The sequence below is a fragment of the Triplophysa rosa genome, linkage group LG4, assembly GCF_024868665.1.
Source record: "Triplophysa rosa linkage group LG4, Trosa_1v2, whole genome shotgun sequence".
Taxonomy (NCBI): domain Eukaryota; kingdom Metazoa; phylum Chordata; class Actinopteri; order Cypriniformes; family Nemacheilidae; genus Triplophysa; species Triplophysa rosa.
This window is the reverse complement of record NC_079893.1, coordinates 2,704,570-2,765,517: the sequence shown is the minus strand read 5'-3', so window position 1 is coordinate 2,765,517 and position 60,948 is coordinate 2,704,570. Positions and strand designations below refer to the sequence as shown.

Below are 60,948 nucleotides of genomic sequence, written 5' to 3'. Positions count from 1 at the left end.
CAATAAAAATACAGTCTGATCTATTCTAGCCAATCAATAAAAATACAGTCTGATCGATTCTAGCCAATCAAAAAACATACAGTCAGTTTTAAAGGATAGATAGAAAATACGTAATATGACAAAACTACATCATTTCTCTTAACAAGATAATCGCTTTTGCATCTTTCTCTGTTAGCCATGTCAGGGTCTGAGCAGACGTATGCACTTTTGCTCGTCTGAGGAAATATAAGCTATTTTTGCTGCTCGTAAAGATTTGGTCATGTGCTCTTTTTTATATCAATGTTAAGGTAGACATCATTAAAAAGGTGGAGGTCTGAAACTGTTCAGCTGCGTGCAATTTCAAGATAATTTGATTAAAAGTAGATTTCACATCTGAAAACACACTTTGAGAAATGAGCGAAAAATCTAGTTTAGGATGGTTTCCACGCAACATTTTATAAATGAGGCCCCTGATCTCTCCTTCACGTGACGGCAGTGCTTCATTTCTTCAGTGGGTGTTTGGTGAAATAGATTCATTCCGGTGGGAGTTTTCTGGCAGCACTGATGGAGTCCAATACATTTCAAAATCACAGGCTACATAATTTAACTCGTCGTTGCTTTTAGACGCATTTATTTCTAAAAAGAAAAAGGGGGGGGGCGTTCAGTCTTTTAGTCCTCACGGTTTGATGTTCTATAATGTTAACTCAAGTAAGAGCGGTCAGATAAAGAACATGAGTTTTCTCTTGTCGTGTCATCCATCAGCATCTACAAACCCATCACAACTCACATAAACGCTGAATCTGAAGAAGTTACTAACATCTGCTCGAAACGTCACTCATAACCGCTGGGCGCGTCTCACATTCACACAGTTCAGGTCATTTAAGACCCCATTCTGACATCATTGATGTGATCAAGCGCAGGAAGTTTGACATGAAACAGGCAGATATTGTGTTTTATAAAGCATGTCGTTGTGCTCGAGGATTACGACTGAACGAAACTGTGTTCCACAATATAATTCTGTACAGCAATACTCGTATACATATGTGGGCGTCTGGAAAATATCTGGAAAAGTCCCGGCAGAACAGGAAGAGTCACGTGCCACAAACAGCTCTCCTGCAGCAAACACTAAAGATCTCAACATCCTGCTCACATCACTTCCCGTTGCTGTGCTTGGCGGTTGTCATGGCAACTGTCATGTCATGTAGCCTCATATTGTAACGGAATTCTCACAGGTCAATGCAAAGACTCCTGGGAAATCCAGACAAAAACATCAGGAGAAACATCTCAATAGCTGAGATGAGTTTAGTCGTTTCAACACTGAACGGTGCACTTGCAAAAAATCTGACGGAAACGCAAAACTCGACACAATAAGAAACACTGAATCTGTGGCTGCTGGACTCTTCATGCAGGGGAAGAGAATTAGGGAATTTCAGTGACTCACACGGCCTGTGTGTTAACCTCCCGTCCCGTCCCGTCACACCCAACATTCCCTCAGACGGGAGCACGAGAACTCTGTGCGCGTCCAAAACAAACCCACAGCAGCACAAACAGAACAGAACGACTGTGTGTGTGTGTTCGTAAATAACAGGAAAAGAATAAGCAGAAGTGCTGTAGTGATGGAAACTGTGCAGCTGTTGGTGGATGTAATTCACTTTTCAACAGTTCATTAATTCTCTTTTTTTACTTTTATCGCCAGCAGCTCATGAGCAACTCTTTTTAGTTTAAATTAACATCACTCTTTTGCACTTCATTATGAGAGCTGGCCATTTGTTCTCTTCTCACCATGAATCATTTTTCATCAGAAGGGCCTTTTACATTTTACTGCTCCATTCTTATCGATTGCAACATTGAGAGAAACTGAAGAAATGAAATAAAAACAACACCATCATAAGCTTCATCTTCACAAGCAGCTGTACATATGCGATGAGAGTTGTTATTGTGTTTACATGCTGTTTAATGGCATTATCAGTACTGTAAACTGTGTGAGGGTGTTGACAAAAAAGGAAAGAGAACACAAACAGTCTCTTTGTCAGCTCAGTCAATAACCTAATACTGAGCTAAAAGTCTAAAGTCCTAAAAAATACAGAACGCCTTTATGCACAGTATTGTATCGCTTGTTTGATGTCTGTAGATCAGTGTTTTGTGTTTTGTGTTTTACTTCAGATGAATCATCAGCACCACACCCAAAAGCCTCTGAAAGCAGTGTGTGTGTGTGTGTGTGTGTGTGCGTGCGTGTGCGTGTGTGTGTTTGCTCATCTGATAATGTTAGATCTCTTCAATGTGAGAATCATTCACGTGTGCAGGATGAGTTTAATACTCAGGATTAATGTTTGTTCACATCACAATGGCAAAAGACAAAATATGGCCAATCACAAAAAACAATAATGCAACACACACAAACACACACTACTAAACTACAAACACGCCTGTGATAATAATCTGTGACAAATAACATGACGAAAGTATGAAATATTAATCAATTATTTTCATCAACAACAATTATTTAATTAATATTAATATTTCCTCTACAGAATAAACTGTGACAGTGTTAGAATGAAATCAGGGCAAAACTTCTGTTTGGCTTTTGAGAACCAATGAAGAAGAGCAACGGAAGAGCTTTACAGACATTTGTGCATGAAATGAGAAAAGATGATCCGATATCTCTTTCAGGACAGAATTCAGATATTTGATTATGTTGTGGTACAAAGCTGCTGCCACATTCATTCGATCATTTTCACCCGGAGCTGAAACGCTGCTGAAGATCCATGTGGACTTAAGCGCACATGACTCATGTGAGAACTTCAGATCTGACTCCTAGCTAACTCTCCAGAGTTTTTCCTTCAATTGTTGGCAAACATCAGGCATTCTTTACTTTACACGACACTCAAACACAGATGTTTGACCTCAACATATCAGCAGACATGAAACACAAGATCTGAAAATATTCCAGTAATCCACACAACGCTAAAAAGAGAAAAACTGATGAAAATAAAAATGACACTCAATTGAGAAAATTTTCTAGTCATCACATCCTCAACGTCACTCTAAACAGTGCTGAAAATGGTGATTGTGTGTCACTTTCCAGATGCCTTTTCTTCTAAAACGGAATAAATGAATAAAAATGTTCATGAAGGTTTGCCTTGTTCAGTGGCACACAAGAGAGTTAACATGAAGGCAGAAATGTGAAACACACACAAAACTGCATCATCGGTTCATAAGACCTCACGTGAGGGGCCGGGACACTCTCCCTTCAAACGTGTTCTGACTTGATCATTTGACCGGCATGAAGCCTTCACCACCAAATAAACTCAAATATTGTCAAACCGAACAAAATGAAAGTGAAGACAGGTCTCGGATCAGATGAGAGAGGCTGGAGGGTGACAATCAAGTCTTGGTGTCTTCAGACAGACAGCTCTTTCATGTCATGATGGACTCACAACACCCACCACACAACTTCTGTATGATGACACCAAAGGAATCCAGTCTAGTGCACACTACACAGTAAATTATACTGAGTGCGGCATTTAATACCACTGACCATAACATTCTTCTTGAACGACTAGAATGTATGGTAGGTGTCAAAGGCACTGTATTACAATGGTTTGCTTCTTACCTCAAGAACAGGACCTTTTCTGCAAATCTAGGGAACTTTTCATCGTCATCTGCACCTGTTTTGTGTGATGTGCCCCAGGGATCCATTTCGGGACCTTTATTGTTTTCTCTTTATATGCTTCCCCTGGCCCTCATTTTTCAGAAATACAACATTTCATATCACTGTTATGCAAACGATTCCCAATTTTACCTTCCAGTAAGGCTTGACACCACTGGTTCAACTGATGTGTTATTGAAATGTGTAGATGATATCAAGGCAAAAATTAATTATAATAATTATTTGCAGCTAAATGACAATAAAACCGGGTTTTTAATTCTAGGTTGTCCTGCAAATTCTTTTCCTGCTCTGGAAGTCCAGTTCGGTCCACTTTCAACAAATGTACACAAACAAATCAAAAACCTTGGAGTGAACTTTGACTCTTCACTATTTTTTGATAAACAAAGTAATGCTGTTTTTAGAGGAAGCTTTTTCCATTTAAGGTCTATTGCAAAGTTGAAGAATCTTCTTTCAAGCAAAGATTTAGAAGTTGTGATTCATGCTTTTGTAACATCACGATTAGATTCTTGCAACTCTCTTTATTTTGGTCTCCTCCAGTCTTCATTATCACAATTCCAAGTTGTGCAAAATGCGGCCGCAAGACTTTTGACTGGGTCTAAAAGGAGGGACCACATCTCCCCTATCTTAGCATCCCTTCACTGGTTTCCTATTAAGTTTAGAGTAGATTTTAAAATCCTTATGTTTGTATAAGGCATTGTCTGGTTGTGCACCAAGGTATATAAGTGATCTTGTGCCATACTGTCCCGCTAGGGAACTTAGACCTACTCACTTGCTCTTAACTGTGCCTCGGTGTCGCTATGAATCAAAGGGCCTTTTCTGTGGCTGGTCCCAAGCTTTGGAATGGTCTTCCCTTTCATGTGAGGTCTCCTCCTTCATTGGACATTTTTAAATCTACTCTTAAATCATATTTTTATTCTTTAGCATTTGTAAACCTGTAATTGTTATTTTTAGCGTGTACATCCGTTTTGTACTCTGTACAGCACTTTGGATCAATTTATATTGCGTTTAAATGTGCTTTATAAATAAATGTTGTTGTTTTCGTTGTTGTAATACATGAAGCAGTATGTTGTATGCAACACTTAACATTTACGGTACACTGTCTTCAAACAATCATGTATCATCATGTCCTGGAGGGTGTTGTTTAAAACACAAACAAGCACGCATGCGCACATGCTGATCTGGAACTGTTGACCTCTACAGGACGAAAGGGGAAACTGAGGATAATTATATCTAAATTGTATATTTTTGTCCTCAAAGTTACTTCCACGCACATGAATACAAGATATTATGACAAAAGTTTTCCATCTTTAACGATTTTGAATATTTGATCCAAAAACTGGTATCAACCGCCTCTACAACTATTAAAAGAAATATGTCTTAAATTCAACACGCGGGGAACAACAGATAATAAGACATATTTGAGAATGATTCATTAAGAGAAGAATCTCTGATCATTCAATGTTTTATTCCTCTGATCACGTGAAAAGCCTTCGCACCGTCGCGCGTGCACAGAGGCGCGTTCCCTCTATCAATCTGAGCACGAGTGCGAGCTTTCTCCTGTCGGGATTCATGGACACAGCGGCGGGAATCTCTTGACACCCTCTCGCGCACTTTAACGTTTATTATCTGATGAAGAGCGTAATATCAGAATCACCTGCGCGCGTGAACAGGTAGGAGTGGATTTTATTGATAAAACACAAACAAATATCGAGCGCGTCACCGCTACAGTTTGGGATGGAAATGTGGGAAATATTTGTTTTATGATAACGCTTCGTTTTTTAAAATACTCGCGAGTTTGTTTTCATCGCTGTCATGGAAATGAGTTATTTTCCCACTCTCAAAGAGATTTTCCCCGGAGAACAACGAGATTTCAAGAACTCACTTTAGTGTTTTAACGAGATTAATAACGTAAAGGAGTTAAAACGGCTTACAAGCCGTTTTTATTATTAAACGTTCATAAAAACAGATCAGACGTTTCCTAAATGTTACGTTTGTACCAGACAGTATTCAAACTTTCAAAGCTTTGTGCTCTCTCTCTCTCTCTCTCTCTCTTTCTCTCTTTCTGTCTCTCTCTCTCTCTCTTTCTGTCTCTCTCTCTCTCTCCAGACAAACCCTGTAAATTTGTGGTTACTGTGGTTTTACTACAAATAAAATGAAATAAAACATTTAGGGGCGGTTTTCCGGACAGGGATTAAAACTAGTCCTAGATTAATATAAATGTTAAAACTGTCCGAATTTAAAACAACTTGCACTGACATACATCTGTGTCATTGTGTTGTCTCAAAATGCACACAAGTAATGCTTTTTTGTAAATGCATATTTGTAAAAACGACTTAAATGTCCTCGTTTAACTAAAGCCTGGTCCTGGATTAATCTAATCCCTGCCGGGAAACCGCCCCTTGTGGTTATCCATTTGACAAACTGGTCAACTGAGGGTCATTTTGGTATGGTTGTGACTTTCTAGTCCACACATGTCAAACTCAGTTCTTTGGAGGCTCAGTGTCCAGCAGACTTCATCTTCAATCACACCTGCCCTAAAGTTTCTAGTAATGGTGAAGATCTGGATCAGTTGATCTGAACTAACTCTCTCTCTCTCTTTTCCTCCGTCTCAGGCGCTTCACCTTCATGGCCTCTTCGGTTCAAGCGGTTCTGCTGTCGCTTCTTCTGGTGTCCGGCATAACGCCGGGTTCGTCTCAAAAGCCTCTCTGGCCGCAACAGCATGTGCCGGTGGTTTGGCCCCAGCAGACAGAGGAACTGGCGGCGCCTCACTTCCTTCACCCCCCTCAGCTTCAGGTGACGTCCTCCTGCGGTCCAGAGTGCCACAGACGAGCTCCTACACCCAGCTACTGGGACCTGCGGCACTTCTTATCCTACGAAACTCTGCATTCCAGCGGTCAGCTGACCGAGACCGCAGTGGACATTTACGGATTCGACTCGAACGCCTTCGAGACTCCTGCCGGTCGCTCCCGCGCCAAGCGTCAGATTTTCGGCCACGACAGTCGCTTCAGTATTGTTGGCCACGACTTTCTGTTGAACTACCCCTTCTCCGCAGCGGTGAAGCTGTCCACCGGCTGCTCCGGTACTTTAGTGGGTGATCGACACGTCCTCACGGCGGCGCACTGCGTTCACGACGGCAAGAATTACGTGAAAGGTGCCCAGAAGTTGAGAGTCGGATTTCTGAAAGCACAACAAAAAGACTCATTAGGGAGAAACGACACAAACAGAGCAAAGATGAAGTTTCAGTGGATACGAGTAAAACGCACACACGTACCGAAGGGGTGGATTAAGGGCAACGCCAACGACATCGGCATGGATTACGATTATGCTCTACTCGAACTGAAGAAGGCCCACAAACGCAGGCACATGAAACTGGGCATCAGCCCCTCAGCCAAGCAGCTCCCCGGAAAACGAGTGCAGTTCTCCGGCTTCGACAACGACCGTCCGGGTCACCTGGTTTACCGCTTCTGTCAGGCCGGAGACGAGACTTACGATCTGCTTTACCAGCGCTGCGACGCTCAGCCGGGCGCCAGCGGCTCCGGGGTTTACGCCCGCATGTGGAACCGCAGGCGACGCCGATGGGAGCGTAAGGTCATCGGTATCTTCTCCGGACACCAGTGGGTGGACCTCAGAGGAGCTCCTCAAGAGTTTAACGTGGCGGTGCGCATCACTCCCCTTAAATACGCTCAGATCTGCTACTGGATCAAAGGAAACTATGTGGACTGCAGAGAAGGTTGACAACAGTTTTCTACCGGCAGAAAGATTCGTTGAACTGTCCAACAGATACACTTCTCATCCACTAATCAAACTTTTACAAATACCCGATTTTTCTTTTAAAACTTATTTAGTCAAACAATATATTTTACTAAAATCACATAGACAACACCCCAACGCTCTTCCAAACAAGAACCAGCTACGCAAAATCTTTTCTATTATTATTCTTTTTTTTTATGAAGGCCGAACTCTACACACGTCAACATAATTCTGCAAACTCGCAGCGAGTTTTTGAGATGCTTTCATTTCAATGCACTGAAGTTTCGACTAAAACCTGTCAATCAAACTTCAAGCTTCAATGTTACAGACATCACTCTGCGTGTGTGCGTGTGTCCCTCTAGTGGTCACATGTGATTTTACAGCCACATCACATCAAGATTTTTGTGTGGATATATACATGTACAGCCGTGGACAAAAGTTTTGAGAATGACACAAATATTAATTTTCACCAAGTCTACTGCTTCAGTGATTTTTATATGTTTTTGTCAGATGTTACTATGGTATACTGAAGTATAATTACAAGCATTTCATAAGCGTCAAAGGCTTTTATCGACAATTACATTAAGTTTACGCAAAGACTCAATATTTGCAGTGCTGACCCTTCTTTCTCAAGACCTCTGCAATTCGCCCGGGTCATGCTGTCAATCAACTTCATGGCCACATCCTCACTGATGAAAGCCCAATCTTGCATAATCAATGCTTGGAGTTTGCAGGTTTTTGTTTTGCTTGAGGCTTGACCACAAGTTCTCAATGGGATTAAGGTCTGGGGAGTTTCCTGGCCATGGAGCCAAAATGTTGATGTTTTGGTCCCCGAGCCACTTAGTTATTACTTTTGCCTTATGGCAAGGTGCTCCATCATGCTGGACAAGGCATTGTTCATCACAAACTGTTCTTGGATGGTTGGGAGAAGTTGCTCTCCGGGGATGTTTTTGTACCATTCTTTGTTCATGGCTGTGTTCTTCGGCAGAATTGTGAGTGAGCCCACTCCGTTGGCTGAGAAGCAACCCCACACATGAATGGTCTCAGGATGCTTTACTGTTGGCATGACACAGGACTGATTGTAGCGCTCACCTCATCTTTTTTCCGGATGCCCCAAACAATGGGAAAGGGGATTCCTCAGAGAAAATGACTTTACCCCAGTCCTCAGCAGTCCAATCCCTGCACCTTTTGCAGAATATCAGTCTGTCCCTGATGTTTTTGCTAGAGAGAAGTGGCTTCTTTGCTGCCCTTCTTGACACCAGGCCATCCATTTATACACAAAACAATAAAAGAAAACCAAACACGTCTATTATTGGGCTCGTGATAGTTTTCAGAAGCTCAATGAGGACTTCACTTTATTCAGGGTATGTACAGAAATCATGGAGCTAAATGTAATACTTTTCAAGACCTTTTTAAGACTCTTTCCATACATTTTAAGACCTCATCGCCGCTTCAAGTTTTAATCGGATACATGTTTCAAACCTGTATAAATTTCTTTGCTCTGTTAAACACAAAGAAAGAATTTGGTAAGATTGTCAGCAAATTTTTGGCATTTAAGGGCCTTCATTTTCTCTAAATTTATTTATCAACTTTTAATACTTTTTAAGACCCCGTGGACACCCTGTTATAATTGACACTCTGTTGTAAATTTGTTATTAGACTGAAGATGTCAAAGAAATGTAAGAGACCTGAAAACGCAATAAAAACTATTACATTACGTGCCATTCAAGAGAACACCACTGATGCTTTTAAAAATACTTTTTTATACAAAACATGCAGATTGATATATGACCCGGACGTCTTCTAGACGGTATTTGTGAAATTTCTTCAGATAAAACAAAATCAAATGATAAACAGACACATGCAGAACACACTTCTAAAAGAGATGAGACCTGGGCTGTTTTTCCTCATTTATTCAGGATGTCACTTTCAAACAACAAAATACTGCAAGCAGGACAGCCCACAAGCCCCGCCCAGAGCCCATGTAGCCACACCCACTCAGAAGAGATTTGGGATTTGGCACAGACTGTACCCTGACCATACACAGACATATGAAATTATGAACAGATAACACAGCCGTCGTGATGCACTGGATCAAATCCCACGTCGTGATTGGTCACTGGAGGCTTGTGGGATTGGCTTTTCTGGTTTCTTTTCTCATCTTTGGCAGAATGTGGACATCCCACGAAACACAAACCGTCTCCCTCATTAACAACGCGAGGGAAACGGATACGTCGTCGCATCATAAGCTTAATGCCTGAGTTTTTGTTTTGTGTAACAGTATACAAAATAAAATATTTCATTAAATAGATACAAACGCAGCATGAAAACAGAACCGTATCAAAAGCAACAGAAGTTTGCAGTCTCTACCCGCGTCTCTTCTGATAAAGAGTTCACTGTGATTTGATTCCCAGGGTGCCGCCAGCGAGCGGGTACGAGTACGCCTTACCCAGCACGATCCGATCCCGCAAGAGTTTGAAGAGCACATAGTAGTTGCAGATGAGAATGAGTCCCAGCGAGAGCGTGTGGTTCCAGCGCTCGGAGCGCAGCAATGAATACAGCTGATACAACACCACACTCGACTCGATCCCGATGAGAAGATTCAGGATCCGCAGCGGCTTGTGAAACAGAAACTAAACCGACAGACAGACAGACAGACGGTAGTGTGAATGAGCCAAATCACCAGATCATCACACAAAACATTTGACTGACATAAACATCGCATCAATGAAATGTATAAATAGATAAATGTTCTGTTAAAATAAAGCAATGAGCCCCGTGAAGCTGTGGTTCAATTTGATTTATATAGCGCTATTCACAAGGTGCATTGTATTTTATAGCAGCTAAGGTGCGTTTGTTAGACACGACATGAAGCGGAGAAAAATCACTGGAAATCAATGCTTCACGGGCTTGCTGCTTTTTTTAACCAATCGTCAATCGATAAAGACCGACGGTTTTCTGTGGCGAGGCTCCCGTGAGGCGCTTGCCAGCCTGTGCACATGTGCAGTAGCATGTGAAGGGACTTTGGTTTGCTGAGCTTAAGTTCACCTTTTTCAAAGTAATGGTACACTCACTCCATACGATGTTTAAAGGGATACTTCACCCAAAAATGAAAATTCTGTCATCATTTACTCACCTTCAAGTTCCAAATCTGTATAAATTTCTTTGTTCTGTTGAACACAAAAGAAGATATTTGGAAGAATGTCGGACAGCAAACAGTTCTGGGGCACTTTTGACTACCATTGTATTTTTTCCTACTATGGGAGTCAATCTGTCTGGTTATAAGCATTCTTCCAAATATCTTTCTCTGTGTTCATCAGAACAAAGACATTTATACAGATTTGGAACAACTCGAAGGTGAGTAAACGATGACAGAATTTTCATTTTTGGGTGAAGTATCCCTTTAATCATAGATCAGAAATGTGATTTTCGCCAGTGATTTTAGAAACATCTGCCTTCCACCATTCAAGCAGATACGACTTGTTGTCTTGCTATGATGTAAGTAGCTGCCCAGAGGCGTCGCCGAGTGGCACGACATCCATAAACATACAGTGGAGCAGTCTTTCCTGTAGCTCAGTGGTTAGAAAACAGCGCTAGTAACGCTAAGGTCATGGGTTTGATCCCAGGGGATTGCACATACTCAGTTACAATGTATAGTAAAATACAATATAAGTCGCTTTGGATAAAAGCGTCTGCCAAATGCATAAATGTAATGCGCTCAGCTGCATGTTTTTGAGTTTTACAACGGCTTAGAACACAGCACAACCAATCAGACTCAAAGACGAGATATTCTACACTGTCAAAAAACATTCACTGACCATTAAAGTTCAGTCTGACCCGCGCTAACACCTTCTCAAAAGGACTTGCATGTTTTCAAATGTTATAAGGCCAGGAATGTTTATTTTTGGATAGAGCAACACTGTGTCTACACCGAACGCAGCGTGACGCCACATGACAAAAACATTAGACGGCATTATAATTTCATCCACACCGGATGCGACACGACACGACTCGACAAGTCCATTAAGAACAAGCCATTTCGCGCCCGGTGTAGACACGGTGTAAGCTGTTCTCTTTACACGAACAACATCACAGGTTAAAGAGTAAATATGAAAATACTCACAAAAAATCTGGCATGCGAGATGTCCGAGGGTAATGCCACATTATACGGCCCGACGGCTTTATAAAGAGATCGGCTGTGTCGCACCAGAACTCCCTGCGGCCAGATGGTGCTTTCAGACCATCTAAACATGAATCAAAGAACGAATTAACATCGCCGACATTTAACGCGTGTTCCCTCAAGTTGAGACGCAACGTAAACACAAGAGTCACCACGATTACAATGAAGAATGAAAGAATTGTTGAGAAGCAGTAAACTAATGAAAAGCATCCGACGTGCGCTACTCACATGTGCTGCGGCGCGTTGCTAAAGGAACCGTGTTCTAGCCTCTGCCAGCGGCCCAGATGCGCAGCCGAGCGATGCAGCAGGTCGCAGTAGCTGGGGGGAAGCAGCTGACACATCAGCATCACAAAGGCGTTGATCCACACCATGATGAGATGCTCGCACGACCAGCGCATGTCGTAGTACTGCGTGCTCTGGGTAACGAGAAGAGCATTCACTCACTGATAGATCACAAGCCCCGTCGCGGCGATACGACAGACACGGCTCACCTTGACAAAACACAGCGGCAGAAAGGCCACGTAGTAAGCGCTGAAGAGCGAGTTGAAAAGCACTTCTTTGATTCGCCGGTTGAAGTCGGCCTTCAGCTCTTCGACCTCGGTGCGGATGAGCTTGGGAGACGGAGGGCAGGTGTGGGTGGGGGCGTGGGCGGGGCTAGAGAACTGTTCTCTCAGGTTTTCCCGCAATAGCGCGAGGAAGTCTTTGGAGCGATGGAGAGGCGGATCTGCACCGTCCTGCGCCGAGAAGTTGCAGTCGGTCGGGGAGGACTGAGCTCGACCCTCGTGGTGGAAGCAGCACAACGGCACGTACACTCCGAACCTGACGGAGCGAAACACAACCTGAGTACACACGATAAACACGGCAAACACAATAAAGAAAGCAGTGAGAAATACAGCTGAGACTACAAAGTCCGTTTCTATTCAAAAGCCGGTAGACAGAAAAACCCCTATTAATAATAAAATAAAACAACCAACAACAAACACGGAGTTCATGTTTAATCACATCAACGACGGCGACAACGGTTTCTGGCCATTCTCCAAAAAACCCAGCTTGAACCCTTCAATGAATGTTTTGATTGGTTGGCAGGACACTCACGGATAGCCCAGGAAGAGCAGATTGAGAACGGAGTGATTCTTAAAGAGGTTCAGAAGAGTCCAGCACAAAACCCATCCACACAGCGTCAGCAGGATCAGACGGGCCGCTATCAGAATCACGTACCGCACAACAGATGATGGACTCGTCTGAGACGCCTTGAAACAGAAGACGCACAAAACATATCAGAGACGCATTCCAGATAAGACCACAAGTCGATGTAAGAATTTCACATCAGTATTTATTTGAACAGGTTTTTTGCTCAACCTAAAAAGGCAGCACATACATTAGAACACCGAGATGTCATATAGGGCAGGAGTCACAGTTTTACAGTAATGGACAGAGCGTGTCAGCTCACACCGAGTGATATTAATATGTAAACGTGTCACTCGTCTGATTTGACTAACTGACCACAAAAAACCCCTTGCACAAACTTCCTCCTGTAAACGCACACAGTCTGTGAAAAGGCCACATGTAAATTAGTAAACAGACACATCATTTCTCGACACTTTGTCAAGATCACAACATCATAAATGTTATGTTGACAAAACACACACATTGTTCATTTAACCCTTATGCGGTCTTCGTTTGGGGTGGACACTCATGGTCTTTGGGGTCTCTAGAGACTAAATGTAATTTTGTAACCACATTTTATGTCATTTTTCTCTGTTTATTAATGTTTTTATATTTGTGATATTTTTTAAAGGTATATAAATAAATTTAATAGGTTTTTATACAAAACAGCTTTTTCTGTCAAATTCACTTTATAAAAGACCCACATCTCTAACTTTCATTTATGAGGATAACATGGATCATTTGACATGGTTAAGTGTAAGATGTTTGCCCATCTTTTGGAAAATGCCGTTTTAAAAGTAAAAAATTATCACTTCCACTAGTAGATGACTGCAGAGCTCCACTATTTGCTATGTGCTATTAGACCAAGTTTTTGTGGTGTGCATGTGGTCACCTCGGAAACGACAGTCCACACGAGTCTTCTGGCCAACATCACAGTGATGAAGATAGCCAGATGATAGTCCACCAGGTGAAAGTTCTTCACACAGGAGAAAAACATCGTTAGAACACTCAGAGCTGCGGTTTGAATGCAACGTGTCTGACGCTGATAAACGGTGAACGCGTTTAATGGTACCAGTGACGTGGAGGCTGTGGGGTGGCTGTTCGAGGACCACCACACCGTCCTGTAAATGTTGATGTACTGAACGAACAGCGCCACCAGCAGGTAGAGGAAGAGCAGACACTCAAACAGCAAGTTACTGTCCAGAGGAAGATCGGGGATGCGGGAATGACGGACGGGTTCCGGAGTGACGAGGGCCGTGAGGGGCGGAGCCGACAGACCCACTGAATTAACGCCCCTGCGTCATGACACAGATGCTCAAGTTAGTGAAGCCACACGTCAATGGTTCGTTAAAGTGACATGAATACATTTTTTAGCGATTTCACATCATGATAAGAGTCAGGCTTGTTTTTGTTCTGGTGCCTCGGACCAATAGCAATGTGTTGTACTCCGTGTGTGTCGTCTCACCTGCACCGGAGACCCGTCCCATTACTGAGGCCGCCGCCACCCATCAGCGTCTGCAGGGACGGCAGCGCAGAGCGGCTCAACTGCTGTCTACTTGGACCCCTGCGGCCGCCAGGCATGTCCAACACCGAGCACAACACCAGCCGCTCGCAGACACCACGTCCTCACGTCTCGGCCAAATGCAGCCCGGACACTGCAACACACACACACACAATTAACCAATAAACAGAGCCGACAGATCATCTCTAAACATCTGGATGAAACATTCATGAGTGAGCAACATTCTGTTTGTATTACAGCTCTGCGTGTCATCCTCTCTCAAAACAATGCATGGATCTTAAGACAGAGACCATTACAAGTCTCAAATCTGTCAAAGTATGTCTTGTTTAATCTCACAGTCAGGTCAGAGGTCAGTGTTGTCATCAATGAGCCGTTTCATTTGACGCCACTGAAAAGAGGAACTGTGTAGGACAAACACCCACAAACTGTAGCACAATATCACACTTAAAATGATGACGACACACAAAGCAACACTCCTGTTCTGAGCATCACATAAGAAAGACAAATAACAACACAAACTTATACACAAACTACCAACACACACACTCACAGTGAACCACACACAAGCTAACGTTACGTTTAAGAGACTCATCACACATCACACACACACACACACACACACACACACACACACCGACTAACAGATACACAAACAAACGTGTAAAGCAGGAAATCAAATCGCTGTTTATCCGTAGAATTGAATGAACGTGAATAAAGTGTTTATTGTTTTTTATGATGATGAATATTAATATGAATATTCATACTCACCGCGCATGAATCATGAGCGCGCACATCAGTCACCCAAACTCTCAAACAACAACATCTGTTTGTCTTTCTCTTTCTTTCACACCACGAGACTGTCGAGACCGTGTTGAAAACGTCGGGAGTTTGTTTTTTTGCGCGCGTGTATGCGGTCGCGCGCTGGAACTTTTTAACGGCTTAAAATGCAAAACAAAAAGTTGTAGAAGTTCCGCGTGCAGCCGTTACAGCGAACAGAACGACGTGGCAAACAGAGAGCTGCGTCACGTGACGTCATCAGCTCGGCGACACCACAAGGGTAGTGCGGTTGTGGCTACAACGGATACAGCTACGACCGGAAGTGATGCCAAATCTCGCCATAAAACAAGTTCCATTAGCTAGCTAACGCCTACACCTACCCCAAACCTAACCTAACATTAGACTAAAAAAAATAGTAATTAACAGTTGTTAGCGTGACAAAAATGATGTGGTATTGAAGTGCGCATGCCCAGTAGAGGTAGCTGTATCCCTTCTAGCCACAACTTTATGTGCAATCGCATAACTGAAACGTCGTCTTGGTTTAACCGTTCAGTCGCAATGAGTGAATTGTGTGTGTGTGAAGATGTATGATGTCATTATAATAATTATATATATATATAATACTGTCTGCAGTCACACTTTGGAAACATACTTGCAAAACAAAAATGGAGAATGATAGAACGAAATATATATTGTTGAACAGACCAGAAAGATTCACATGTTCACAAACAGTGTAATGTTAAATATAAAATCCAGTTTTGAAATTACAGCAATTCTTAAAGAGTATGGAAGAAAATACAATTTACAAAGAGGCAAGAGAGTTGAACACCATGATATGTACACACAAGAGCTTTTACACACAACATGAGCTGCTACACTAACAAAACACTATTTTACTCTTCATTCATATTAATCATCAATAAGTGTTTTTATTGCTCTGTACTGTAAAAAAATTAAATACTACAACGAAACATTTATTTACATATTTTCTTTTTAAAACCCCAACAATTTTCAAATAAGAAATATTTCATCAAGAAACCATTAAACTTAAGGTAATCTTTCTCCAATGTTCATTCACATTTACTCAAAATGTACATTGTCTTGCAAAAAAATCTTCTAAAAACGTTTTGCTTCACTAAAATGTTTCGCTTCTCTTCAGTCGGTGCACGTGAACACACACAAGTTTGTTATAAATGTGCAGTCGGTGGACATCAGATGACAATGCTGGTGCCACTGCGTGAACTTTTATCCTACAGGAGAGAGAAAGAAAATAAAATATTAATACAAATGTACTGTATATTACATCTGTGTTGTGTATATCTGCACATAGACCATACAGCAGAGTCCAAAGGTCTGAGAACATTCCAGAAGAGGCTTTTATTTTTTATTATTAAATAAATATAAATCCCAATGTTTCCTGACCTTATCTCAGATGATCCTGCGTGACTAAATTCACTGAACTATATTATGATGATCGGAATCTGAAATCTCACAACTTTTATTTACCACAAAGTTTCTTTACCATTTCAAAAGAAAAACAACATGGTGTTCTCTTAAGTTGTTCTCAGACATTAGGGGCTCACTTTATATGTGATCAGCATGAGAGTTTGTTGTTTCGTTGTGTTAGCGTGATAACACAAAAAAAGAAATTTATTACGAGTGAAGAGTTAGTAAACTTGTAGTGCAGACTCTTACAGAGAAGCGTTCCGGGCGCTTCGTCGGCTTCTTTCCTGGCTCATATTCACTGTAACTCGGAGGATGATCTATCCAGCCGCCTCCCCGTCCTCCTCGAGCTGCTCCACGACGGCTGTCCTCATCATTGGCCGAGCTCCACGAACCGCGGCGAGGTAATGGCGAGTAATCATCTCGTCTAGACGGTCCTCTGCCGTCGTCGGCCATAAGATCGTCCCTGGATCTCGATCGTGGAGGATACGCTCCAGATTGGCTCCGGCGGTCCAGAACGTCTTCCTGACTGTAGCTCCGCGGAATACCTGGACGATGGTGCCGGTTATCGCGTCGCGGGGCTCCGTAGGCAGAAGAGCCGCTGGAGTGCGAGCGTCCTCCCCGCGGGACTCTGCGCGTCGCATGTCTGTCGTCCAGGCCTGAGAGCATGCTGGGAGGGCCGGCGGAGAAGGGCACGTGTTGCGGCATGTGTTGGGGAGGGGGAGGCATGTACTGCAGCGGGATGGCAGGCTGCGGCTGCAGAAGCGGACTGGTGGCGTCCATACCCCTCACCTGACTCTCCAGATAGTTCAGCATCTGGTTGTTCCCGTGAACGCTGCCGTGAACGCTAGGGGGCGCCATGGTAATGGGCATGGGTGCCATCTGAGGATGGGGGAGAGGAACCGGAGTCATACCGCCCTTCCCCGATGCCGAGCCTTGTGGGAAACGAGAGTTATAGAGAGATGCGTCATATTTATTAAGTCCTTGTGTGAGGAGGGAAGCGTTACAGCTCGACTACGATGGAAGTTTTGTTTGAAAGTATTTAAGGAGATGACTGACCTGCGTACAGCATGGGGTTCATCTGATAGGAGGAACTGTGGTTGCTCATTGGTGCGTAGAGCGGCTGGCCGTTCATCCAGGGACTCATGGCTTTCTGAGCTTCTTTCATTAATCTGTGCTGCATAACCGCTGCAAATGTTACAAAAGTCAAAACATCAACCGACATCACCAAAACATTTGACTACTTTCACAGTCTCACTTACGGTGCGTTCACACCGCCAGCGACTCTGTCGCCTATTGGTAGTCGTTTCCGAAAGTCGCTCATCATTTGCATGAAGCTGAGCATATCTCAACTTTGTTGCGTCACTAGACACGCTCACTTTCTGTCGCCAACGGTCACTGTCGCTCGTGTCGCCGGCTCTCCGTTGAAATGAATGACATCGCCTTGCTTTGTCGCTGGCGGTGTGAATGCACCCCGATTCACATTTCACATCTAAAACCTCGCAAGCTGCACCGCTTTCTCTAGTCAAATGACCCGCGGTGCGCGCGGCACTCTGTAAAGTTGAACTATTTCCACCTTGATGCGGCGCCGACGTGCCTAGAAAAATGCGCGTCGCACCGTATGCGCGTCACGACCGCATTGCTCCCTATTCGCGAGCAGCTGCCGCGTGTCAGTCTGCTACCAGCTTCATTTCAAAATCAATGCAACAGCTGTCTTACACATCCAATCAATTCGTAGTGAAAAACGCAAGCCACCACCACGTATTTTCTCCTTTGAAATTCCTTTTCACTCGGAAATGTGTCAGAATACGGAAGTAAAAACGATCGCAACTTCCGGTTCACGGGGACTTTAAAATAACTAACTTGCGCACGCAAAAGACACGAAATCTGAATCGCCCCTTTGTCGCATTTCTCTCCATTCTAAAGTACAAGTGAAGCTCAAAAGTCGCTGTGGTACAGTATGAGACAGCAGTGATGCGATTTGACAGAGCGCTGGCTGGTTGGGTGTGTTGGTACCTTTCTCAGGACAGCAGCAGGTCTGCGGGCAGCACGGGCAGCGGACGTAACAGCAACATTTCTGTGGACAGCACTGACAGCAGCAGATACACAGCAGAATGACAAGCATCAGAGCTCCAATGATGATCAGAAAAGCCGTCAGCCAATCTAACACAAACAACAACATCATTACAGTCGATTTATAATTATGACTTTTTTTCATCCAACCTGTAATCATTATTACACTTACGATACACTATGAGCTTCATTTCCTGGTCAGAATCTCCAATTGTGTCTCCAGGTGCTTCCACCGAGCAGAAATACATGCCGTTATCCCACCACATCACCTCATTGATGACCAGATCCGCCTCTAACACAACACACACACACACAACATCACGACAGGTTGAGGTTGAAGGACTGTCACCATTCAATACAATACTTCATACTGGCTTCACAATACCACAGTATTTTAATCCAATAACAGTTTTATTTCCCAACAATAACATTTCTTTAACATACAACACAACTCAAAACTAGAATAGAATTGACAACATTTAAAGGGATAGTTCACCCCAAAATCGTCATTTACTCACCCTCAGATTGTTCCAAACCTGTATAATTTTTTGATGAACACAAAGATATTTCGAAGAATGCGAGTAACCTAACATTTCTCTTCCCCCATTTACTACCACAGTAGGGAAAATAAATACTATGGGAGTCAATGGGGGATGGCAACTGTTTGGTTACTGACATTCTTCCAAATATCTTCCTTTGTGTTCAGCAGAACAAAGACAGTTATACAGGTTTAGAACAATCTGAGAGCGAGTAAATGATGACAGAATTTAAATTTTTGGGTGAAGTATCACTTTAATGTTTCCCTTAATCTTATTTGTAAATGAACTAAATCCTTCTGTGACTATTAAAAAAAGAATTTTAAGAACGCATGTTATGTCAACCAATAGATTTAAACAGACACATGGTATTGCACAAATATGAGTCATCGCCACAGTTGTACAAACACATATTTGTATAGAATTTCTATAGAGTGAATCGTTTGTATTGTGATGTACAGTTACACATCTGTAGTGTGATGCGACTGATGTACAGTGACATCAAACTCACTGTTCTGAAGGTAGACCTTTCTGTCCCGGTACTCAGGGCCCAACACCGCCTCATTAGAGCCCAGCTTCTGAGCCACGGTTCTGACCGTACGTTGATAGTCTTGACAGTCATTGGCAGGGTCTTGACCCAACTGTAGGGCGGACTGATACGCTGTAGGATGATGACGACAACACACACACACACACATGAATGACAGACTCAACTCATGAAAATCTGTCTTTACCTCTGTGGGTTTGAATGTGCACCTGTGGAGTAATACTCGAGAACCGGATCTTTACAGAAGGATTTGAATTTCCAGGTGACCATCACATTCTGCAGCTGAGCCGATGTCGAGTAATCACACCGTAAAGTGACCGAAGCAAAAAGAGTTGTGCGTCTCTCTGTCTCAGTGAGAGTCACCTGGATAGACAGAATTCCTGAGAGGAGAGAGAGAGAGGAGAGCGAAAGAAAGAGAGAGAGGGAGAGAGAAAGAAAGAGAGAGAGAGAGAGAGAGAGAGAGAGAGAGAGAGAGAGAGAGAGAGAGACGCAGTTAACACAAAGCAGTCAAACCTGTAAAACTGGAAATAACACAAAGAAGCGGAAACTCAATGACTGCATGCGAAAAAATTCAGTATCAATGTACATTAGTGAAACTTTTCTAAACAAACATGCGAGGTAGAAAACGTGTAAGAGAAGCGTCGTTTTCATTGAGTATTACCCTTAAAAAACCTTTAAACAATATCAACTGCGAGCTCGAGCTCTGCTCTTTATAATTTTAGTCATTACTTTATTTCTCCGATTTCCCATCTGCTCTTATTGTTAAGTGTTTATGGTGTTTTATTATAGAACAATTACGCAGTATTTGTGTTTATCGTGTTATCTGTCAACAGTGATCAGAGTCACGTGATCGATACGGATGCGCTCAGGTGAGATTCACCCACGTTTGGTTTCGATTAAACTTACAATGTTGTTGTTATTATTCTTATTTTGTCTCGAGTAAAGAATGTATGTGTTGGAAATGTGGGTATGAAAATCAACGGTTTAAGTTACCTGAGCTGAAGAAACTGAGAAGCAACACGATGATCATCCGCGGCGTCATGATATTAAACCACCCGAAACTCCAGCGCGCGCGCGCGTGCGTGCAGAGACAAGAGAGCCGATGAGAAATCCACTCCGCTTAATTTTTATCCGCTTAAATCGCAGTTCTCTCACTGGGAACAATTTACATGTCCTTGCTTTACTTTCTCTCTTCAGCTATCTTCTCCTCATCATCATCATCAACACCAGACTCCACCCCCGGGCCGGAACAACAGGTGCATCATCTGCCGCAGGTATCTGCTCTTGGGTCACGTGATCAGCTTGACGATGGGTGTGGTCGACTTCTGTGGTGCGCCGATCGATCGACGTATGACATCAAAGTATCGCGAGAGCGATTTTAAAGCACAAATTTAATAACACACACTTTCTGTGTGTGTGTGATAACTACAGATCCTGTCGGACAAATATAAAACACTGTAGTTAATGTGTTGTGGGTGATGTATCTCTAATCACCAGCAGGTGGCGCTAATGGCGTTCACAGTGGCTCCTGAAGGGTCACCTCTGCTGTATAGATCATAAAAGAGAGCTGCTTAACCACATTCCTCACCCCTATCTGCTGCTCATATCCCCGTAGGGCACACAGCACAACTTACATAGAAACCATCAGCCTGTGTGTGTGTGTGTGTGTGTGTGCGTGCGTGCGTGCGTGCGTGCGTGCGTGCGTGTGTGTGTGTGCGTGTGCAGTTTCTGTCTCAAAATGTAAGAGAAGTCATGTTGTGTCTTTTTATGAGGCTTCTTTCAGTGTTCAGACAATAGACAAAGAGCCTTATGACTCTCTCTCTCACACACACAGACGTAAACAGAAAAGGCAAACACAACACACAGACGATTTAAAAAAAGAATCTTTTTAATAAGTTTTAGTGAAATAGTATACAAGATATGAGCCTGCTCAAACTAATATACATATAAAATAACAATAATAAAGCAAAAACTTGAAAAGAAACATGAAAAATGTAATAATATAAATCATTCTGTCAAGTACTGGAATAAAACCATTATTAGTGCAACATCATTTAAAGTTTAAGAAGAGTAAAACAGAAAACACTGGATCTGATCTCCTATAGAACCACAAACAAACAAACACTCTGCTGAACATGTGACGTGTGATGTCATCATCATACAGTGATGTCACCGCTCTGTGTGACTGCTGGTGTCTTTCTTTTTTCCCCCTTGATTCTTGTACACTTCTTTATCGCCACAAATACAATACAACATGTGTTACATCACATTGCCAGAGACAAAGAGAAAAGAAAGAAAACCATCACTTTAAATAAAGTTAAGTGCTTTTAAACTATTACATGTTTTCAGAGCTTTTTTGTTATCCATTTGTTCCAATGTCATGATACATATTTAAAATCATTGATAAAATGTGAAAAGTTTGGTGTACATAAGGCCCACTTCGTTTAATGTACAGTATATGATATTTACCTAATACAATAAATAACTGTATAAAGTATTGTTCTTTATTTAGTAAATTATCATTTTCAAAATGCTGGTGTCTTTCTGATGATCTGTCCTGCATTCACAGCGATGTAATCACCTCCACTGTTTTACACTTTATTTAGTGTATTCAAAAATACTGTAGTGTATTAACACTGACACTGCGTCTATGAAATGTTGTGTGTGTGTGTGTGTGTGTGCACATGTATTACTGATGAAAATATAATGTGCAGTAACATTAAAACTATACACAAAAGTCTGAGAAATACCACACAATACACAAAGACAGATCAGGAGTGTGTGTACATGCCAAATATTCAGCTACAATAGCATTTAACTTCTTTTCTCTTTTTGAAAGCGCCGTCTCTCTCTCTCTCTCTCTCTCTCTCTCTCTCAGAAGCTAGTTTGTTACATCATGTCGTGTTTTTCTGCATGTGGGGATCTCTCGGCCCCTGAAGAACTTCAATCTACCCTGCAGAATAATTAAGAGGGGGAAATGGTCAAAGACACACACACACGCACACTCACACACATTTGTATGATATATTTTTGGCCAACAGGACAGCCCAGCGGGTGAAGCTGCTGTGCCAAAATATTTCTCCTGTTATCTCTTAATGTGTGAGAATAAAATAAAGATTCCTCTAGAGAATACAGGAAGTATATTCTAAATGAATACATTTGGTTTGAGACTTAAAGAAGTGTCAATACGTTTAGAAGAGTGTTATGCAGAATTGTAAATAAATGGAGAATATCACGTAATTGTCACAGAATTCTTCTGTGTATAATGGACTCATGTCTACAATGAAATGATAGAAATGTAAAAGAGTGTTGCTTTTACTGTATATCCGTAAAGTCATAAATTCAGCTTTCTTGAAACACAAAGAACACAAAAACATTTCTGTTACGAGACTCAATCCTGTATGTTCTCTGTTATATTTGTGTTCTCAGTAATGAATGAAGAGAGAGTTCATACTGATATTCTCACTCAGATAAACGACTCGTATGAAATATATTAGATGCAGTTAAAACATTTTCATATAACAACCCCACAGTCGCTGTTTAGTCCCATCGTGGGTGTGAAACGACGGGGTGGAACCCCACACAGGGGCTCGTAATGCTTTAGTGTTTCCACAGTTTTGTGAGAGATTCTGGTGCTCCGCAGTGCTGAGAGAGGGCGAGCGTGGCAAAAGCGTGGTAAACTCTCAGATCATCACACTATAAGTGTGTCTCGGCTCAGAAGCGTGCTCTGTGTAAAGACAGAAGAGTTCAGATGAGTCCATAGATCCGAGCTGGTTTAGTCTAGATTAGTCTGGAGCAGCGGTGAGAGAAGCACAAACAGACGGCAGGTTTTGTAAGTGATTATTGTGTCATTATTATAAGATTATGAGCAGACTTGTGTAAAACCCCATAATATCCCGAACAATATCAAGCATTCTTCAAACTGCACTCAATAAGATTTCCTTCATTTTAAACATTTGTTTACCTTCAGTTTCTCTCACAGCGAGTCACAAGAGAAAGTAAATGATGTCTTAATTTAAACAAAAGTTAAACTCAGTTCAACACTTTCTTACGGGATCTAAGTGTAATGGTCTTGAGCCTGATCCAATAATGTCACATTTGTCCTGATGCTTGATCTTTACACGTACTGCTGGACATTTCTGCGATAACACACTGACATTAGTTGTGTTAGAGTTTAATCCTGGTGACTCGAACACATTTTTGAGGGGAAGGAATTAAAGGGATAACTCGCTTTAGAACGTGAATTCTGTCATTAATTACTCGCCCTCAAGACCTCAAGCTTTCCGACTGCCCCATACACAGCAACATAACATTTAAGCACAGAAAGTAAGTTAAGACTTTATTAAAATAGTCCAAATAGTGTGACTCCAAGCAATGGGAATACTTTATGTATTCGATACAACAAAAATAACGACTTTAATCAACAATTTCCTCTTCAGCATCATTCTCCAACGCACATCCATAAGAGCACGCATGCATGTGGAGCAGACACAGGAGCTGGTTTTTGTTTGTTTTGTTTTGCACAAACTGTATTCTCGTCGCTTCATAAAAATAAGGCTGAACCACTGTAGGCACATGGACTATTTGAATAATGTCTTTATTAAAGAGTAACTATTACAACGTCCTTAAAATTACATTTCATGTTGCTGTGTGTGAATGTAAGCAGTCTGCAAAGTTGTAACGCCGAAAGTGAACGAATAACAAAGTTCTTGGCTTGGGAAAAAAGGAGTCGAATCTGAATCACGCGAACGAGTCGTCTGTCGTTCGAATTTCAGTTCCGGGTCAGATTTGCGTCACTGCGTGTAATGCCCGCCTACGTTCCATTTGCGACACTGCACGCGGTAGACCAATCACAGCAGACTAGACCATCTGGCCAATCAGATCAGAGTAGGCTGACAGAAAGGAGGGGATTAGACGAACGAATCATCTGAGAGTCAGTCAAGAAGTAAGGTAATAATAACTGCCTATTATTAGAAAATGAAAGTGTTTTTACACCGTGTATGTACGTGAACTTGTTGTCGGACACTCCATAAACCAAAGTAGGACCTTAAAAATCACAAAATATTTACTCTAACTTTCTGTGCTCAAATGTTACGTTGCTGTCTATGAGGTGTCAGAAAGCTGTCAGACCGAGGGTGAGTAATTCATGACAAAATTTTCCCTCTAAAGTGAACTATACCTTCAAGCAAGCAGATTAAATTTTGCTTTCCTAACGTTACCTGTGAACAGGTTATTTTCTGTTGTCAAATCGAGGTGCGAATCGAAGCGTGATTGAAAGACCTAGATCAGAATCAAACTGTGCAGTTTGTTCATCAAGAAAGGTCTATAAGAGATAAATATAAGGAATGATAAGCAGGCGATCTTATAGAGTGCATGATAGAGTCTAATGTTTCACTTTCATGACACACGAGGTCTCCAAACATCACACCGGGCATCAGCATTTCATCCATGGAGAGTTAAAAGCCTTCAAAGACAAAAATCTCACTGCTTTTCTTTCACGGCACTTGTCAGCTTTACAGATAACTCACCACTTTACGAGGTCGGTTGTGTTCCTCCTGTCGGCCGTGACCGGAGCGCGCGTGGTTGAGCGGTTGTTGTGTGGACTCTGCTTCGCGGGAATGTTCTTTCCCTTTCTCCGTGTAGGGGGGTAAGGATTCTGTGTCCTCTGCCGTCTTGTGGCGAGGTGACCGGTTGCTTGGTGACCTGCCATTCAGACGCTCATGACTCTTTTTGGAGCTGTTTTTAGAAGGCGAGTCTGAACCCTCCTCAGTCCTTCTCGCTTTAAAAGAACCTTTCTCTCCTGCTTTAGCTTTACACTCCATGAAACTGTTGAGAAGAGCATCGTCGTAGTCTCGTGGATCCCGCTCTGGTTGGTTGTTTTCCCAAGGGCCAGGCCTTTGCCCAGGTAAGGGTGGGGGGCTGGGTGGGCGGTCCTTTGAAGAGTGACGTTTGGAACAATAAATCGGATAACCGTCGAGTTCCAGTTCTCGTTCTCGGTCCCGTGCTCTGTAGTCATCCTTCCTGAATCCTGAGTCGCCGTGACGACGCCCTCGCTGCATATACGTCATAGCTAACTCCTCCAGCTCATCCAGCGATCCTGTGCGTCCACGTTCCAGGAATGGTTTCCTCTTCAAGTGTTCTGAGCGTGGCTTCCACCTGCAAAGCAAATCGAAAACCTGAAACCGCATCTGCGTGATGATGATAAACCTGATATATTACAGTTGATAGATCGTAGGATTTGAATTTGTTAAGAGCAACCTGTGTGTGTGTTTTCTGAGTACAGACACTTCTGTTACCTGGGGTTGTCGTCCGTCTCACGGAGTCTGCGCTGCGGCTGGCGTGTGTATCGTTCCTCATGAGAAGCTGATAAATCTGAGGTCAGGAGGTCCGGCACGTCATCGAGGTCGGGGATGGCCGGTAGAGCTTTTTTTTGCACTTGTCTGTAGGTTTGACGGAAGTCTGTTTCTACATCGTGTAATGAACTCAGTTCAGACAGACCGCACGCTGCAAACAGACACACAGGGACAACGTGAAAAACGGCAGTGACTGACCGCATCACATGTGAAGAGAGGAAGGGTCAGTGTGGAAAATAAACACGACGAACAGACAGCAGAGGGAAATGTGAGGGAGACGTCTGAGGTCTGGATCTTACTGTCTCTGCTGCTGCTGCTGCTGAGCGTCTGTGACGGGTTGAATTCAGCAAGCTGCTTTTCCACATACTGCAACACCTTCAGAGAGTTCTGATCTGATGCGGGCTGCAGATGAAAACCACTGCACGCTACAGGAAACGCATCACATCTGAATATTGACGTGATTAAAATCACTTCACATATAAAGACATGTAAATGAGAGAAAGTGCTGCTCTGTGACAGATGAAACTCACCTGTCGTGCCGTTACTCTCCACTGAGCTCAGGTGAGGATCCATCAGGGAGGGGGGTGCGATAGGCATCATGGTTGGCATCCCAGGTATGTAGTATGTAGGGTACATGGCCACAGGCGTCGGTGGTGTCGTCTTGATCCCTTTTCCTGCTTCGTACACTGTTTTTTTTTAAAAAGCTATAAATGTTTAGACAAACTCTGAACATGTGTAACCCTGACCAATAAGATTATCTAAAAGATCCAGTAACCGGCTGACCCTGAAGATGCAAACAGAATCATTTCTTTAAGAGTATTGTGTGTGTGTTATACTCACAGTGTCGAGGGCAGCAGCAGCTATCCGGACAACAGCAACATCTCACGTAACAGCAACAGGAATGAGGACAACACTGACACCAACACAACCCCACCAACAGAATGACCACAATACTGCCTATGACAACAACACACACAAACACCCACTCTACACACAACACAACACAAATCATTACTAAAGTACACACACACACAGACCAGCAGAATGACCACAATACTGCCTACGACAACAACACACGCAAACACCCACTCTACACACAACACAACACAACACAAATCATTATTACAGGACACACACACACACACACAGACCAGCAGTATGTCCTGGTAAGCCGAATGTCATTAATGTACAAAGATAGTAAAACCAGTCATTTTATTGATCTTGTGGAGGTTTTTATTTGGTCCCTATGAGTAAAACAGCTGATGTTCCTAGCGCATCACGTGAAGAGCTCAACAAACTCCAGAGATCAGAGCAGAACACACATACGATACACACAAGAGTGAGGGTGCGGTACTCGGGAAGTAGATTTCATCTCACAAACACATTCACAGGAAAAACATGGTATACGTTTTTTTTAACCATTTTGTTTCAAAAGGTTATTGTATTGAGACACACACACACTTATCAAACTAGTAAGGTGTTTAGAATGCAAAACGGCAGCATGTAGAAATGTGTGACAGTATAAAGATAGCGGAACTGAATCACTCCTGTGCTACTTCACGTGTTATCATTAGTGATCTCTCTCTCCCTCTCTCTCTTTGATGATGGACTTCCTCTGGACGAGTCAAACTCACAACACAAACATCTCACCGCACATCAAACCAACAACGTGACAAACACCACCAGACCAGATCTACTGTACGCTACGAGTGCACATTTAACACCCTAATAATGATCGACTTCTGAGCTTAAAAATGCACAACATAAATCATCAAATAAAATCTAAAAAATAACTCACAGGTTACAAAACATTTATTAGTGAACATTGAATACACACGAGAAATGAGAATGAAAGACGAAAGCATTAGACACGGGAAGTGATGCGGATGAAACAGGAAGCTCATACCTGGAATAATCTCCACATTAATGCCAGGTAGAAGATCATCGGTCATACGTGTCTGACCTGGAGACACAGACAGAAGTAAAGCAAAGAGCAAGAGAGAGCTGGTGATGCAGAAGAAAGTTCTGGAAGATTTCAGCTGAGAAGACTGTGTGTGTGTGTGTGTTTCATGCAGATAACAAACAGAAGGTTTGTGAGAGAAAACACTGTGATGGTATATTTATTATATAATGTGACTGTGCTATTATAGAAACTGGATTATGAAGAAAATGAAAATGATACAACATCACCATGATCTGCTGAGATCTGTCTACACTACTGATTCGATTATAAAGTGTATTTCTCTGCACAATGACAGAGAAAGGTTAGGGTTAGAATTGTGAATGGATAATAAAGTAAGGTGTAGATGAAACTGGAATTTAAAAATTAAAAACTAAAAAATTATATGGCCCTAATTTATCCATTTGTATAACGTTAATGTCCTTTTTCAGTTACCTGTCTATTTATGTGATGACTAACAGTGGGTTTTTTTAAAAAGATGATAACAGACGTATACTTGTGCCATTCTCTGCAGCGTCGTTTACTAAAAACACAATATATTGAGCCGTTTCCTGTCATGCGCCGTGCATGTTTTTGATGATGTAAGATGACGAAAACGCACGAAGATTCGATAGAATCAAGTTGAGTGTGAAACCAAACCAATGCTGAGGGGGACGCAGGAAACAATCGCACACGGGTTCGGACTGCAGCAAACATATGACAATGATATAAGCCGATCGGCCTGTGCAGCGCGCGCATGAAGTTAAACACACCTAATAAACCACAAACTGAACATTACGATGGATTCCGTTGTGCTGAGAGATCGCTTTGTTTATGTTTACCTCAAAGCAGTTGCATCTTATTGATGAAGTTATGCTGGATTAACGAGGTACTTAGAAATGTACAGAGGTTTTTCTGTCATATCACTGATATATCAGTTTCTTCTTTTTATCTATAAAACGTTCATATTTGCCGGCCAAAAATCCTTATTTTCACATACAGTGTTATACGACCGGAAATAATTCTGCCCACACTCGCTGATCGAAAATCTAATATGGGGCTTCGTGCAACTAGTCCATTGTGTCAATCTAAATCGACACAAAATGTGAAATTTCTGTACATTTGGACATAAGTCATGTTGGATAAAGTCACCATGAAACAGAAGTTGCGATTGACTTCTTTTCCGTATCGTGACCTATATCCGAGTGAAACGGCTTCTGAAATTAGAAAAAAATGTAGGGCGGGGCTTTACTTTGCCTTTCCCTTCTTGATTGGTTTGTTGTAAGTTGGGACTGGAGGGGAGGGCTAAAAATAAAAAATTGGACAGTCAGTACAGTCCTACCTCTTCTCTGTTGCTGACGTCTGGTGGTGAAGAATTGGTGTTGAGATTTGGATAGGAGCTTTTTTATTAAAGATTACAAGTGTAAATGATTTTTTTTTTTTTTAAATGGTGTGCACGGAAAAATCCTTTATAATAATCACTGCAACACTGTGTAAAACACTTCGAATTTTCCTGCTTGATTTCATGGTGACTTTAAGGATGCTCTTCACATTTACATTTAGCAGACGCTTTTATTCAAAGCGACTTACAGAGTTCAGGGAGCATTAAGCGATATGTCATACAGGAGCAATAATACAATAGGTGCTAATACAAAGTTACTAGTTTCAACAAAAGCCAGACCACTACCTGTTGAGAGAAAGAGAGGGGTAGTGTTTTTTTTTCTCTCTTCAGTTAAGAGATGATATCTACATCTTTTATTTTAGAATGTCAGAAAGGTTGTTATGTTGTTCTTGCTATAGACAAATGAGTGGATGAAGCTGAATGCTAAATGACTCAAGTGTGCTGTCCTCAGTGTCATTCAGATCTTTACGTCATGTTCACTGCTAGACATTTAAAGCTTTACTGTTGTCATGGAAACATGTATAGAGGTGAATGATGCTCTTTGTGTGGTGAGTTTGCATTGAACATGCGTCTTCTCTTCTGTTGTGTACATTATATCTCTCTGTGACAGTCAATGACGTTTTTTAAATGTTTTGATCAGAAGGAACATTCGGTAACACTTTACAATAAATTCGTTAACAGTGGTTAATGCTTTAGCTAACATTAGCTAACAATGAACAATTGAGTTTTTAAGCATTTATTAACACTTGTTAATGTTAGTCAATGTCAATACAGTTATTCGTGTTAGTTCATGGTGCATAAGATAATGTTAACAGACACAACGTTTGGTTTTATAAATGTATTAGTAAATGCTGAACTAAGATTAATAAATGAGGTAGAAGTATTGTCAATTATTAGTTCATGTTAGCTAATGCATTAACCAATTGTTAACAAATAAAACTTTATTGCAAGTAAGTGTGTAAGTGCTACCGAACATTCTGCAGAACACAGGAAACAATCGTGACTTTTACTGATTAAGAACAATAATCCTTCTCCATGGGTTTTCTCAAATAGGTTTTTGTGAGTTTCAATGTAAGTGTAACAGCTTGCAAACATCTTTATCAGAGTGTATATGACAGAACATTAAATGCTCGCACAGACACCAGTCACAATTACACTGAGCTCTCTCACACAGAGAAGAGTGCAGATGCTTTATAAATGACGACACTTTGACAACATCATGTTCTGTGTGTGGAGTCTCTCATTTCATCTCAATCAGTGAAGATTGTGAACTCACCCAACACAAGCAGCTCCACGTGAGCTTCATTCTGACCCTCCAGATCGTCTGAGATGATCACCTTACAGTAATACAGACCACTGTCACCCCACTGCAGCTCGCCAATGCGCAGGTCAGCCTCTGACACGCACACACAGAGAGAGAGAGAGAGAGAGAGAGAAATTATTAAGTGTAGAGATGTCACTTCTGACAGAGAAACACTTCAGTAATGCACAGAGCTGCAGATTCTCCTCTCATTCATGTGTACTTTCAATTTCGGAATAAAGTGAATGATTTTCAGGACACACACGAATGAGTTGTAACACAAATGTTGCAAGTTTAGCTCAATCAACAGCTACGTCATGGGTGGGGGCAATATCATTCTTGTTGCTGCTGAAGTGAGTAAACAAAATCATTATAGGAACAGGAAACCGTCTGAACAATGAGTAGCCCTTCCTGTGGCACACACACACACAAGCACATAAACAATCCCTATGTCACAATTCGCATATCCATCATCCTAAATAGCATTCAAAATTATTAGTAGATTTTAGTAAGTAGATGTAGAATTGAAAGTTTAGATCAATGGACACTCAAACGGCTGATATTACCCACAACCCACTGCGAGAGAGCTGAGTTTAGTAATGCTACACTGCATTAATAAAATTAAATTAGAGAAGCTTCAATTAATTAATAAATGTAACTATACAGTACACATGACATTAGAAACAAGTAAAAAAAATCTTAAATGCAAAGAAAAGCTGTACTTTGACGTTCATTACTGTTAATGATCACACATCGTCTAGGCAACAGCGGCAACTTCCGTTTCACGTTCGTATGATAGTACTTTTACTGCATAGTATGAGTAGGTGAATTGGGACGCAGCAAATGAGAATTCAGTCATCATTTATTCACCCTGATGTCAAACCTGTATACGTTTCTTTCTTCTTCAGAACACAAAAGAAGATATTTTGAAGAATGTTGATAATCAAACAACACTAAACCTCATTGACTTCCATTGTATGAACACAAAATCACTGAGACATTTCTCAAAATATCTTCTTTTGTTTTCCACTGAAGAAAGACTCACATAAAGATTTACAAAAAAACAAACAAAAAATCAAATCAAATGATGACAGATGATTTTTATTTTTGGTTGAACTATCCTCCCATAACCCTCTTCACTAAACACCATTCTAAAGAAAAACGAGTGTGTGCCCTCGTATCCCAGAGACACAACACAATGTTCCCATGATGCCTCAGGACCTGAACTCTACATCACCAGAGACTTTAAGACATTAACAGCCCTGAGAGAAAGTGTGTGTGTGTGTGTGTGTGTGTGGTGGATCTCTTTTGTTTTAGTGTGTAAAGTTAAGCCCTTGTGTGCTGTCGTGTTATTAATCGTCTCTCGCCTCTATTCAAACTCTACACTGTAAATCACTGTAAGCTTAACTGTGTTTCACTGTGTTTGTGTGTGTTTTAGTGTGTGTGTGTGTGTTGAAAAAGGGGGTTGCTCTCAGCAGGATTACACATTTTTCTTTCTCCCTACTAAACTTTCTGCTCTCATGATAAATCATGCAGCTGTTTTAATATCAATCTCAAGAAAGAAAAAGATGTAAGAATCCTTCAAGGATAAAAATAAAAACAGTGTCATCATTCACCCTCTTGTCATTCAGAACCTGTATGTGACTCTTTCTTCAGCGGAACAGAAAAGAAGATGTTTCGAGAAATGTCTCAGTGGTTTTGTGTTCATACAATGGAAGTCAATGGAGTTCAGTGTTGTTTGAATATCAACATTCTTCAAAATATCTTGTTTTGTGTTCTGAATAAGAAAAGATACTTTGAAATGACATGAGTAAATGATGACAGAAAGGAGGGGATTAGACAGATGAATCGCCGAACGAATCTTTTGAGAGTCAGTCAAGAAGTAAGGTAATAATAACTGCCTATTATTCGAAAATTAAAGTGTTTTTACACCGTGTATGTACGTAAACTTGTTGTTGGACACTCCATAAACCAAAGTAGGACCTTAAAAATCACAAATTATTTACTCTTTAACAAAACCCATAGTGACAATCTTGTCACAATGTTAATGGTTTTAGGGGCTTTCTTGCAACTGGACTCGGAGCTGTAAATATCCTCCATTTCAGTGCTTATCTTCAAAAGAAAATGTGAGGACAGAAAGAGTCAGTACAGAAAAATTACTGTTAATGATGGAGATGTCTCGGCCCTTGTAGTACTCAGAGAGGGTGATGGACGACCCCTGTCCAGACGCTACGATGCGGACCGTTCGCTCGCTGTCCCCACAGTCGAGGTGAACTGAAGAGCCCGACTCAGAGCTCTGGACCGCCGGCGTGTCAGGGAAGCGGAAGATGTCGCGCGTGCGATCGCGGCAGTACGACTTGTACCACCACTGGACCACCGGCGTCTGCGTGGAGACGCTGGTGTAATGACAAGGCAAAACCACAGACTGAAACAGCATCGCAAAGCGCCGCTCGTCACGCACTGACACCTGCACAGCATCACACCTCGACACCTCTGAGACCACATGAGAGACAGAAAGAGAAAACAGCAGAAAATTATGAACACAACAAGAGATTTAAGGCATGTGATATGACATCTTAAACACATGAGAGCTACAGATTCAGCACAGCTCAGTGTGTTAGCTATTAGATTTAAAGTTAAAAAAAAGTCTAATGGATATGTGCCAATATGGATGTGACAGTTCTGAAAGCACCACTTAACTGATTATGAAAAATCATATACAGGTGCTGGTCATATAATTAGAATATCATCAAAAAGTTGATTTATTTCACTAATTCCATTTAAAAAGTGAAACTTATATATTATATTCATTCATTACACACAGACTGATATATTTCAAATGTTTATTTCTTTTAATTTGATGATTATAACTGATTATAACCAGGTACTGGTAGCTTTGGCACTGTGTGCAGGTGCCAAGTCCTGTTGGAAAATGAAATCTGCATCTCTATAAAGTTGGTCAGCAGCAGGGAGCATCAGAAGCGTCTCGCCTGGGCTAAAGACAAAAAGGACTGGACTGCTGCTGAGTGGTCCAAAGTTATGTTCTCTGATGAAAGTAAATGTTGCATTTCCTTTGGAAATCAGGGTCCCAGAGTCTGGAGGAAGAGAGGAGAGGCGCAGAATCCACGTTGCTTGAGGTCCAGTGTAAAGTTTCCACAGTCAGTGATGGTTTGGGGTGCCATGTCATCTGCTGGTGTTGGTCCACTGTGTTTTCTGAGGTCCAAGGTCAACGCAGCCGTATACCAGGAAGTTTTAGAGCACTTCATGCTTCCTGCTGCTGACCAACTTTATGGAGATGCAGATTTCATTTTCCAACAGGACTTGGCACCTGCACACAGTGCCAAAGCTACCAGTACCTGGTTTAAGGACCATGGTATCCCTGTTCTTAATTGGCCAGCAAACTCGCCTGACCTTAACCCCATAGAAAATCTATGGGGTATTGTGAAGAGGAAGATGCGATATGCCAGACCCAACAATGCAGAAGAGCTGAAGGCCACTATCAGAGCAACCTGGGCTCTCATAACACCTGAGCAGTGCCACAGACTGATCCACTCCATGCCACGCCGCATTGCTGCAGTAATTCAGGCAAAAGGAGCCCCAACTAAGTATTGAGTGCTGTACATGCTCATACTTTTCATGTTCATACTTTTCAGTTGGCCAAGATTTCTAAAAATCCTTTCTTTGTATTGGTCTTAAGTAATATTCTAATTTTCTGAGATACTGAATTTGGGATTTTCATTAGTTGTCAGTTATAATCATCAAATTAAAAGAAATAAACATTTGAAATATATCAGTCTGTGTGTAATGAATGAATATAATATACAAGTTTCACTTTTTGAATGGAATTAGTGAAATAAATCAACTTTTTGATGATATTCTAATTATATGACCAGCACCTGTATATAGTACTAATAATATACTATCATAATAATATAATAATAATATAATTTCTTTGAGATCCACTAATGCGGATTTTTTTACATCACGACATATTCTGACCTATCAGTATGTTAAAACAAGCACCCACGCATACAAGCACGTTGCGCGCCGGCGCACACACACATTTGGGCGTCTGTGCTACTGGAATGTTGTTATCAATCAGTGAGTCAACAGAAGGAAGCTTTTCACATAACAACATAGACAATCAAAATCATGAAAGAGAAGAGAGAAGGACAAGAGAGAGAGAAGACAGCAGAAGAGAGAGAGAGAGAAGAGAGAGAACGAGAATTAGACGAGAGAGAGAGAGAGAGAGAGAGAGAGAGAGAGAGAGAGAGAGAGAGAGAGAATGTAGAAGGCTGCTGTCTGTCTGTGGTATGTTACATTGCTATTGTCACAGACAAGAGTGTGAAGTGACTAACAGTGATGTGACAGTACATCACCTTTGCTGTGGTTGCCATGGTAACAACTGAGGTGACTACACTGCCCTTGCTGACCCCTCTGATCAACATTATTTGATGTTAATAAATCATGAAAGTCACTCACTGGCCGACAGAAAACAAACAAACATTACAGTAAACGTAAATAAACAACTCATCGAGATCAAATCTACCAACACGCAATCTTTACACGGTTACTGTCTTCCGATATTTGAATCGATTATTGAGGTAAAAACAGACGAAAATAACCTCATAACAATAAAAACAATCTCAAAACAGCGACGGCACAACAACCTGCTGTTTAGTTTAAAGTGAACACTCCCGCAAACAGTTACGTTACATGAAGGAAAAGTTACTGAGGTAAAAATATACACAACCAACCGCACAACACTAAAAAGTCTCTCAAACGGACACACCTGTAAAAACCACGATTGAAATGCAGCATTTGAAGAATGACACGACTCGAAATACTCCACTTTTGTCGTGGTTTTCTCTTGTTTTTCGCGTCATGTTCAGTCGGTCGGTGCGCTGTTGTGTGCGTGTGCGCGCGTGCGTGCGTGTAACGGGACTGAAGTAAGTACCGCCTTCAGCAGCTCGAGCACCGAAACAAGCAGCATCTGTGTGTGTGAGGTATGAAGAGGTTGTTTTATTTATTGTCCCGACGAATGAAGGCATTATTGAGAAATCTGTATAAAAAACAATAAACCGATACATTATTTTTACAAATAAACACAAAACCTATAAGTCTCAACCGTTTAATGTTGCCTATCATGGGGAGTGCTCACAAATACACTCTAAACGGGTTTTACATTATAAAATTTTATAATAAACTTACATTAAAAGTCTTTTCGCCCTCTAGTGTTTTTATGAGTGTAGTCAGCTACATAAGCAGAAGAGACCGGGGCTAGTTAACGTTACTCTTGTGATGGTACGTTTCAAACAACTGTGTTGTTCTTAAATTATTGTCGAGGATCCCGTTGTGACAACATGCCCCGCTAAAGGAGTTCAGCGCGTGAAATGAACGGTATCTTTCAATAACATTCTGCAACATCCATTTATTGGCAGTTGTATAATGTTTAAAAAAAAACACAAAATTACAAACAATAGCAAAATAAAATGCATACATCAATCAATTGAAAAAACATGAAACATAAAAACAAAAAGATCAGTACAGTTACTGTATGTTCACATGCACAGAGCAATACAGTCACTTTCACATAGCCTACACGGATAAAAGAGCATTAAGAACCGCACACTGTACTCCAATTAAAAATAAAACCTTTCATTGATTTCATTCAGTCATTATGATAAATTACAGAGAAAAGCTTGCAGTAAATTTGATATGATGCTTGATTACTTTTAACCCAAAATAGAGGTTTAAAGTAAGACTGAAGAAATCAACTCAAATCTTGTACCTATACGTATATGGCACTGTGCTCTACATATTCATACAAACAAATATTAAAATGATAGAAGAAATAAGCTCAAGACAAATCAAATCCACTAGACCTAAATGAAAGATGCAACACAGAATCTGTCAATTAAAACTGTAAATAAGCAATACGACCGGAGATAATTGTTTGCAACACACACATCATTGCTTCAGTACAAGAATGTTAGTACACAGAGGCTTGCTTTTGCGTGTGTGTCATGTGGTTTGTTATTTGGTAGATTTTTAATATCCAAAATGTTATATTTAAGCAAAAATACAAGTTCTTTGTCCATTTTTCACAAGAGCTGAATGTGTTTTTTGGCAATGATTCGGTGAGGTTCCAGCTAAACTCAATTCCTTTGGTCTCTGGGTTTGTTTGGTGGGACGCTTGGAGGTCTATCGCGACTGTCGTATCGATCGGAATAGCGATCACTATCGTATTGATCCCGACGATCGTCGCGGCGGTCATGCCGATCATCGTAGCGATCTCGCCGGTCGTCATTGCGATCGCTTCGATCTTCATAACGATCTCGACGATCATCGTAACGATCATCGTAACGGTCATCTCTTTCGTACCTCTCCCGGCGGTCACTGTCGTCATCTCGTCTGTCGGAGTACTGATCTCTCCTGTCATCGTAATCGCTACGGCGATCGTTGCTCCTCTCGCTGCGGTTGTCTTGTGGATCGCGTCTGTCCGCATTTTGAACACGAGGTTCTTCCTCGTACTTGACGTGTTCGGTCGGACTATCTGCTCTAGCTTTAGGATCTCTGTCCGTGTACTCGTCTCCTTCAGGAGTTCTGATAAAGAACGAAAATGTTAACAGAGGTTTACAGTCAGGCACACTCAGAACTTTCCCCCTAACAAATTTGTTTTGGGAACAAATAACTAGCTGGGACGCAGCATGTTAATCCACATACCCCATGGCGTATTCTTCAGGTTTGTTCTTTTTCCGACAGCAGCAGAAAAAGATGATGACTCCCAAGATGATGACGGCAGCAGCAACGGCGCCGAGTATCCCAAACGTGGAGGCCATATTCATGGATGCTGTTAGAGACATGAAGAGGAGAGGGTTTAGTTAACAGTGACGTGTTATAGGTGACAGGAGTGAAATCTCGTGTGTGATTTTTTTACGTTGCATGACGGCCAGGGTGAGGTAACACTTTGCTGATCTGATTTCATTGGTCGACGTGCAGATGTAGAAACCAGACGTGTCTTTAGAAATGTTGTAGAGTGATAAAATCCCGTTCTCTAATGACAGATCAAGATATGCAATGATTGGATTGTCACAGTAAGGAATATCTTTAACGTTCGAACACACAACACAGAACGTACGGTCAGTGGTCTTGGGTGGGTTTGCTCGAGGGAGGTTGTTGACATCATGGCTCTGCCATTTGTAGATGGGTTTGGGCGTGCCCTATTCAGAGAAACACGTGAGATTGATGTTCTGACCGTATTCTGCTACTCCAACAATCTTGCAGATGGGCGTCGATGGAGCCACTGTCACAGAGTTGGGAAAAAACACAATCAGGTTCATTTCAACTGGACATTAATGTCAATTATTTCAATGATGTTTTCCACACACACACACAGACTGAAATGTACAGTAATCTGCAGCGTGTCGCGAGGTTCCAATAACTGGTTTAACATCTTAAAATAACCGGATATAATTGTATAATTCATAAAAGAGAAGCATCTTTACCCAAAACCACAAGATTAGCCGTGTCAGACTGACTGCCGTCCTCATCGCCTACAATCTCGACATTGCACTCGTAAGTCCGCGTGTCGGTGCTGATGACGCCTCGGAGCTGTAGGTTTGCTACTCCTTGTGGGATATCGTGTTGCAGAGTCGCCTTGCCTTTATAATTCTTGGATATGGTTGGTGGTTTTAGATTTGCTGTGTAGAGATATGAGGCGATGGGAATCTGTGAAAGAAGAGAGAAACATGTTGTAGAAGCATTTTGAGTTGTGTAGAACATATTTTTGAGCTTTAGAAGTCAAGCTTTTTGAACTTTCATTTCAGGCCTTTATATAACAACAATGCACTTTTTTGAGAAAGTTGAACTTGTCAGATTTGTTACCTCACGGTCATCCTGCACATCTGGATGTGCCGACCATTTCACAATGAGGGTCACATCGCCCACTTGAGGTGTGAATTTGCAGGGTATGGTTGCGTTATCCCCCTGGGCAACCTTATATACTTTCTGTGGGATGTCTACAGTCATGGCCGAGCTCACATATTCTCCTGTTAAACACACACACGCAAATGTAAATACAAAAGAGTTTGTATGCATTTAACACCGCAGAAAGAACAGAATTTCTCTCTCGTTTATTCAAACATTCTGGCACTTGGAAGGAAAACTGTCTGCAGCTGCTAACAGCCTGAGGCAAGACCAACCTCACGAAGATTTTGGCTGAACCCATTTCAAATATCCCAGACGAAAATGTTATCGCTCAGAGTTTGCTCTTTCGCAGCTCGTGAGGATTATTGGATTTATAGCACTTGACTTCGTCTCAGAAGTCCTCAGGAGGAAAAAGCACGTTTGAGTTGAGTATCGAACTATAACACGATTAAACAGCAGAGTTCACGGAGAATCTGATGAGAAATGCTCAAGTTAACTCATATGAGCACAGTTTGAGAAACCGTAGAGATTTCTGGGTGTTTGTAGCAGGATACGTGATATTGGAGGCGTTTGGGGCGTTGGCCTGCAGGCCGAATCATTCCCGACGCTTCACTCACATCTAAAAAACTTTATAGTCATTTATTCTCATATGATCCAGTTAAGTAATAACGGTCACTTCATTAGAAAGGTTATTGTCTTTTTGCATTATTAATTATTATATTTGACTTTTTATTATCATTTGTTTTAAGCCGGTCAAAACAAATGAAAGTTCACCGTGTGTCTCTCTGTATTTGGTGTTATAATGTAAGAGAGCACCGTTGTGTATCTCAACACATATACAGTCTGAAATCATTCGCTTTAGGTGTGGCTCTGTTCCTCAACAATAAAGAAAACACTCATATATATATATATATATATATATACATATATTTATAGTAAAACTTACCACAGAGAAGCAGCAAACACATCCCAAATATTCCCTTTATAGGCGTCATCCCTCTGATCTGCAGTCAGGATTCAAATGAAAAACATATAAAAGTATCACAGCTCAACTGCAGGTGTGTTTCCTGAAACTCAATGAGAGTCAATGAGAGCAAAGAGGAGATCCACAGCAAAGATCCGCCCATACATCAAGTCTCGTCTTGTCCTCCTGCTCTCTGTTGTCTCACAAGTTCTCCTTTCAAATCATCCCAGAGATCTCATGCGTTTCTCTCGGCTGGTTCTTATTGGTGTTGATTCTGTTTTTTATTTCTCAGTTTCAATCATTGCCGAGTGTTATCTGATTGTAAAAACAGTGCATTTGAGGTTTAGAAGAGAAACACTAAACATGAACTACAAAGGGTGATTTGCATCACAGATCCAGAGAGACAGGTTTGACGAGAACAACATGAGGAGGGAGTGCCATCGCGCGTACGCACGCACACACACACGCACGCACACACACACACACACACACACACACACACACACACACGCGCGCACACACAAACACACTCTACTGCTAAAGTCACCTTTCAGTTTATGAGAACACAGGAAGTGTTTGTATTTGTACGAACCATATTGCTAATCAAATTTGTGTCCTCATAAACCACACACACTCACATACACACACACAGGTTGTAGCTAATTTCAGGTTGTAAACAGATTTGATCCCAGTATAGGTGAAGCTTTGACCTCCCCTCCACACACACAGATCATTTTTGAAGCAACACAAAATGAACAAAAGATCAAATGAAAGGTTAGTGGTTATAGTGAAAATTATTATTCAACCAATGATCATCAAGGTGAGTAATAACACATCTAATCCATCTCAGTGGCGTCCCCTACTGACTAAACTGTGTATTGGAGAATTTACATGACCTTGAACAAGATGTTCAAGTTTTGACCACTACAACCTATACATCTACATTATATAAAGAAGTTACTTAATTTATTTGCATTTATTACACGGCTCTTTGGAATGCTTGATTCTGATTGGCCAGTCACGACATTTACAGGGTAGTTATTCCTAGATAACAAACTCTCAAATATCGTTTGACGGCTTTTTTTTGACAAATTAAATATAAATACATCTTTAAATAACATATATGACATTATATTTACAATTGATTAAACCTAATTGCCTGTTCGTGACTGAACATTGTTTCTTACCTTAAAACCGAAAGTAAACGATCTCATTGAAAGACCACTAAGTCTATTGGACTCACTGTGTCGAACAAAAGGAAAACATATATTCACAGCTAATTGAAAGTAATTGCATAATTGTGAACATCTAATGCACCTGTGTGAAACTCGTTTGCGCAACTCTTCAATCAGCAATCAGTCCTCATCCATCCATAAAAGATGCCACCACTGTGTTGCTACTTGTAAGTATGGCTCAAAGAGGTCAAAGGTGTGGAGGGAGAGTAAGTTGTGGCAAACAATCAGACTGCGTGAAATCCAGGTAGCAGTGTGAGTCTGGCAACTATTGATGGAGTCCTTAAACAAAACCATGTTAGAATGAAGCCGCTGTAAAGAGGTCCATTCCAAAGAAACTCTGATGACGTAAAAAAGGCAAGATTCCACTATGTGCAGGTACAGTTTTGTTATTGTAATACCTTGTTTTACCATTCAGTTACATGTGACGAGTAATTTGCTTTTTCTTAAGAGAATCTTGGAGCTTGAAGCTGAAGGGGTACGTCACAAATTGATTTATGTGGATGAAGCTGGTTTCAACCTCCGTAAAGTGAGGAGACGCGAGAGCCACTGTTACAGTGCCAGGTCAGACCATGTGTGCTGCCCTCTCCAATGATGGTGTCCTTTGCCACATACCAACTGTCGGCCCATACAATACAGAACGCCTCATCACATTTCTTGATGCGCTGAATGAAAGACCGGTTCCACCCGAAGAGAAAGGGCTTTTGAGGCCTGGCATGACTCTGTATGTCGTCATTTGGGACAATGTTGCCTTCCACCACTCTCGCCTTGTGAAGGACTGGTTTGCAGCACAGCCTTGATGATAATGCAATTCCTCCCTGCATACTCCTTTTCTGAACCCAACCGAGGAGTTCTTCTCTGCTTAGAGATGGAAGGTGTATATGATCACTGGCCGTATGAGCAGATGTCCCTCCTGCAATGAATGCTGGTTGCCTGGCAATAAGTGCAGAGGACTGCCAGGGATGGATACGCTGTGCAAGGAGGCATTTCCCTCGCTGCATTGCAAGGGAAAACATTCAATGCGATGTTGATGAGAACCTGTGGCATAATCGTCAGGAACAAATTGACTAAATTAGACGTTCTGGTTACTGTATCTAAACGCATATTTTATTTGAGATTTTCCACCCATAATTTTCATTTGTTTGCATTTTAGTTTGAAAAGTATCAGTTCATATTGGTAGCTCTTGTATTTTGTTTTCCATTGTGTAATGATTGTGAAATTAATTTATTCTTTCAAAGTTGTGGCGTTTGATGGAAATATTTGCTTATGTTGCAAGTTTGAAATGTTTTGTGAGTGTTTGAGCATTTTGCAAACAAAATGAGTAATTTTGGCCATTGAGCTTCAGTTTTGGCCTCTTGACATCACATTTTCAAAACATTTAACACAGAGTGGACAAATGTGTTTAAGCAATTGAGAAACACTGTAAAAAGATTTTTACATTTTTCAATTCTAACAATTTTTCTAAACTCTTAACACAGCAACACAACTAAAACACAAAACTGTTCATTTCATGCTCAAAAACACACATTGTAAACTAAACTCAAACGCTCACTTTAAAAATACAAAACGCACTCTGTCTACCAAAACACTAACACGCGTTCTCTACTAACAGGAACATTTAGTCAATCATAGCACAATGTCATTTAAAACTGTAACATCAAATGGAATTACAGAAACTACATTATTTTCTATGTGTCAGGTCTGCCCTTATACAATATCATACCTGTTGGTTTCTCTGGACAATACATTTACATTTTAGTCATTTAGCAGATGCTTTTATCCAAAGCGACATTGTTCCAAAGCAGCTTTACAGGAGCAAATAAGAAAAACACAGAAAGGTAAAACACAGCACAGTGCATGGTGTTTATACACCAAGCAAGATCATTATAATAAATAATATCTAATAAATAAATGAATAAATAAATAAATGCAGTCTCCCGGTGAGCAAGCCAACACTGCCCTGCTGTGGCGAGGAACCCAAGAAACATTTCAGATGAGGGAAACAATGGAAGCAATTAGAACAACAAAAGGACAACAAAAAGCATAAGTGCAATAAAAGAAAACTGGTCACATATAGCCTACCACAGTACACAGAGCTAAGTTTTTTTTTTGAAAGAGTAGAAAAGAGATAAATAAATATAAACACAAAAAGTATTAAGAAGACTCAAATACCTAAAAAAAGATGAATGCTAAAAATGTACCTTTAGATAACCCTCCATCTGAAGGCATTTTTCAGAAGAACCTCTCGAGTAAGAACAGATGTGTCACTTCAACCACAGACAGGCAAGTTCTGACGTCCCTTAAAGAAACACTTCATCCAAATATGGAAATTCTCTCATGATTTACTCACTACCATCTCATTTCAGATTTCTTATGTTGAAAACAAACAAATAATTAGACATAAAATTGACGACTCAAAATGACAAAGCTTCAGAAAGTACATACTGTAGATCCATCAGGAAAGTAATCCAAATGACTCCTGCAGCCAAACAATAATTTGTGAAAAATGTGTCGATCCATACGTCTTGTAAATGGTATAAATGATTTGTCTTTTAAATAACAGAAGTGTGAGATGCCGGCCAAGACCATGATTTCTACCGAAGGTATTTTTCAGGTATTTCCACTTAATTTCAGGGTTCAATTTGATCTATTTGTCGTAAACTCAGTCATCTTTCCACACAGAAAATGAACACAGCCTTCAAACAATTAATATTACAGTCACAGTACTACTAATATTTATTCAATAACAAAAAATGAAAATGACCAATTACAAACGTAAAACTTGAAATAATACCAAAAAACTGCAATAATACCATGTATTCTACGTCGTCTTTATTTTAATTATATATCTCTTCACAACAGTAACTAAGTATATAAAGCTTATGCAAAACAATGCAAAATTGAGAAGAGCGCCATATATATAAAATAAAATCATTTAGAAATAATAAAAAGAATAGTCATTCATTACAAGTTGCCTAAAACATTTTGCATGTTCTGCAAGTCAAAACCAAACCAATTGTTTGGTTAATAGTCTCAAACAAGTATAATGTGAAGCTTTGCTAGGTTAGTGCAATAGTTTCTGAGGTTCACTGGTGGGCATATCAAAGGTTAAGATGAGAATCAGTGAATCGGTACTAACAGAATAGCCTGATCTCACAGGAATTCATAACTATTTTATGATTCGTATGAAATCCTACAATGTAAATCTTACAAGAACATAAGATTATTAGAAAAATCCATACTGCAGCCCCTCCCCTAACTCCACCCCTTAACCCAACCAACCTGAGCTCACTGGAATTCATAACTATTTTCTGAGCTGGCTAATTCGTACGATGTGAATCGTACAAAAACGTACGATTATTACAAAAAAGCAATACAGAAGCCCCTTATAGCTGAGACTCACATGAACAATGTACACCTGGTTTTGTGACTAAGATATTCCCTGTAAATGCTAATGAAGTTAGAATATTAATGTGTATGTAACTTTGGAGACGGTCCCTAAATTCACGACTATCGAACGTCCAGTCAAACCAACTGTTTTGTAAATATGTACTTAATAAAACTAAATAAGACTTTAAAATAGTACAAAAACACATGCCTTCTAGTTCTTGTTCTTTTTGCTTCACGTTGTTGCCGTTTTTCCGCTACAGACGGATAGCTTTGTTTCAAAGCCATATGTAAGACGCATCATCACATTATGCGCATGTCATCAACTGCGCGCACTGCATGATGTCCGAGTATGTCACAGTAATTAAAATAAAGTATTAAAAAGGAAAATTCCAAATGATTACTGTAAAGTTTGTAACAGAACACTCCGAAGGCAAGTTGAATCCGCGTCTTGTTTACATTATAGTGTTTTTGATTGGGTACTCAAGGAGGCCCCCTGGTGGTGCAGGGCCCTACTCAACTTGCGCAGTTTGCCTATAGGAAGAATCGGCTCTGTGTCTGAACCACCTTTATTTTACCGTACGCTGCTGTAGATCACTGAGGTGTCTTCCACATTTGACCTAAAATCAAATAGAAAAACAGCATTACACATTAAACTGATTGATGATAAGGGTCATTTGTTCAACAAGACAACTTTAAATGATTATCTTTTGATACTCTTTTTTGACTTCTACAGAGGAAATAAAATCTCGTTGGCTGAGCTGAAATATAAATATTTTCACTTAAAAGGTGAATTATTAATTCACCTTAAAGCTATTAAGGGTCATTTGTTCTTCAACAACAAGCTATCTTGACATGATAATCTTTTGATCCTCTTTTTTTACTTCTAACGAGGAAATAAAATCTCATCGGCTGAGCTAATTAAATATGAATATTTTCACTTTTAGGTGAGTTATTTCTTTAGGTCAATTCTTATCACCTCACAGAAGCATCAGGTTTGTCATTTGTAATGTTTCCGTAGTGGTTTTCATTCTCTTCTGATCGTCTCATCTCTGTGTTTTTATAGCGGACAGTAGCGTAGTGGAGCTCCTCTGGATGTCTGGATTCAGAAGCTTCTCCTGCAGCTGTCTGTTCTCCTCTGAGTCTCTGAGGTTTAACACTTTCATACTGTACATCATCACAATGGGTGGATTCGGAAGCAAGATCAACATGTTTAACGACGCAGTACAGGTCATCCTGAAATGAAAAAAAATGAACTCAGACAAACTACGGCAATCTTAGCACAAGCTTTTTTTATCCGTATAATTAATTTTATCCGTTTTATCCATTTTTTATAGTAAAGTTCAATGACAAACTTTATGTTGGCTTGACAAAACCTGGCCTAAAATGTTTAAAACCGTTTTAATGCATATTCTAACGTGACAAATCAAGTCTAATATGTTTTAGCATGTTGCTAACACCTTAACATGTTTAGCATTATCTTGTATGATAGTATTCTTTAACATAAGCTGTTTTAGCATGCTTTAATGCGAAGTTACCCTTTTGCATGTTTCAGAATTAAAAGTATAAACATTATGCTAAAATTGTTGCGTTGCACGTTTTCTACCATTCTCTATGCATGCATGAGTTTAGATGCTTCTTGCGAGAACAAGCTACAGTTACACAGCAAAATCAAATCATTCCAAACAATCATTCGAACCTGTTGATTCACTTGATTCACAGCAGCTTCTTCGGGTTTTGCAACTCTTCGATTCCTCCTGTTAAATAATAAACAGTATCTGATCAATCATTGTTTTGAATAAAAATACACACATGAGATGAATGCTCCAAGTCCAATCTATAAGCTAATTTAATTGACTTACATCATAAACCAAATGAGTACAATGATAATGGCGATGACCAACAATCCTCCAAACGCTGCTGTGATTCCAAACAGCAGATGTCTATAAGAACTATGATGCACTGAAAGAGGAAGCATACCCAGAGTTATTTTCCACACTGAAGATACACACATGAACCATCAATAAAACTTTCACCTGTTACTGATGCAGCAGCTGATCTCTGAGATCCAACTGCATTCTGAGCCAAACAGTAAAACCATCCACTCTCTGGAGCTCTGAAACTCTGTCCAGATCCAACAGATGATGTTTGATTCTCTTTAAACCAGCTGTAGATGTGAACAGGTGGATTTGATTCACTGCTGCAGGTCAGATTCACTGAATCACCTTCCACTATTACACCAGAAGATCTGATGGATGCTGAGACGTTCTTTGGAGGATCTTAGGGAGAAAATATATTGTCAGTGTTCAACTGTTCAACATTCACGTCACTCATTCTGGGGTGTTCCACACTGTTTCATAATCAACTCACACAAGACATTTAAAGTCACGGCTGAATATTTCTGGCCATGTTCATTTCTGGCCTTGCACTTGTATTGTCCACTGTGATCAGATCTGATGTTTGAGATGATGTAGATGTTTCCAGATCCTACAGATGTTCCTTCTTTAAACCAGCTGATATTCGCAGGTGGATTTGATTCACTGCTGCAGGTCAGAGTCACTGAACCACCCTCCACTATTTCACCAGAAGAACTGATGGATGCTGAGACGTTCCTTGGAGGATCTAAAAAAAAGCATTTGACAATCTTAAACATTTGTGGGTTTCACGCTGAGATGTTCTACACTGTTTAATAATAAACCCACACAAAACGTTTAAAGTCACAGAATCAGAATATTTCTCTCCACATGAATGTCTGGTCTTGCACTTGTATTGTCCACTGTGATCAGATCTGATGTTTGAGATAATGTAGATGTTTCCAGATCCTACAAATGTTACTTCTTTAAACCAGCTGATATTCGCAGGTGGATTTGATTCACTGCTGCAGGTCAGAGTCACTGAACCACCCTCCACTATTACACAAGAAGAACTGAAGGAGATCACAAGTTTATCTGGAGGACACAAAGAAAAAATATAAAGGTTACGGGTCCAACATGCAAAGTCTGCCGTTCTCAAAGAACATTTATCATGCACTCTAGATTTTATCTTGTCAACATTTGGAGTCACTGAATGTCCCTCCATCACTCTCAAGATCTGAACACAACACAACACTGATCCTCCTCATGTCATTCAACACATCACATTATTATCATCACACACTCATTCACTCTCACCTGTGACAGCAAGAGTCGCTCCAGGTCTGCCGATCCATTTCCCTTCAGGTTTATCAGTGATGAATCTGAAATAGTACTCGTGTGAATCTGTGTGTCTCACATCAGTCAGTCTGACGCTACAGTCGTGTTGTTTATTTCCCAGATACCGAATCCTCTGTCTGTATTCAGAGTCCCCAGACAGATCTGGAAAATCTTGATTGGTTGGTCTAACAATAGTGTTGGTCCAGAACACTATATTGATCTTATGTCCAGTAGGGTATGTATAAGTGCAGTTTATAGTCACTGTTGAGCCCTTTAGTGCACAGATGTGTGAAGAGCTGTAAGTCACAACCCAACCACTCTGACCACAAACTCCTGAAACACAAATAAATGAAGAAAATGTCCGTTTGTGGACTATGTCAAACACTTTAAACTGACTCTAAAGTATGGAGCTCTTTAGAGGATGATGAAAGACCTTTGAGAAAACTCGCCAAGAGCATCACGAACAGTGATGATGTTCTGCATTTGGAGACGTGTATGTTTTTGTGCACATCCAAGTGATAAGGTGTTTGGACTATTTCAAATTCGCATTGAGCGACACAATTTAAATTATTATTGAGAATATTCAGAGCTCTATATGATTAATAGTTAGCAGAAGGGAATCCTGATTTTACAATCTATAGTGTATCCAAAGTGACACTTTAACTGTCATCGCTGCATCAGTTGTAAGAAACCATCAGTAGCACGAATGCGAGTGACCGATACTAAAAAAGAGCATGTGTTAATATAGTTAATGTTTCACCACGACATTCAGTGCCGTAGGCTTATTTTCTTCTGCGAAACACAAAAGAAGATATTTAGAAGAATGTTGGTAACCAAAAAGCCCCATTGACTTTTATTGTATGGACAAAAAACCAATGCAAGTCAATTCTTCAAAATATCTTCTTGTGTGTACTGCAGACAGAAAAAGTCATGCAGGTTTGAAATGACAAGAGGGTGAGTAAATGATGACAGAATGTTTTTGGGTGAATGATCCCTTTAAGACAACCAAGACGACTGAGAACCAGACACTGAAGTGATGACGTTACTCACCCGGAATCATGAGCAGAACGATCAGAGGATGAAGACGAGCCATTCTAAACAGAAAATATGAAATAAACACAACAAGAAAAGATTATCTGTCAAATGTACTCTACAGTCTTTCAGATTAAACTTAAACTCTCTCGCAATCGACTTTCTGAGTGTCAATGTCAAATGTCAACGTCAAATGTGTGATTAAACTTCATCATTAGCAGTAATCAAACAATATCTTATTCATTCAAATGTGTGACTCTTACCGAGCTCCGATGAGTCTGATCTCCAGCGCTCAGATGACAGACGATGAGAACATGCTCAACTTTAGAACCAAATGCAAACGCAAGCTGAACGTCTCTTCCTCTTTTTATAATTTTGTAATCTGTCCCCATGAACACATGAACAACGGATGTGCTTAAAATAAAAATTGCAAATTGCAAAACAAAAATGCTCTGCTAACAAAGAGTTTTAAACAAGCGTTTAAAAAGGTATAGTTCATCAAATAACTCAAATTCTGTCATTATCTACTCGCCCTCGTGCTATGTAGGACTTTCTTCTTTACAAAATACATTATATTAAGCATTAAGTTTCAATTTTGAAGTATGATAGCTTTAGACTTCCCTTTTGTCCTTTAAAACATAATTTAAACACAGTGCCTCAAACACAGAGAAACACACAGAAAGAGAACGTCACAGAAAGTTCAACAGCTCCTGGGACACCTCGGCTACAAACAGAGTAAAATGAGATTTAAAAGGCAAGATTTTTGTGAAAAACAAGCAAACAGGTTTCATGCGATCTTATATGCATTTAACTGGCGATCTTATATGCATTTAACTGGGAGCAGTATTCACGTTTTAAACACATGTATACCTGAATGACATATAAAATGTGCCATACATCAGAAAGTACAGAAATACTGTATCCCACAGCGCGGTGAACATTCAAGTCAGTTTTCACACAGTTTTAACCCAACAGACCATAAGGACACATGCACATGGCCTAGGCCTTAGACAATTACACATCTACCGTAAACTTCACAACAGAAAGATGAAAAATCAAATATAAGCCACATTCAAGGAATCAAAGATATTTCATTTTTTTAAACTTAAAACACGCATGTGTACAAATGCTCTGAGAATAAAAATACACAAAGAACGTCATGATTAAATAGGAGAAAGAAAGGCAAATATAAACACAGACATGAAAAGTTAAAGCAGAGTAAAGGTTAAAAGTGAGTGAGTTTCATAAGGAAATGCTTCGTGTCTGGCATGGAGGAACGTGACTCCACAAAACCCACATGTCCGCTGAACACAAAAATGAAACCACAAAAGAGGAAACAGTCAATGAAGAAGATGCTTTATATACTAACGCAGAGAAACATATTCAGACTACTTTGCAAGCAGAATAACAATACATCTATAAAGGTCATTTAAAATGTTATCTTAGCATGTTACGTGGGTCATCATCTGCTAGGATTCTGTAGTCCAGACATTTCAAGCGTGTTTTATTTGAATTTGAAACAACTTCTCGTGGTGTATTTATTTTGATAAACAATAAACAAAATTAAACACGTTTGAATCATCTGGATAAATCGCTTGATTTTATTCTCAACAGCAATAGGCTTTTTAGCACATTCACTTCTGTGTGACGCCTAAAACATTGAATTTATGAATTATTTATGTTATTTATGTCTTGTTATTACAATAGCACAAAAAAGTGGTACTCTAGGCTAACTCAGTGAAGCCTTTCAATCACTCATTTTCAGACCAAGTCGTACTGCAGTCATATGATCTGCTTTACACTCCATTTGAAATGACAAAACCAAGATTTTGCAAAACACAGTTCTTGATATCAGGCACATGATTCAAAGCTAAAAGTTCCTATGTTTTATTGGAAAAATTCTGACATTTAAAATGCTGTTCATTTGTGGAAACATCCCAGGATATCTGTGTCATTGTAATCAATAATAGTTTTTCTTCATTGTCTTTTTAGAGGGTGCTGAAAGCTGAATGCTACCATCATCAATTCTTAATTTTGGATGCATGCAACAACATTACAGCAGTCCAGTTTTAGGTCTGCATTCAGCGTTCCAGAAGTTTTTTATAAAATATATTCAAATATATATTTTTATTTCCAATAAATAGGCTCTTCTAGCCCACTTCCAAAGGTTGTGTCTTATTACTAGTTCCTAGACGAACATTTCGATGTTGGTTTAATTCACAACAATTTAACACAACAAAAGTGACAAAGGAGCTCTGTTAGCTTTGCAAAGAGTGTACACACTGCCCCCTAGAGGAACTGTGTGCAGTTGCTCTGACTGAGTTTGATATTCAGAATTTTGAATAAATAAATTAAACATACACAGACTCTGACATGTCAACTTCAAAGAGTGTTCCTCTTATAGTTCTGCTTATAGTACAGAACAATGTTCCTCTAGGGGGCGTTGTACTGCACCTGTGAAAGGCTTTGTGAACTTTTATGAAGCGTTACATTTGAATAGTTTTTGTTGTTATAGTTCTCTGAATAAAACCAACATCTAAATGTTCATCTAGGAACCAGTAGCAAGACACACACTTTAAACACACTTCAAGTTTAAATAGGAGAATATATTTATTTTAAAAATAAGTAATATAACTGTTAAAATGTCAATATGAGGGGTTGTGTAATAGTTGTGCGAAGAAACCCAACATCAAAATGTTGTTCTGTGAACCGGTAACAAGAAAAAAAACACCCTTTGAGGTTGAGCTATCAGAGTTTGTGTATTTTTAATTAATTTATTCACAATGCTGAATGTCAAACTCCGTCAGAGCAATTGTTTTATGTTCCTCTAGGGGCGCCGTACTGCACACTTTTATAAAGCTTCCAGAGCGCTTTCTCAGTTTTCACATTTCATGGCTTTTGTTGTTTTACATTTTTTTAAATGTTCGTCTAGGAACCGGTAACAAGACACAACCTAGAAAATTAATTTATGTATTTGTTTAAATGGTAGATGTTTATTATATTTTATATAAAGGCACACATCGCTAGACACAGACTAGTTAACATTTAAAATGTACCGTTGGGCTAAATTGTTGCAAGAACGTGCAAGAAAATAATCAAAGTGTTTTTCATAATGTACTATAACCAGTGTTTGAATAAATAAGTCAGTGCTCGTTTCTCCGGGTAGTTGATAAACACCAGTGATGACGTTCCACGTCGCTTTTACTGTAAGTAGTCATGTGACAGGAAACTAAATCCTCAGTGTGCCCTTGTGAAGTGAGCCTGAACCCACCTACTGACTCACGACCTATATAGGGAGCTAGTGAGCTGATTAAGACACCCATAGTACATATTTTTGAGTATATAACTGTAAAATACTCACCGTTACTCAATATATGTATGTGCTATTGTGAACATTTTCTTAAGTGGAATTTGTGTAGTGGAGGTAAGCAGATCTGATGCAGGATAAATACTTTAATGAGCATTTTAGAACACAATGAATAACATTTAACAACAACAGTGTCAGAAACAGCAGTTAGGAAATTAATACGCTTGCATTAGCTGACATGGATGTTTAGAAGTATTGGTTTTCAAGTATATTGATATCAGGATTCATGCAGACATTTCAATATAATTTACTTTTAAGCATTTAGCAGGTCAAAGTTAGATGTAGACAATTGTATATAATATATATATTCTAGATATATTTAGAAATACAATGTGAGCTTTTACCAGTCTGATTTTATAAATAATATACTGTATATCAAACAAACACATTGTAGAATTATCTGGAGATGTTTTTGTTGAAATGTTTTGCTTAGATGTATTTGTGTCAGACAGTCAGTGAAATGTTAGGAGACATCAAAGTAAATGCAGCAGATAACAGCATTTATCATGAAGTGTAGTGACAACTTGTAAATTTGCAATTGAAATAAAGGTTTCATACGCAATATGGGTCTATTTTTATTGTTTTTTTGTTGTAGCTGTGGTTGGTGTTTTAAATATATACATATACCGCATTGTGTGGTAGGATCACATGTTCCTATACATCTATTAATTTATATATTATTTCTCTTTGTTTTTAACTTTTATATATGAATCATCCAATCATGAATTTTAAGGAACACATATATTGGACAAATAATAATATAAAGTATGAAGCACTTTATAATACTGTTTCATACTTAGTTATGCAGGAGTAATGGTTAGTGCTGCATTAGCACTGTAGTCACTGCTGATAACTAATAAGGAACTGATAACTGATTAAAGATCATCAGTAGCAGCATCATAATGTTTAATCATTCTACTAACTACAGATCTGTGAAATGCACGTACTGTATGAAACATTTGTTTATCATGAGACACTGATACTGCTTTTATGTTGCAGTGTTTTGAATACAGGCATCTGTGTGACTACATAATTGAACATGAGAGTTCTGAACCCAAAATCGCAACACTGGGATTAGGACCAAATGTAGCTCCAGTTCCTAGGATTTTTAATTCTAATCCAGCTGCGCCAGCAGATACACCCGTATCCAATCCAAGTCCCACCTTCAGACCAACTGGACCGGCTCTAACTGCTACGCTGCCAACTTCAGCTCGAGCCATCGCTCCGACTCCAACCGCACTTGCTTCAACACCGGCCGAGTCATTTGGACCTTTAGCTTCTGCTTCTAACACACTGACTTCTGCATGAACTCGACCCACTCCTGCTTCTGCGTAAACTCCAACTTTAGGGATTCTCTTTCCTGGTTTGTTTTCAGGACAGTTTGCATATGTTCCACATCGAGTATACTTGTGTTCTGTATAGACATCTGGTGGCCTGTCAAAGTTGTCAATGGCATGCAGAAAATTTGTTTTGACTGATGAAAGTGGCAGATTTGGTCTTTTTGTGATATATCCATCTGCAGATTATAGCAAAAAAAATAACACATGCTTAACAGAAATTGCAGTGCCAACTTTCTACTTTAAACAAGCCCATGTTTACATTAGAAAACAATGGAAAGTGCCTGCAGTGCAATGGGATTAACACATTCTCGTGAGTTTCCTTTTACAGTCTCACTCTTTTATTCACACGCACGTCTTGTCTCATTATTTCTCACTAATAACCTCAATAAAGCAGCTCAGTGCAAATTTAAAAGACGTGACGGTTTGGAATTAGTAACGGTGGTTTAACTGTATGTTTTGCTGGAATTTGTGGCAAAAGAAGTTCCCCAGTTCCTTTAAAAACCGGAGGGTTTTTAAAGGTGGCCCTGATTGGTCAATTTGAAATGATCATATTAAGTTTAGTCACATGGTTAAAGAAAAGATAAAAAGAAATGTAAAATAAGCTCTGGGCTCTCTTTTCTCCTCCCTGTAAGCTCCGGCTCATCTCCTCTGATTCCTCTTCTTCTTCTTCTAAACTTTCTCTCTTTTCTATCCTATCTCTCAGGTAATATCACATACATTTGGAAACTGTATCATTTATCATTTTATGAAACTACTTTGTAACCATTTTACATGCAACGTCAATTTAAGTCTGTTATTAAATACTTTTATTTACAAATCTGCAGACTAGTGTTGGTTTAATGTTAATATTTAAACGCTCCATATTGCAATACAATATACAGTAGTCATGTTATAGCAACGCTCTCCCACATAATCACTGCGCGTATTTCTGTCATTGGTATAAGTTGCAGAAGGGTGGAATTTGACAAGAAATACACAGTTTTATACCATCTTGCTGTTAAAGTTTCTTTAGTCATATCGGCATCCCTATAGCCTGAACCACTATATAGCGGAACCACTCTTACACTACAAAATGGCGTAGAATAGTGCATAAGTGCGCGGTTTGGGACGCAACATTAGAGATCATGTCTGCTATATATACATTTTTATTTAATTGTTTATTTTATTTAATTGTTTAACACTAATACTTTAATTTTATAAAATTGTATTTAGTTTTTCTAATAAAAAACTTCTTTTTTATTAGGCCTTCTTTTCACCTGCGTCGACTGCCTTCTTTTCACCTGCGTCGACTGCCTTCTTATCACCTGCGTCGACTGCCTTCTTTTCACCTGCGTCGACTGCCTTCTTTTCACTTGCGTCGACTGCCTTCTTATCACCTGCGTCGACTGCCTTCTTTTCACCTGCGTCGATGGGCTTCTTTTTACCTGCGTCGACTGCCTTCTTATCACCTGCGTCGATGGGCTTCTTTTCACCTGCGTCGATTGGCTTCTTTTCACCTGCGTCGATTGGCTTCTTTTCACCTGTGTCGATTGGCTTCTTTTCGGCTGCCTTCATTTCACCTGCGTCAGCTGCCTTCTTTTCTTCACCTGCGTCGACTGGCTTCTTTTCACCTGCGTCGATTGACATCTTCAAATTCAACCCTGGAACTGTAGCCACACCAGCACACATTACCACACCCACACAGATGGTGAAATAATATTAGCAGTACTGTATGTAACAGATATTTAAATATTTAATGTATGTGACTGGCAAACAAGGTTTACTCATTTTTAACGAGCACACACTTTGAACAAATTTACACATACAGTAAAAAAAAGATGTTTATGCCGTTTGTCTGCTTGTTACTGTAATTCTCTACAGTATATGTTAATTATGATGAACTAATGTACATGTAGACAAAAATAAGGATTATCATATAGGGTCAACTCTATTGTAGAGTTAATTACAAACCCAAAGCACATTTGTGTGTCAGTATTTTTTCCTACATCTACCACACTCCTCACTGTCTCTGCTAGGCTTACCATACCATTCTTCCTCACAGCACTGGTACTGATTCCAGCAACAGCCTATATATAATGAACACTGTATGTAAACAGTGCAGCCAAAAATGTTCCTGATTGCTCTCAACATTGGAATATTAATACAAACGTAATACGTAATAATTAAAAACGTAATAATTTTTAATACAAAAAGTAATTTGTGTGTGTGCGCGTGTGTGTGTGTGTGTGTGTGTGTGCGCGCGCGCGTGCGTGCGTATGTGCGCAAACAAATGATTAAATCCTTTATGATAAAGACGGTTTCATCTTAACAACATAAACACTTTTGTAACTTCCGGTACACATTCACAAACAATAGTGTCTGTAGATTTTTCTGATAACAATCAAAAGAAACCGAGAAGAACCGTTACTTGGCTAAACTTGTCTCTCAAATATTTTGGATTTAGACTCCGATACCAAGCTTAACCGCTAGATGTCAATAATGTACCATACGGTTTGTTTAAATGCGTCAAACTAAAGGACCCATTCAACAAATCGTTTATTTAATACAATTATTATACAGTAAAATAACAATAAGAAATAATATTAACACAAATCAAATTTAATTTAAATAGTTATATTATTAGACACTAGCCAAACACAAACCGGAAGTTAACTGGGGGTCAGGCGTGCGTGCGTGTGGGAATGTGTGTGTGTGTGTGTGTGTGTGTGTGTGTGTGCGTGTGCGTGTGCGTGTGCGTGTGTGTGTGTGTGTGTGTGTGTGTGTGTGTGTGAGAGAGAGAGAGACACGTGCACAGGTTCTTCCTATCCTAAGGGTTAATTAATGGTTCATTAGAGCCACAGTATTAAGAAACTGGCAACATGTGGCAGGGTGTCTCTCTCATTGCTGTCTTCATACCTCCATGACACTTGACTCTGAGCCAAGCGATTGAGAAAAACTGTAAATCGTGTAAAGAACAGTATATACAGTATATAGTTATCATATACAGCTAATATTGGTTACATTATTTATTTGCTGTACAATTTCTACATACATGTAATAGCTTAATAAACAAAACACACAAGTAATACTACCATTGTACCCATTGTTTTACCTGGTAATGACAACTGGTTAGCTCACAGGTAGAACTGTATAGGAATTGCGCTAAAGCAAATTAAAGAAACTGCTTTCTGCAAAAGAAGAGCAATTATCATGTTGCTGTCAAGTATTCACAGAAAATACATTATGTTTTTGAAACCGTGTGGACGTTCACAAGCTGAAACATACTAATAGAACAAGATCAAGTGTACAGCATGACTGCACTGCAAGTAACTTGAGATAAAATGTAAAACTGCAATGTGTAATTGTGTAAATGAATGCAACTGACCGGATTTATATGATTCATAATCCCCGTAAATGTCATAGCGTGTGACGGGCACGCACTGCTGATTGGCTGATAATAGGTTTCAATTGTCAGATGGAGGTTTTTGATTGGTTTGATTGGTGATAAATCAGTCAGTAATGAGCGTGTCCTCGAGCTGAGCGCGTGTCTCTGGTGAATTCTGAAGAAGCAGTTAATGTGACTCATTTCTGCAGCTGTAAATGATGTTTATTAAAGATTCTGATGTCAGTAATAACTCTGAGGAATGTGCCGAAGCTTTGGAATGTCAATTCTTGTATTATTCTGCCTGCTTTTCATCTTTGTGGCGCGTGATGATGAATGCATATTGAAGTTAGGCCTACATTTTAAGGGCTTTTTATGTCTTTAAATGGACAGAGGAGAGCAGACGGGTAAACAGGATTCAAAGTGTGAGCGTATTGGCGATATATTTTAATGGGTCTATCAACACTGTGCAATTTTTCTCTCACAATTTTCTATAAAACATGTTGGCGTTTGTAAACATTGATGACTTGATTTGCCTGCAGAAAACACTAATAATGTAGGCTAACCGTTGACAGGGTGATGTGATACTTTCCTGACTGTACGGCTCTTTTGGTCAATGTTACAGGCTGCCTGTAACGTTTCATGATCCTTTACTTAAAGACATAATCTGTACCACAAATTGGAATTCGCCGTTTGCGTTATTTGTATGACACCATATTGCGCTTGCAACTGCAGTGACGTCACTTCGACGTCGCCTCCTCACAAACGTGGATTGCTCGATGAGCTCGTGAAATAAAGTTTTTCTTTTAGAAAAACAAACAACCCTGCGCATTTGTATGTATGTGTAAATATATACGTTAGCGATATTTTAAGTAAATTACTAAAAAAAAAAAATCAAACCGTTAAACAGGAACCGGAAGAGGTTGATGGGCTCGGGAGCGCGCGCAATGTGATGGTACGTTATACACTAAACACATAAAATGGCGTAAAAAACAATAGCAGTAGTTGCAGCACGTGAATGCACTTCATGTTATATTGTTCTTTTAAGATATTTTGCACAGAATTGTTGGGAAACAATTGAGAGTTAATATTAGGTAAAAATAGCTAAATAAACACAAAGAAATTAAACACTCAACGGGTCACGCATGCTACGGTTTAAAACTACAGTTTGTACTACAGTGCAGTATGTGATAACGGTGATGTATGTATTTTTTCTTTCTAAACTTGATTTGTGCTTGGTCAATGCTGGATGAATATGTGTTTGAATGTTTTGAAAGTTATGTTGTGGTTTTCAGTCAAAACATAGCTCATTTTTGATCAAAACAGCCACGTGTTTACTATTGTAAATCAATTTAATTGAAATGTGATTTGTTTCTTTTTATTTCAGAGTTATTTATTTTTGTCTCTCAATATTATCTATGTAGATAATAGACTATGACTATGTAGACTATGTGTGTATTTCATTTACTGTTGTTGTGTGTGTACAAGATATTACATTTTATATTGCTCATGTGGTCTGAGTCTCTTCGTGTTTTGAAGCTGGTTTCACTGAAGCAGATGTTATCAAAATGTTATCGAACATTCTGTGGTCATACTGTCGTGCATGTTATAAGGTGTCAGACAGATGTAACAGAAAATTAATGAATAGATAACTCATTAAATAAAATAAAGGCCAAGGCTTCTCAGAAATCTAGTTGACTCGCTCATCTGATTGGCTCATCAGCAGCTTAGCCAATCATTGAGGCTCAATTGTAGCGTGTTGTTGTTTATGTGTTGAGATCAGGGTTAGTGAAAGTGGTCCAGTGGTGTCAGATGAAATAAAAACACAGAGTCGCTGTCCGTCTGGTCTCTCTGGTGCTAAACCAGAACTTTTGAAATCGTTTGAATTGACCACCCAAACTAGCTGTTGCTTAGGGCCGACTCGTGGAGTTTTGGGACACTAGTGACTGTATGAAAGTGCTAATAATGCAGCATAAAATAAAGTTTGTTAAAGCGATATTTCGCAGGCAAACAAAATCCCCATGTTTTCACTCACCTTCAAGGCATCCTGAATGAATATGACTTTCTTCTTGAAGAATAATGCAGTCTGAGTTATATTACCACTTGTCATTTTTCTTCCAAGCGGTAGAATGGGAATCACTTTAAGAAGAATGGACCTTTACCCAGTGTAGAAGCCATTTTTGTCCACTGGGTGGCACTCTAGTACAGAATTGCCATGGAATATCAGGGCAGTGGGGATAATGAGACAACAGGTGTGCTGGTATTGGGGAAGCACACATTTTTTGACCGTTTTGGGTTGTGCTTCATCGTGTTAAAACCAGGTTTATTGGATTATTTGTGCAAGCAAGTTGAAAAAGTATTTTCAAGGTATGGTCTTTTTGCGTATGACTGTTTTTTGAACTGAACAAAATAACACCACAGGAAGCTAATTTAAGCAGTGTTTATTGGATCACAATAAAGAAAGACTGTGTTTGCATCGTACATCTGTTTGCATGGACTCTTTAAAAAAATTTTTTTTTTTAGATTTTATGCATCAATTAGTTCTTACTCCTTACCAATACCAGCTGTTTTAATGGAAAACCGTGACACCCAGATTGCTTTTGCTTTTCACCTTTATCAGCTGTTTAGATGCATCTACCACATCATAACTAGATTCTCTCTATCATTCTCTCTTTTTTTGTCAATTATTTATGATTAAGCAAATTTTTTGTTGTAACGTTGATGTTTTTCAATTGAAACCAATTTATTATTACCACAGAGATGAGAATATGGAGAAATCTCCTAGCAAGTTCAATGAGATTTTTGACCGAACACAGGATGTGATTCTTTGTAATATATCACGTCACGAATGTGCAGATTAACTTTTCTAATACTGTATTTGTCTTGTTATTGTCAAAAATGTATCATGTGTGGGTGATTTAGATGTTTATTTATTATTAAATGCTTGTAGATTATTTTTCTGTGATTTATGTGTCAAATAACGAGATCAATGTGTAACCGGTTACATTTGAGTGTGTGTTCTTCGATTCGCTGGACCCCACCGGCAAAATTTATTGTATTGTTACAGTTATTGTATTTGTACATGTGTCCATCAGTCTACAGCGCAGAACACACAGCAGAAGTATAAATTAGCCTTCACTAACTAGCGTGCACTAATGAGTCATCATATAACAGATGGCTTGTACTGTAAGCAGTGATGTCGTCACCAGTGTGTATGGTCTGGATGTGTTCGTATCAATCACAGTGATGATGAGATGAGCTCATATCACTTATGAATACCCAGAATCCTTTATGTCTCGGCTCATTTTCTCTCTCATTCTGAAAATGTGAAACCCCCCCTCGAATTTACAACGCGTTCTCTCTGTCTTTCTCTTGTGAGTCTCTGAATTAAACAGGCTCTCTGTTGTTTGCTACGCAAGGCGCTGTTAAGTAAATGAGCTCTGTTGTGATTGGTTAAAGTGATAGTTCATCCAAAAATGAAAATTCTGTCATCTGCTCACCCTCATGCCATTTCATATCTAAATTACTTTGTTCTGATGAACACAAAGTTATTTGGAAGAATGTTAGCAATTTTCAATTCTGTGATGTAATTGACTCCCATAGTAGGAAAAATTAAATGGTAGTCAAAGGTGCCCCAGAACTGTTTGTGTTCCTAAATTCTTCAAAATATCTCACTTTGTGTTCAACAAAACCACAACAAAATACAAAAACGTTTTTCCTAGTATGGTAGTGGATGATGTCACAGAACTGAAAACTGCAAACATTCTTACAAATATCTTTCTTTGTGTCTAACAGAACAAATAAATGTATACAGGTTTGAAAAGGAGTAAATGATGACAGAATTTTCATTTTTGAGTGAACTAACCTTTTAACCTCTTCACATGTGACAGGAGAGAGAGTGTGCTTATGTTATCACATCATTCAAAAAAAAATGTTTGTCCTTAAATGATTAATCACCGGACTCATTTAATGTTTATAAATGCAGAATGTAAAATACAGAGGAGCGTGATGAATGTTTGGGGTTAGGCCCGTGTCTGTTCTCGAATCGCGACATCTTTCACTTTACATGAACATTTATAGGGACAGTTCACCCAAAAATAAAAATTCTGTCCTCCTTTACTCACCCTCTTGTCATTTTACACCTGTATGACTTTCTTCCGCGGAACACAAAAGAAGATATTTTGAAGAATGTTGTTAACCGGTCCCCATTCGTTTGTATTGGTTTTGTGTCCGTACAGTAAAAGTGAATGAGGGCCAGTGCTGTTCGGTTACCAACTTTCCTTATACTATCATCTGTGTTCTGTGGAAGAAAGAAAGTCATAAAGATTTGAAATGAAAAAAGGGTGAGTAAATGATGACAAAATTTTCATTTTGGGGTGAACTATCTCTTTAAAGGCCATTGATGTCCGAAGGATATGAAGTGTTCTAGTGTAAAGGCTTTGTGCTGTCAAGAGAAGAAATGTATAATTGAATGAATTATCATGGAAAAGTGAAGAATCTTCAGAC

At 39.9% G+C, this 60,948-nt stretch overlaps 7 protein-coding genes across 12 annotated transcripts; 1 reads left to right on the top strand and 6 right to left on the bottom strand.

The window, feature by feature from the left end:
* The first annotated feature begins 5,173 nt into the window (after positions 1-5,173).
* LOC130553365 (serine protease 23-like) lies at positions 5,174-9,141 on the top strand. The gene is made up of 2 exons (XM_057332285.1): positions 5,174-5,319; positions 6,262-9,141. The coding sequence occupies exons 1-2, from the start codon at positions 5,279-5,281 to the stop codon at positions 7,382-7,384; spliced, it is 1,164 nt and encodes a 387-aa protein (XP_057188268.1). The 5' UTR covers positions 5,174-5,278; the 3' UTR covers positions 7,385-9,141.
* Positions 9,142-9,290: 149 nt separating this feature from the next.
* Positions 9,291-15,302, bottom strand: tmem39a (transmembrane protein 39A). Its single transcript, XM_057332284.1, has 9 exons — positions 15,037-15,302; positions 14,212-14,401; positions 13,819-14,041; positions 13,639-13,722; positions 12,675-12,829; positions 12,071-12,398; positions 11,808-11,995; positions 11,523-11,643; positions 9,291-10,032 (listed from the first exon to the last, which is right to left on the bottom strand). The coding sequence occupies exons 2-9, from the start codon at positions 14,325-14,327 to the stop codon at positions 9,793-9,795; spliced, it is 1,455 nt and encodes a 484-aa protein (XP_057188267.1). The 5' UTR covers positions 14,328-14,401; positions 15,037-15,302; the 3' UTR covers positions 9,291-9,792.
* A 409-nt stretch (positions 15,303-15,711) lies between these two features.
* On the bottom strand, positions 15,712-20,849 carry ildr1a (immunoglobulin-like domain containing receptor 1a). The gene is made up of 8 exons (XM_057331706.1): positions 20,638-20,849; positions 19,854-20,024; positions 19,609-19,758; positions 18,734-18,853; positions 18,505-18,651; positions 17,548-17,676; positions 16,741-17,423; positions 15,712-16,295 (listed from the first exon to the last, which is right to left on the bottom strand). The coding sequence occupies exons 1-8, from the start codon at positions 20,684-20,686 to the stop codon at positions 16,257-16,259; spliced, it is 1,488 nt and encodes a 495-aa protein (XP_057187689.1). The 5' UTR covers positions 20,687-20,849; the 3' UTR covers positions 15,712-16,256.
* A 500-nt stretch (positions 20,850-21,349) lies between these two features.
* On the bottom strand, positions 21,350-35,554 carry LOC130553533 (immunoglobulin-like domain-containing receptor 2). Of its 6 annotated transcripts, none has more exons than XM_057332553.1 (11): positions 35,431-35,554; positions 32,799-33,131; positions 30,615-30,734; positions 27,904-27,960; positions 26,838-26,984; positions 26,528-26,683; positions 26,297-26,422; positions 25,941-26,148; positions 25,173-25,800; positions 24,864-24,967; positions 21,350-23,371 (listed from the first exon to the last, which is right to left on the bottom strand). In XM_057332553.1, exons 1-10 carry the CDS (start codon positions 35,522-35,524, stop codon positions 24,875-24,877), a joined length of 1,962 nt encoding a protein of 653 aa, XP_057188536.1. In that variant the 5' UTR covers positions 35,525-35,554; the 3' UTR covers positions 21,350-23,371; positions 24,864-24,874. The 6 variants fall into 6 exon arrangements, with proteins under 6 accessions (XP_057188536.1, XP_057188540.1, XP_057188539.1 ...); XM_057332554.1 differs by having other exon boundaries at positions 22,572-22,597; XM_057332557.1 differs by lacking the exon at positions 27,904-27,960.
* Positions 35,555-36,054: 500 nt separating this feature from the next.
* gpa33a (glycoprotein A33 (transmembrane), paralog a) lies at positions 36,055-39,903 on the bottom strand. Its single transcript, XM_057331732.1, is given in 7 exon segments — positions 36,055-37,244; positions 37,365-37,491; positions 37,579-37,695; positions 37,780-37,944; positions 38,147-38,369; positions 38,526-38,689; positions 39,514-39,903. Coding segments are annotated over 7 exon segments (1,293 nt in total). The 5' UTR covers positions 39,563-39,903; the 3' UTR covers positions 36,055-36,796.
* A 3,759-nt stretch (positions 39,904-43,662) lies between these two features.
* On the bottom strand, positions 43,663-48,697 carry LOC130553301 (B-cell receptor CD22-like). The gene is made up of 10 exons (XM_057332185.1): positions 48,638-48,697; positions 48,393-48,436; positions 47,322-47,675; positions 46,854-47,099; positions 46,522-46,773; positions 46,188-46,430; positions 46,014-46,113; positions 45,851-45,908; positions 45,131-45,387; positions 43,663-44,771 (listed from the first exon to the last, which is right to left on the bottom strand). Exons 2-10 carry the CDS (start codon positions 48,433-48,435, stop codon positions 44,726-44,728), a joined length of 1,599 nt encoding a protein of 532 aa, XP_057188168.1. The 5' UTR covers position 48,436; positions 48,638-48,697; the 3' UTR covers positions 43,663-44,725.
* Positions 48,698-51,726: 3,029 nt separating this feature from the next.
* LOC130553444 (uncharacterized) lies at positions 51,727-54,681 on the bottom strand. Its single transcript, XM_057332412.1, has 2 exons — positions 54,338-54,681; positions 51,727-53,257 (listed from the first exon to the last, which is right to left on the bottom strand). Exons 1-2 carry the CDS (start codon positions 54,633-54,635, stop codon positions 52,767-52,769), a joined length of 789 nt encoding a protein of 262 aa, XP_057188395.1. The 5' UTR covers positions 54,636-54,681; the 3' UTR covers positions 51,727-52,766.
* Positions 54,682-60,948: the final 6,267 nt, after the last annotated feature.

Excerpts from the sequence above, each read along its gene's own strand:
- LOC130553444 (XM_057332412.1), bottom strand. The coding sequence starts at position 54,635 with ATGAAGGCAGCCGAAAAGAAGCCAATCGACACAGGTGAAAAGAAGCCA. Across the intron at positions 53,258-54,337 it reads AAAGAAGGCAGTCGACGCAG|ATGGATATATCACAAAAAGA; the intron begins GTGAAAAGAAGG and ends TATAATCTGCAG.
- LOC130553533 (XM_057332553.1), bottom strand. The coding sequence starts at position 35,524 with ATGACGCGAAAAACAAGAGAAAACCACGACAAAAGTGGAGTATTTCGA. Across the intron at positions 26,423-26,527 it reads GGAGAGTAACGGCACGACAG|CGTGCAGTGGTTTTCATCTG; the intron begins GTGAGTTTCATC and ends CGTTTCCTGTAG. Across the intron at positions 26,149-26,296 it reads CAGCAGCAGCAGCAGAGACA|CGTGCGGTCTGTCTGAACTG; the intron begins GTAAGATCCAGA and ends GTCTGTTTGCAG.
- ildr1a (XM_057331706.1), bottom strand. The coding sequence starts at position 20,686 with ATGACGCCGCGGATGATCATCGTGTTGCTTCTCAGTTTCTTCAGCTCA. Across the intron at positions 20,025-20,637 it reads TCTCAGTTTCTTCAGCTCAG|GAATTCTGTCTATCCAGGTG; the intron begins GTAACTTAAACC and ends CTCTCCTCTCAG. Across the intron at positions 18,652-18,733 it reads AATGAAGCTCATAGTGTATC|ATTGGCTGACGGCTTTTCTG; the intron begins GTAAGTGTAATA and ends TGTTTGTGTTAG.
- LOC130553365 (XM_057332285.1), top strand. The coding sequence starts at position 5,279 with ATGAAGAGCGTAATATCAGAATCACCTGCGCGCGTGAACAG. Across the intron at positions 5,320-6,261 it reads TCACCTGCGCGCGTGAACAG|GCGCTTCACCTTCATGGCCT; the intron begins GTAGGAGTGGAT and ends CCTCCGTCTCAG.
- LOC130553301 (XM_057332185.1), bottom strand. The coding sequence starts at position 48,435 with ATGGCTCGTCTTCATCCTCTGATCGTTCTGCTCATGATTCCGG. Across the intron at positions 47,100-47,321 it reads AGCGACTCTTGCTGTCACAG|ATAAACTTGTGATCTCCTTC; the intron begins GTGAGAGTGAAT and ends TGTGTCCTCCAG. Across the intron at positions 45,909-46,013 it reads GTACTCATTTGGTTTATGAT|GAGGAATCGAAGAGTTGCAA; the intron begins GTAAGTCAATTA and ends ATTATTTAACAG.
- tmem39a (XM_057332284.1), bottom strand. The coding sequence starts at position 14,327 with ATGCCTGGCGGCCGCAGGGGTCCAAGTAGACAGCAGTTGAGCCGCTCT. Across the intron at positions 14,042-14,211 it reads GGGACGGGTCTCCGGTGCAG|GGGCGTTAATTCAGTGGGTC; the intron begins GTGAGACGACAC and ends GTCATGACGCAG. Across the intron at positions 10,033-11,522 it reads TCTCGCATGCCAGATTTTTT|TTTCTGTTTCACAAGCCGCT; the intron begins GTGAGTATTTTC and ends CTGTCGGTTTAG.